At 37.1% G+C, this 72089-nt stretch overlaps 1 long non-coding RNA gene across 1 annotated transcript; it reads right to left on the bottom strand.

Annotated features, from left to right (window-relative positions):
• Positions 1-34868: 34868 nt before the first annotated feature.
• Positions 34869-66399, bottom strand: LOC116556987. Its single transcript, XR_004271298.1, has 4 exons — positions 63885-66399; positions 63170-63278; positions 38222-38312; positions 34869-36493 (listed from the first exon to the last, which is right to left on the bottom strand). It is a non-coding gene; the product is annotated as an uncharacterized LOC116556987 (long non-coding RNA).
• Positions 66400-72089: the final 5690 nt, after the last annotated feature.

Here is a 72089-nt window from a genome sequence, read left to right as displayed (position 1 = left end):
CATCTATTTATATCTTATGCTTTATAAATATACATAGCTATTGACCAATTAACTTCCAGACCAAAATTAGGACATAAAATCTTTTCTTGTATTGACAAACAGAAACCTATAAGCTCTAGCTTTTCAGAAATACTGACTCTCTAGGTTTCTCACCAATTATATACTAAACACTCATAGATTCAATTGTTCTCTTCTAATGAGGGGAAAGGGGATCTTTGCTTTTGACCTGGAAAATTACCAGGTGTACTAGTAACTTAAAATGACTAGAGCCTTGGCAATTTCCAAATGAACTTGACATCTGCTAGTTTTCCTATTTCTTAAAATGGTAATTTCTCTTGGAAATTTATCCAGAAAAAAGTTAATAATGACCCAAGACTTTATTCATAAGCATAAACTATAATAGAAATCTCAATAACATATTTTGTAGTGTAGGGATGGAGAGAAGGCTTCCCTTCTACCTTCTTTGAAGATCCCTTAAAATGAAAGACAATATATAAATTAAAAGGAGAAAAACATGACAAATGTATTAATGTGTATATTAACATGGAAGTCACTCAAATATGAGACTCTAAACAGGCCACATGGTTGGGGCTTAAATACATTCTGCAAGGGAAGTGGGAAATGGGGGTGGGGCTGTAAGTAATCTTTAGAGGGCTAATAAATAATTTTTAGAGGGAATGAATGGATCCAGAAGACCAGACAATGCTTTGTAAATGATTCTCTTTGGAATTGGAATGGGACTTAGGAGTTTTGAGAAGGTGAGGAGTGGGACTGCATTGGGAACAAAGGTGGTCTTATTACACAGACAGAATCTCCCAGGTGATCTCTCAGAGTTGCCCTCAGAAGGGTTGATGGAAGGTCTCTGGGTGTGGTGACAACTTTTAGTTTCTTGTCTTTTCTGTAGTTAACCCTTTTCCTGTGTGCCCTGAGAATACTCACTGGCAGCCCTTGCAGCTGCAGCATTTACCCAATATAACTTTGCCATAAAATATCTCAGATTTATTATTTTTGCATTGCTGTAGTATACTGACTTAAAAGACATAATCTGATTTATAGCATTTTGTTTTTAGTAGTGGTGTTTCCATTTACAAAATATAGTAATTCTTTATTGCTGAAAATGTCAAATCCTAGAAAATGGAGCATGCCTACCTGTGATGTTAACTTCATTCTCCAACAGTTGTCCAAAGATTCATTTGATGAATCTGATTTTTCTGAAAAAAAAAAAAAAAAAAAAAAAAAAAAAAAAAAAAAAAAATTATACTGATGATTCAGATGATGCTGATGTTAGTTCTGTTTAGAAATAACTCCAAGAACAGTTTTTATGTTTTATTTTCACATTGATAACCAGTCAGATTTGCTTCTGCCTCAAAGAGTGTGTTTTTGTAAAATTAAATGAGTACTAGCAGTGAGCTGCACTTTGTTTTTCTAATGGGAAAAAAGTTAATCTTTCCTGGTTATTTGATGAGATTCGCAGGGAAAGACTCTTAAGACAATTGCGTTCTTTTTTGGAAAGAAATTTTTTTTTTGGTTAGGTTATTTATTTATTTATTATTTTTCCCATTTATTTATTTTATTGCATTTTAGGTTTTGGGGTACATGTGAAGAACATGCAAAATTGTTGCATAGGAACGGCAGTGTGATTTGCTGCCTTCCTCCCCATCACCCACATCTGGCATTTCTCCCCTTGCTATCTCTCCCCAGCTCCCCACCCCCCATTGTCCCTCCCCTATTTCCCTCCAACTGACCCCAGTGTGTAGTGCTCCCCTCCCTGTGTCCATGTGTTCTCATTGTTCAACACCCACCTATGAGTGAGAACATGCAGTGTTTGATCTTCTGCTCTGTCAGTTTGCTGAGAATGATGGTTTCCAGGTTCATCCATGTCCCTACAAAGGACCCAAACTCATCGTTTTTGATGGCTGCATAATATTCCATGGTGTATATGTGCCACATTTTCCCTATCCAGTCTATCGTCGATGGGCATTTGGGTTGGTTCCAGGTCTTTGCTATTGTAAACAGTGCTGCAATGAACATTCGTGTGCATGTGTCCTTATAGTAGAACAATTTGTAATCCTTTGGATAAATACCCAGTAATGGGATTGCTGGGTCAAATGGTATTTCTATTTCTAGGTCCTTGAGGAATCGCCACACTGTCTTCCACAATGGTTGAACTAATTTACACTCCCACCAACAGTGTAAAAGTGTTCCTATTTCTCCAAATCCTCTCCAGAATCTGTTGTCTCCAGATTTTTTAATGATCGCCATTCTAACTGGCGTGAGATGGTATCTCAATGTAGTTTTGATTTGCATTTCTCTGATGACCAGTGATGATGAGCATTTTTTCATATGTTTGTTGGCCTCACGTATGTCTTCTTTTGTAAAGTGTCTGTTCATATCCTTTGCCCACTTTTGAATGGGCTTGTTAGTTTTTTTCTTGTAAATCTGTTTTAGTTCTTTGTAAATTTTGGATATCAGCCCTTTGTCAGATGGGTAAACTGCAAAAATTTTTTCCCAATCTGTTGGTTGCCGATTCACTCTAATGATTGTTTCTTTTGCTGTGCAGAAGCTGTGGAGTTTGATTAGGTCCCATTTGTCTATTTTGGCTTTTGTTGTCAATGCTTTTGGTGTTTTGGTCATGAAGTCCTTGCCTACACCTACATCCTGAATGGTTTTGCCTAGATTTTCTTCTAGGGCTTTTATGGTGTTAGGTCTTATGTTTAAGTCTTTAATCCATCTGGAGTTAATTTCAGTGTAAGGTGTCAGGAAGGGGTCCAGTTTCTGCTTTCTGCACATGGCTAGCCAGCTTTCCCAACACCATTTAGTGAACAGGGAATCCTTTCCCCATTGCTTGTTTTTGTCTGGTTTGTCAAAGATCAGATGGTTGGAAAGAAATTTTTATCTTGGTCAGAAAATAAAATTCCAGAGAGAATCCTTGTGAATCTCTCTCTGAGAAAAAAAAAAAAAAAAAAAAAAAAAAGACTTCGGTAAAACAGGGGCTGGCAAAAGGTCAGAGGCAGACCTTGATTTTGGGACTAATTGCTGAGTTCTTACAATTTCTTTTAATTTAAAGTGCTCAGCAAACCACTGCACCATACGTTGGGGGTATCGTTCTCTCTATGGCGTCTCTACTCTACCTACAGCTCCCATCCCATGTCTTACAGAAAGCTTTCTCAGAATGTGAATTTCTGAGGCATAGTTTGTCATCTCTTTCATTTCTGCTTCCACCATTCTCTTAATCTTGCCTCTGCAGCTGTTCTCTTTAGTGCAATACAAACTGGTGGAAGAGACTCCTTTCCTAATTTTCCCTAAAACACACTTTCAAAAGTCTGTTATGTAACCTTAAATATCCAACTCTTGCCTCTCAGACATTCCCAACTCAGAGCATTTCTCACTGACAGGTTTTTTTTTTTTTTTACTAAAGCCTCCGATTCTCCAGCAGTGTGATTCCTCCTTCAACTCCTCAAGTTGGCTTCATGTCCATCACTTTGGTATTGCTCCAAAACTACTCACTTCCCATGGAGAAAAGTTCAACCTTCCTTTTCTCCACCTCTGCCCCCAAACTCATTTCAGCATTGTCCAGAGAGCTTTATGTAAGTAACTGAATTCAGCCTTTCATGTGTTCTTAAACTGACAATTTACTTCCTGAAAGTCTATTGAGAGATCTGAAAGTTAAATTTTTAAACTAATAAAAAATATAGGGATACCATTACCTTTGCAATGGTTGTATAGTGTGGTAGTCTCAGCCATTCTCAGGACTCATTTATTTTCACCAGCTGTTCACAAAGTGGTCGGCTGTCTCTGCTGACCTTCCACATTTCCCATCTCCCTCCTCCCTCTTGCCCGTCTCTCTCACCACCCACTTCCCATCAAGGAAAGGCCTGACATTTTCTTCATTAACTTAGCTGTTTAGTTGCTTGATCAAAAAGAAGTAGAATTTGCATATCTTCCAGACAAAGGTTAAAAGTGTCCTGTACCTGGGCTTCTTCCTGTCTGTGCCCCAGATTTTATGTGACTGCTCTGCTCATAGGGGAGGGCATGAGAGATGGATGCACCACTGCCCAATTCTAAACTCTGATAGAAAGGAAACTAGGTGTTGATTGTCGGATGGTAAAGCGATACATCAAAATAATGGATTATCTAAATTCTAAAAATCCAGATATGAAAATGGACTTTGCCAAGTAGAAAATTATATGTAATTTAGGCATTTAGATTTGGATTACTCAAAAGGACATTTCAAGTAATAATCATCTTCAGCATTATTAGCTTATCTGGAAACAAAGTGATTTGGGGATTGCACATTAATGGAATGTCTATGGAAATCCTGAAGGAACAGCTGGTCCCAAGAGACTTTCTAATCTTTCAATTATTTTCTCTGGGGTTAAGACTGTATCACCACTATGAATTCTCCTCTGAACAGTAAAGTTTTGCATTATATTGGTAACTCATCACCTTTTTGGTTCATCTTGAAAATTCAGAAATTGTTTTCCATCAGCTTTGTCATCAGTTTCAGTTTCAGTCTTGCTGTTTTTTAATTATACATTATCATCTGTTCATCATCTCACCCCATCTTTTGAACTGACTTCCAAGCCCCATACTAAAAGCCATGTGATGTTTTCTTTTCCACTAGAATGCCTTGTTTATGCCCTCCCAGTTCCCTTCAAATAAGGCTGAAAGCTGGGACTACAGTATCATTGCTCGGGAAACTACCATCACTGATAACCAATCACAATGTTAAAAGCCAGATCTTGTAAGCTTCCCTATCTGCTTTACAGCCACACAGAAAGAAAGCCTGATGTGCAGAAACAAAGCAATTACTTAAAATGTAACAAGGGGCATTCCCAAACTAAAATCATGACTCACCCTACCCAAGCAATATTGATATTTCATATTTTATATATTTGAACTGAGGTTGCAGTTTATTTTCCAAAGGCAAACATGTGTTTAATTAGAGCAAAATGTGCATTTCTGTAACACTGAATTTTAATCACCAAGTTCCAAAGTTTATTGATTGATGATTATTGTGGGGAAACACGAGCTCTTATGCATAAATCTTTTGACAGGAGCTGTCTGTCAAAAATAATGATCCTTTTAAAACTCATGAATAAATAATGATGCAGATCCACTTTACATAAAAATACATACTCATTTACACTCTGTCCACTGAAATGAAATATGGTTATTTAAAATAATGACTCTGTGATGGGTGAGTAATGAAACATTATTAATTCAATACACAGGGTATTTTATACTCATTCTCAAATTACATGCATCTATTTTCAATATTAACACATTAGGCTGTTTTTTTTAAAGACCTTTAACAAAACGTCTGGTACAGAAAATCCTTTCATGGACGAGATTGTGAATTTTAATCTACCACACTAGGGTCTTATTTTGGTCACAAGCTGGAAAGTAATAACCTGGCTGTCGCTGTGGTGATGTTTTATTGTCTGTCCTGACTTAGAGCATCCATAAGAAACCACCTCCTTTTTCTCCCAGAAGAAAAAGCAAGAATAGTTGAGAGGGAGAGCCAGAATGCCATTTGCCTTTCTTCTTGCTTTCCTATCTGGAATTTGAGTCTGTTAATCTGCCTTTTCTCTGTTCTTCCTTTATCCCACCCTGATTTTCCATCTGCATGCTGTGTAAAAGAATGATCATATTTGGGACTTCTCTGAGCGCTTTTACCGATAACTCAGGAGCAGATGGATAGAAAATTAGGACAATCATGTTCCACTTTTTCTATTAGGAGATTTAGTTTCATTCTTTCCTTTTGATTTTTTCAGTTATTTCTTCCTGCTTTCTGTTTTTTTCAAGTAATGGTCCAACATCAGAAGTGGAAATTATGGCAAAGGGGATCTAAGCCAGGAATGGGTGTGCTCAGGCTTGGAAACAAGGGTAAAGAGAAATAATGGCCCAGTTTCATTTTCCTCTATACCTCCAAGCCCCAGCATTTACTTTGGAATTCCTAGCTGGTTTTCAAAATCCTAGGTCTGGGAATTTGAGGAATGCTGTGACCATCTCACAGATGGGGAATTGAGACACAGTGAAACGATGTGCAGTATACACACATACACGAGGCATTCCCACAGGCAAGCAGATAAACTTTTTAGTAAAAAACACAATGCATATACAGATGGCCTGCTTTCCATGACCAGTACTGGTGACTTCCTAAGCATTATTCCCTGACACCATTGTTCTTGTCATGCCAACATGGATTCTGCTGCCTCAACCACATGCCATTTGCCAAAATAGGAAATGCCCTTGAGTGAAAAAGAAAAGCCTTCGTTCTACATTTTAAATTAACTTGTTTAAGCAACTCAGTGCTGTGCAGCCTACTTAAAGTTCCCCCATTCAGAAGATAATGTATTGACTTTTTTTTCGAGTTAAAATCAATCTGGATTTAAAAATTTTGTGAAACACTTGTGATAATTTTAGATTTCCTGTCATGTTGCAGGAGAAAGTCTGGGCATTCTGAGGTCACCATGGGGGCTTTAAAGACAAATGACAAATAGCAAGTGAAATTAATTTTAAATCTTTGGTTAAAGTTAACCACCTTTTAAAATGGATTTGAAAATCTTACCTTAAAGGCCTTTCAAATGAATGTTTCATACAGAAGAGTGATTCAAAGTGATTCATAAAAATATACATCTGAAAACTTCATGTTTAAATATGGCTTTTACATAATTATAATGTGTTAACTTAGACATTACACAGTCATAGTATGTGAGAAGGGTTAACTTCAACTAGCAAACAATTTTCTTTTTAATAATCTTTTACATATGACCTCTGAGCTGAGAATGGAAATAATATTGTTCCTATATGTGTCCTTTTTCACTTGCTTATGTATCTTATGAGGGAGGCTGTTTTCTTAGCTATGAACCAATTGCATGCTAAAACTACCTTTTTCTACATTTTTTACATGTGATAAATTTTTGTTCCTTTTCAAGTTCTAAATTTTTATTTGGATAAAGGACCTATAGATTTCTATAGGTCTTTGCTAAATTTGTTCTTCTAAACTTGAATTTTTAGATATACAGCAAACACAATTTTATTGCATTTTATTATTTAATATAATGCTTATGAAATTAATTTAAGTCAATTAGTAATAATAATTTGTAGTTCATGCTAAGTGCAGCATTACGTGAGGCCAGATAAAAATAAGGAGAATTACAAAAAGTAATCACAAACCTAAAACAACATTGCAGGGCATCATATTGACCAATTTCCCCAAACAGAAAATAGAAACACTATTGAAAACGGAACATTATTAATTCAAATCTTTTTCTTTAAGAATTTTAGGAATTTCTAAATATGCTTGCCATTTTGGGATACTTCTTTCTATAAATAAATCTGTTTTACCTACAGACATAACTAACTTCTGTTACTGATTTTAGGTTATCTCCAAAATAATATATTATCAATAGTCACTAAAGAAAAATAAAACAACTTTCAGGCCAAGACCAATGGTTGGAGAGGCATTCAGCTGGTGAGTGACCACAAGGGTTCAGCTGGCTTACCTACACACTTCTAGTGAAGGCATACTTAATCTTTGATACAAAGGACCATGGCATTAGTGCTCTGGAGTCAATCTACTAAATTTTCTTTGTTTTATCAGTCACTTTTACTTCCACATTGTTCATCACACATCTATGCAAAGATGAGAATCATTACAGTTACATTTTCATAGAGATAAGTTAACCTTCTGAAAATTGGCCAATTAGATACAATTAATTTGGGGGAGGCATAGAGGAAATAAAAATCAAGTTATTTTTCAAAACAATAACTTATTTATATCTAGACTACATATGAGATGAAGCAGACAAAATTTGACATTGCAGCTATTCATTTTGCATATAATAAATTATTTACTTAGATTTGTAATTTTATTTTTTGTATCTTTGTTTCTTTGTTGATTCATATTGTTGAAACTTATCTTTTAAGATGAAAATGTGTTAAATAATTTCTTATGAAGGAAAAACTTTCTAAAAGAGCAGGTGAGAATTGCTTTAGTCCAAAGATGAAGACCTGTGGCTTCTTGTATTCCTTGCTTGGTCATTATTTGTGTGACTATCACATCCTGGGAGTCATTATTTAAAAAAAAAAAAAAAGAAGTTAAAACAATTCAGACACAAAATAGTACAAGGGTGTGTACCGTATGAGTCTATTTACATGAAGTACAAAGACAATGCAATTAGAAGTAGGACAGTAACTATTTTTGGGAGAGTGGGGAATATGGTGATTGAAAAAGGGTATGAGAGTTATCAGTTTCTGAAAATAATCTTTCTTACTTTAATCTGGATGCTGATTACAATAAACGTGGTGTTTTTTTTAATGTAGTGAGCTATACACTTTAATATGATACTTTTCTGCATGAATATTATATTTCATTAAAAAGTTAGGGGAAAAAAAAGAAAGGAAATTAAAGTACATTTTTCTAATAGTCCTTTTTACCAAATTCTACTATTCTGTGAAAACTGCCTTTTTATAAGAGGATACCCACATAAGTCAAACACGTTTAAGTAACTCAGGGACATCATTTTGAGCATTTATGAACGGATCGTGCAGTAAAAGCTTGTTCATCCTCATTTCACATTTTCTCCTAATCTGCTGGAGGCTGGAAAAAAGACAAATAATCACATTTACTAATCAAGGGTTTGATAAGCTTATTTGTTACTGTCAAATTTTGCGGTAAAACCCACGAAAGATCTGAATGACTGCATTTGAAAGCTTAAAGTTGCCAGAAACCTGAATTTTAGCTAAATGAGGCTGCTCTGTACCTAGCTTCAAAAATCTTCACCTTAGAAAGGACATCAGGTTTCTTTAGTAGCCCTCCTTTTGTAAAGGGATTTTTTTTGGTGGGGGGGAGAGGGCAGGAACCTCAGAAGATTTTACTGTTGCTGTCCTTGTCTCTTCTGAATATTTCCAAAGATTTGCTAAAACAACTTCGTTGCCAACCTAGATATTCTATTGCAGTATATTTGTTAACAAGATTATTTATTACTTTTAAAGCTTATATCCATTAGTCTGCAATTTGTACACATTGATCTCAAGATTCTCAATTAGAAAAAGAAACTAGGTCTACATCAGTGGTTCTCAATGTCAATTTTGCATTGGAGTCATCTGGGAGTTTCATGCAAACATAACAGCTCCAAGTATCATCCTGAGAGTTTCAGCAGATCTGGAGTGAACTGAGGTTCCAGTATTTTTGCATAGCTCTGATGGGTGACATGGCTACACAGTCAGGTTTGAGAAACATAACTACATCTTCTCCTCCATGGAAAATGACCATCTTGTTCCCTCTCCTTTCCAGGACATGCTGCTCTGGAACTGTATGTCTTCTTCCACGTGGGGTTGGGGTTATTTTACATATCTTTTATTAGTCTGGTCACGATCCCTGAACTCAAATTTCTTAATGTGTTGTTTAAATGTGGCCACTGGGTGTGGAACTCAACGCTGCAGATAAGATATGACTAGAGTGGATGAAAACTGTTTTCCACTCATTTTCTAAATTGTAAGCTTCTATTGTTGCAGCCTAGCAATATGCTTGCTTTTTAAATAATCACATTCTACTGTTGTCTTACGGCAAAAGTATGGCCCATCATAAATCCCAGGACTTTTTATCTGAATTTTCTTTACTGCTTTTCTGCCTTCCATGACTGTCTTCTTCCATCAAGAATCACAGAATGTCACTTGGGGTTTGGCCCTAGAAATACAGTGGGAAACAGGAGAGACACCATCCCTGCCTTACCAGAATTGGGAATCAGACAAGCTAAGCCAGAATTATACTTTTAGACTAGTTCTAACCTAGGCTGTTCTGGCATAATGAATGATGCATGAATACCCCTAACTTGATCCAGAAACTATCTGGGGCTGTGGACAGGATTCTTGAAGGTGTACGGCTGAACTCATCTTGCTTACCTGGAGTTCAGGAATCTTGACTGTGTTAATGAGGTAGACATATTTGGTAGAAATACCAAATATAAATATAACAGTATTTATATTTAACACCACCTGGGAGGGTTCTGTAAGTAGTAATGTTACAGGTATAGCAACAGAATTAGATGCTAATGTCCGGACTTTGGCTATGTAGTGAGATCTATAACCATTTCATTGTATCATCTTATACTCTCCAATCATGATTTCACAGTGTAGGTAACCACTTCTCTTCTGGTTTCTCTGAATCCTTTTTCATTTGCTCCCTTTACCCCATGATTGTAATGAGGTGTCTGGGATGTGATTCAGCATATATGACTATTCTCAGTGAGTTGTTATTCATGCAGCTGCTTAAGGAGCCATTCTGTAGTACTGAGCCTTGCTTTCCTCCCAAACTCGGGTTGCCTGTTTGGTCAGATAGTGGGAAGAACTGTGGGCTGCTGCTGCTGCTTTTTCTTTTCAAGTTTTGAAGACTCTGTTTTGTCTGTTTTCTTTGCTGACCCTCTCTGCTGTATGTGTTCCTGCATTTGGGTGGGTTTTAAAAATTCCTTTTGGATGCCAAGAGCCATTGTTCAATGGCATCCCAAAGCCAGGCCGACTCATGGAGCTCTGTCTGACATTCTCATGGGGACCTTGTGAAACATTTCTTGGCAGCGGGAGCCCTGGGGCCTCTCTGTCTAACCCCCTGACAGCCAGTGTTTGGTATGCTATGCGTATATTATCCCTGATACATTTCCTCTTGTTGATTTGAGGCTAGAATTACAAGTCCGTCAAGACCATTTTAAATCTCAGTTCTGTCATCTGTCTCAGTTATAAACGATCTGAAAATTCCATAGTCGTGGCTCCTTCGATATCATATAAATCCTGAATCAAAACACTGACAGATTCAAATTAACATAGAAAATTGAGAAACTATCAGACACTTTTAAGTGCCTATCAGTCCACTAAGTAGTTCTATTTTGTGGTGACCATTCAGCTAGTCCTTATGTTTTTATTGTTGTTTTCAGCATTTAATGTTGTAAAATATAAAATATATAATAAAAAGTGCCCCAAACAAAAACAAACAGCTTCATAAATTATCACAAAGTAAACTGTATAATCTCCACCCTCATCAGGAAATAGAAACTCTTCTTCTGACAGAACTTAGTCATCACTCTTCTTTCTCTCACACCAGATTTTTATGCATGTCACTGCTTTGCTTTATAGTTTTAACCCCTATGCACAAGAGATTAATTTTGCTTGTTTTTTGAAGTCTATATAAATGAAATCGTTATCATGTCTTTTTAATACTCCTGGTGGTCCTTTTGGTAAACAGAAGTTCTTAATTTTCTTAAGTTCTCAGTTTAATTGGTTCTTATTAAAAAGTTCTTAAATAGTTCAGAAGTTCTTAGTTTAATTTATCATTCTTTCTTATATGGTAAACATTCTTTCCCAGATCAAGAAGATCATCTCCTATTTTTCCTTTTAGAAACTTTACCTTGTTTCATCTTTCACATGTAGTTTTCCAGTGAATCTGAATTTAATTATCTTTTGCATGGTGTAATGTAGGGAACCAAGATTCATTTTATCACTGTGGAGAGCCAACATCCTCAGAACTGTCTATTGGGAAGCTCTGCTTTCTCACTGCTTTGTATTTGCCTTTTGTTGTTAATGAAGCATCCGTGTATGAGGGGATTGCTTTTGATTTCTCTAATCTGTTATTCCATACTTATCTTTGTACAAAGATAACAGTGTCTTAGTTACTACAACTTTACATGAGACAACAAAACTCCTCACCTTTGGCTTCTTCTTCAAGAGCAACTTGCCTACTCTTGATCATCTGCATTGACATACACATTTTAGAATCAGTTTTCTAAAACAACAGTTTTTAAAAAAAAAAAATAGAAACACGCAAATAAAATTATGTTGGAATTTTATTTAGTATTGTATTGAATCAACATGAGGAGCATTAATATCTTTAAAATATTGAGTCTTCCAGACGATAAATGTGGCATATCACTTTATTTAGATCATCTTTGATTTCTCTTATTAATATTTTATAGTTTTCTATGTGGGAAGTTGCACTTAGGTTGGTACACTTATTTTGAGATATTTGTGAACCCTTTTTGGGGTGCAAATAGTATATTTTTCTAAATTGTACTTTTTGATTCTTTCTTGTATACAGAAATGCAGTTGACTTTGCAGCACTTCCCTTTATTCTGGAAGCCTTGCGGAATTCGCTTCTGAATTTTGATATATTTTTGCAGATTTTTTGGGAAAATGTGTTCTAATTTCTTTATTTTAACTCTTATAATCCATTTATTTTTCTTGACTAACTAACTAGAACTTCCAGTACAATGTTGAATAGAGGTAGTAATAGCAAGAAACACTGGATTGTTTTCAATCTTAAAAAAAAAAAATTCTCCAACATTTTCACTATAGGTATAGTAAATATTTTCACTATAGCCTTGTAGTATAGTTTGAAGTCAAGTAATGTGATGCTTCTGGCTTTGTTCTTTTTGCTTTGGATTGCTTTAGTTATTCAGTTTTTTTTTTTTTTTTTTTTTTTTTTTTTTTATGTGTGTGGCTCTATATGAATTTTGGAATAGTTTTTTTTTTTTTAATTCTGTGTAAAATGACATTGTTAATTTAATAGGAATTGTTTTGAATGTGTAGATTACTTAAGGTAGTATGAACATTTTAATGATATTGAGTCTTCTAATTCATTAACATGGAACATTTTTCCATATATTTGTGTCATTTATGACTTATTTCAATAGTGTTTTGTAGTCTTTACTGTAGATATTTATCACTTCCTTATTAGAGGTATTCCTAGGTATTTGGTGTGTGTATGGCTATTGCAAATGGGATCGGATTCTTCATTTGGTTCTCAGCCTAAACATTATGGGTGTGCAGCAATGCAACTAATTTTTGTACATTTATTGTGTGTCCTATAGCTTTCCTTAAGTTATCAGGTCTAGGAGTCTTTTGGTGGGTTTCAAAGTATAGAATCATATCATCAGTGAACACAGATAATTAGACTTCCTCCTCCTATTTTGGATGCGTTTTATTTCTCTCTTTTGCCAGATTTCTCTAGGTGGGACTTCTAGTACTATGTTGAATAGGAGTGATGAGAGTAGATATTCTTCTCTTGTTCCGGTTTTTAGGGGAGATGTTTCCAACTTTTGACCATTCAGTATGATGTTGGCTGAGGGTATGTTCTTTCAATGCCTAGCTTGTTCAGGTTTTCTTTTCTTTTTCTTTCTTTTCTTTTTTTTTTTAAATCACTGGAAATACTGGGTTTTCTTTAATTTTTTGTTCAAGTCTCTTGAGATGATCACATGGTTTTTGTTTTCATTCTGTTCACGCAGTGAAAGTGAATCACATTTATTGATCTGCATACATTGGCCCATCCTAGCTTCCCAGGAATAAAGCCCACTTGATTGTGATGAATTATTATTTTTTGATGTGCTGCTGGATTTGGTTAGCTAGTATTTTGTTGAGGATTTTTGTGTTTATGTTCATCAGGCATATTGGCCACTTGTTTTGTTTTCTTGCATCCTTGCCAGATTTTTCATAACAGGATGATACTGGTTTTGTAGACTGCCTTGGGGAGGAATCCTTCTTCCTTGATGTTTTGGAATAGTTTCATTAGGGCTGATACCAACTCTTTTGTATGTATAGGAGAATTTGGCTATTGATTCATCTGGTCCATAGATTTTTTTTTATTGGTAGATTTTTATTAGTGAGTTGGTTTTATAACTTGTTATTGGTCAGTTTAGAGTTTCAAATTCTTCCTGGTTTAATCTTGGGAGGTTGTATGTTTCTACGAATTCATCCATTTACTCTAGATTTTCTAGTTTGGGCACATAGAGATGTTTACAGTAGTTTCTAAGGAGTTTTTGCTATTTTTTTTTAAGTTTCAGTGGGATCAGTTGTAATCTCACCTCTGTCATTTCTGAGTGTGCTTCTTTGGCTATTTTTTTCCTTGTTAGTCTACATAGGAGCTACCAAGACCTGTTTATTCTTTCAAATAATCAACTTTTTGTATTATTGATACTTTGTATTTTTTTTTGTCTCAATTTCATTCAGTTCTGCACTGATTTTAGGTATTTCTTTTCTTCTGCTAGCTTTGGGTTTAGTTTGTTCTTGTTTTTCTAGTTTCTTTAGGTGCAATGTTAGGCTGTTATTGTTCTATCTTCTTGATAAAGATTTTTAGGGCTCTAAATTTTCCTCTTAACATTGCTTTTGCTGCTTTCAGAGGTTGGTATGCTGTGTTTCTAATTTCATTTGTTTCCAAGAATAATTTTTAATTTTTGCCTTAGTTTTATTATTTTCTCAGTAATTAAGGAGCAATTTGTTTAGTTTCTAGGCATTTGCATGGTTTCGAGAGATTCGCTTAGTATTGATTTCTATTTCTATTCCTCTATGGTTTAAAAAATATGCTTAGAATGATTTTGATTTCTTTGAATTTATTGAGATCTTCTTTATTACCAAGCATATAGCCAATCTTAGAGTATGTTCCACACACAGAGGAGAAGAATGTATATTCTGTGGTTGATGGGTGGAGTATTCTGTAGATTTCTATTAGGTTCAATTTTGTTCTTACTCATAAGTGGGTGTTGAACAATGAGAACATATGGACACAGGGAGAGGAGTATCACACATGGGTCTGTTGGAGGGGGCTAAGGACAGCAGGGAGTGGGGAGGATGGGGAGGGATAACGTGGGGAGAAATGCCAGATATAGGTGATTGGGGGAAGGAGGCAGCAAACCACATTGCCATATATGTACCTATGCAACAATCCTGCATGATCTTGCACATGTACCCTAGAACCTAAAGTGCAATTTTGAAAAATGTAAAAAAAAAAAAAAATTCTGGAATCTGTTTGTTAGTTTTCTGCCTTGATGATCTGTCCAATGCTGTCAGTGGGTGTTGAAGACCCCCACTATTATTTTGTGGCTCAGTTTTTTTCTAGTTCTATAAGTAAATATTTTATGAATTTGGGTGTTCCAATGTTGGGTGTGCATATATTTAGGACAGTTAAAACTTCTTGCTGAATTGAACCCTTTTTCATCATGTTATGCTGGTTTTTGGTCCTTTTTGTTGTTGTTAGCTTAAAATACTGTGTTATCTGATTTAAAGTTAGTGGCCCCTTCTCCTTTTTGTTTTTCATTTGCTTGAAAGATTGTCCTCCAAAAATGGGTTCACTGTAGGTTTTATTACATATGAGATAAGGTCTACCGAAGCTGGCATGAGAGTTTGGGTCTTTTTTTTTTTTTTAATCCAATTTGCTACTCTGTCTTTTAAATGAAACATTTAGGCTATTTACTTTCAAGGTTAATACTGATATGTGAGGTTTTGTGCCTGCCATAATGTGGTTAGCTGGTTGCCTTGTAGTCTTGATTGGGTCTTTGCTTTATCGCGTCTATGGGCTTTGTATATACGTGTGCTTTTGTGATAGCAAGTACCATTCTTTCCTTTCCATGTTTAGGGTGCCTTTGACTATTTCTTGAGGGTCCGGTCTGGGGTAATGAATTATGTTAGTGGTTTTTGTTTATTTTTTGCCTGGGAAATACTTTATTTCTTCTTCATTTATGAAGCTCAGTTTGGTGGGATATAAAATTCTTGGCTGGCATTTCTTTCAGAAGGCTCAAAAAGGCCCTGAGTCTCTTCTGACTTATAGGGTTTCTGCTGAGAAGTCCACTGTTAATCTGATAAGATTCCCTTTATAGTTAATTTGGCTCTTTTCTCTAGCTGCCTTTAAGATTTTTCCTTTCACTTTCACCTTGGATGGTCTGATGGCCATGTGCCTTTGACAGAATTGTCTTACGTAGTATCTTTTAGGTGTACTCTGAATTTCTTATATCTGCATGTTATCCTCTGTTTCAAAATTGGGAAATTTTTCCTGAATTATGCTCTGAAATATGTTTTCCAGTTTGCTTACTTTCTATTGTTCTCGCTCAGAAATGCCAATAAGTTGTAGATTTGGTTGTTTTACATAATCCCACATTTTGGGAAGCTTTGTTTTGATCTGACTGGGTTAATTCAGAAGACTGGTCTTCAAGCTCTAAAATTCTTTCTTCTGCTTAGTTTTGTCTGTTGTTACAGCTTCCAACTGTATTTGAAATTCCTGTCACGAATTTTTCAATTCCAGAATTTCTGTTTGTTTTTTTTTTAATTTATTTTATTGTATTTTAGGTTTTGGGGTACATGTGAAGGACATGCAAGGTTGTTGCATAGGTACACAAGTGGCAGCGTGATTTGCTGCCTTCCTCCCCATCACCCATATTTGGCATTTCTCTCCATGCTATCTCTCCCCAACTCCCCATCCCCCACTGTCCCTCCGCTATTTCCCCCCAACAGAACCCAGTGTGTAGTGCTCCCCTCCCTGTGTCCATATGTTCTCATTATTCAACACCTGCCTATGAGTGAGAACATGTGGTGTTTAATCTTCTGCTCTTGTGTCCGTTTGCTCAGAATGATGGTTTCCAGGCTCATCCATGTCCTACAAAGGACACAAACTCATCGTTTTTGATGGCTGCATAATATTCCATGGTGTATATGTGCCACATTTTCCCTGTCCAGTCTATCATCGATGGGCATTTGGGTTGGTTCATGGTCTTTGCTATTGTAAACAGTGCTGCAATGAACATTCGTGTGCACATGACCACATAGCTATGTCATCTTTAATATCTTGGATTTTTTCTCCGGTTTCTTTGTATTGGAATTTAACTTTCCCTTGGATCTCATTGAGTTTCCTTGCCAACTATATTCTGAATTCTATATCTGTTTATTTCATAAATTTCAATCTGGTTAGGGTTCATTGCTAGGGAACTAGTGTGATCCTTGTGAGGTGATGAAACACTCTGGCTTTTTGTATTGCTGGAGTTCTTGAACTGATTCTTCCTCATCTGAGGCAGCTAATGCTTCTTTTTGTGTACATTCTATCACTTGAATAGTGCTTTTTGGTTTTTAAATTCTTTTTCCCTTGAGTTTATGACTGTGGTATATGTTGCGTATAATTGATTGGCTTTGTTCCCAGGTGTTTTCAGAGGGTCAGGGCTTTGTACAGGTTCCTTGGCTGCAGATAAGTTTGTGCAGTGGCTTTTCCAAATATTGCCTGTTTATTAAAGAAAGGCATTTTTTTTGGTAGTGTAATTCAGGATGCAGTTCAATAGATGGCCCTTAATGTAACTACCATCAGGTAGGCTCTAAGCGTGTGCTTGTCCTCAGTGGGGGCAAAGCTGCTAAAATGAACAGAAAACACCTTCCTCCAGTGTGCCCTTGCTTTCAGTGGGCATAGAGCCACTGGAAACGTACAAAAAGTTCCTCCTTCCAGTGCATGCTTAACAGTCCCCAATGGGAAGAACCACTGCCACATCTACAACAGTGCACTGTGGAGGGACACAGGAGGTAAGAGATGACCTCCTCTTCATGTCTGTTCCTGGGCTTTCATGGCAGCAGTTGGCACCGCATCCATGTTTCCTGTGGCCCAGGTGGCCTTTGGTGGGCTGCAGTTCCCCTCCCTTAGGGGCAGTCCATACTAAGGGTTAGATCTCCAAGGGACCCACAACTCGTAGGGGATCCGCTGGTTCCCTGGGCTTGCCAAAGTCAGAGCAGCTTGTGGCATACATCTGTGGGTGGCCTGCTGGTGCTATGGCTCAAGGATATAAGGTTCCCAGGAAGGACAGTGGCATCATGGGTACACAGCCAGTATGCTGCCCATTGTTTCAGCCTGGGTGTGACAGGAGTATAGCATGGCTGTATGAGCTGGCCACCCAGTTCTCTGTTTCCAGAAAGATCTCTAATTGCCACCGATAGTGTTGCCCTAGGTCGTGGGGAAAGAGGGACTCCTCAAGGAGGCTCCCCATTTAGCGCCTAGCAGAGTGTCAGGAGGGTGAGGGTACCAGAGAAGTGTTTCCACCTACCCTTTCCACTGGGCACTGAGCTCCTTGGGGGTCTATCTCTGCAGACTTTTACTACTTTTTTTCACTATTTAATTCAGCTTCTTTACATGGGCTTTTTGGTGGGTCCTGGCTCCCCTCCCTCCATTTTCCACTCAGAACTTAACAGTTCACTAATGAATTTAATCTCCCTTCTGAGGAGAACTGGTATACAATGTTCCTAGTCAGCCATCTTGAAGGGGATAAAAAGCATAATTGTTTTAAAGCCTGTTTTTGATGACTCTAATAGCTGAAGCCCCTGTGGTTGCTTGGTTCTGTTTCTATTTGTTGTTTACTCATCTTGGCTTGCTTTTTTAAAAATGTGTTGTTGCTTTGGTTTGTTGCTAGTCATTGTATTAGCAAAATATTTTATAGAAATAATTTGAGGCCTAAGTGGCATTATATTCTATCCTGCTAGGTCCCTCTGCTTCCATCAATCAAATTTCAGGAATCAAGATGATTAACTATTATGCGATGGTCTTCAGTACAACCTGTCTACTTGCAATTCACTATAATTCTGAGGATTCGAATGTTTCTGACTCCAACTGTATGCCAAAGACTTTCATCAGAGCTCCCAGTGTAGCCTTAAAATCCAATCCCTATCTCACTAGTGGGATGGTCCTTTCAGTGAGGCATTAAAAGCACCCTAAAGTCTTTTACTCTCTCAGCTACTACCATTGAAATGAGAACGCGTACCTAAGAGAAAAACATCTCCAAAATACTCCGTAGTTCTTTACCCTATTGTTAACTTCCCAGTGTCATCAAAGATACTTAAAAAAGCATTTTACCCAGCTTTCATAGCAGTCCTGAGCAGGAGTGTTGGTTGAATTACCTACCTTGCTATTACTAGACAAAGAAATCTCCCAATTTATACATTTTTCCTTTATCCACGGGTATAGCTGGAGACATTGTCAACTGCTTCATGAAATCAAGAGATTTATTAATAATTTTTAAAGACAAGTAAATAATTAGCTTTCACAAAAAGTGAAAATAATCAAATTCACTTGGCTTTATTTTAGTGATTTTATTCAGTTTCCATTGATCACAATGTTATGCAGTGTGTGTGTATGTGTGTGTGTGTACGTGTGTAGATAGTGAAGTGGTGCACTTTCACAGGTTTTTAAGTCGTTATTCATCATGTTATTCACACTTAACCATTTGAAGCTCATTTTTGCTTCAAGTTGTGGTTTTGATAACAGAAATAAGCTATGTACTGAATGGCCATCAACCAGGATTCTGTGTAATTCATAAGATTCACTTTTTCCGTCACATTTGTAAACCTTAGTGTTCATATAAGCGGTATTATTAGCTTCTCCTATGAAATTAAACTACAGGAATGTTTTTTAAATGCATGTCTTGGGGAAGCATTATTGAGGAGGCAGTATATGGGCACATGTTCTTCCACAAGTTCCTGCTTTTCACTGTCATTGCAAATTAATGGAGAATAATACTTGTCACTTTACACACCACATATTATTTTGGGCTGGCTCTGATAAAGAAGTTTAAGTGTCACATGTGATTCATGTGCTGTAACAGTGGAGAATGGTGAGACAGTGGGATAGTACACTTTGGCAGTGGGCATTATTTTAAAACTGACATTGTTTAGAATTGCTGTAGTATATGACTCTTACAAGAAAAGCTAACTTATAGTTTGATTTCTTTTTTTTTTTTTTTTTTTTTTTTTTGGAGACAGAGTTTCGCTCTTGTTACCCAGGCTGGAGTGCAATGGCGTGATCTCGGCTCACCGCAACCTCCGCCTCCTGGGCCCAGGCAATTCTCCTGCCTCAGCCTCCTGAGTAGCTGGGATTACAGGCACGCACCACCATGCCCAGCTAATTTTTTGTATTTTTAGTAGAGACGGGGTTTCACCATGTTGACCAGGATGGTCTCGATCTCTTGACCTCGTGATCCACCCTCCTCGGCCTCCCAAAGTGCTGGGATTACAGGCTTGAGCCACCGCGCCCGGCCAGTTTGATTTCTTATTGTAATCTTGTTTTAAGCCTTCCACAGATAATATACTCTCTTAGTGTCTATATTCAGAAATTCCTCCTGCCTTGAGATAAGGGGATAAATCTAGGCTAAAAGCTTATGAGAGGGTAAACTAATAATATCTGAAGATTATCGTTACTATTTTATGATATAAATTTAGTGTTTTAAAAACAGAGGATGCACTAAAGCATAATTAATAAATATTTACATATTTTGCTTTAATACTTATGTGAGTATGTACTCTGATCTAATAAAATCAGAATAAGTGACTAGATAAGTCAACAGGAATATGAGTCTTTTCAGATTAATATCACAATGGCAAATGCAAAGAACTCTGTGTTAAGATTTAAGTGGCCATTTAAAAATCCTTAATCTTTGAGCCTCAGTTTCTTCATCTGAAAAAATCATGCTTATGTCTTTTTAACTACTTCCCAAGATGGTTATGAGATTAAGAGATACAGCAAGTGAAAGCATTTCGAACCTTGTAAACCTGTGTACAACATAAGCCCACATTTTATAATTACAGTGAGCAAAGATATAATAGAACACTTTTAACCGGACATTTTTACACATATTAAAATGTTACCAGCAATTTCTGTAAAAGGATTTAGTTTTACATTATGTCCTCAATTTCAGACTATATCTGTTTCTGAGACCATTCTATTTTTATTCTTAAACTAAATTTAAACAAACAAAAATCCTGCTGTCTACATTCATTACTTTAGAAAATAATCTATTGTCACATATTTGTTTAGCATCCTAGCATATAGTGAACGAAGAAAACTCAGTATAGAAAAAACAAGAACACTATCAGTTCCTCCTCTTATTTCTAATTTTAAAACTTTGAGTTAAATTATACAGATGCAAATATAATTAAGCCTCCAAAATTAGTCCTGTTTCTTTGGTATTTTTATGTGATTGAACTTTAAATTTTTGACATCTTTTACTTAATATTTTCATTTAGAAAATAACTTCATTTTTCATACTGTATGTAAAGGTTTTGTTTAAGTTTAGCCATATAATTGTATTTTTAATTCACTTTTTCATGATAATATTTTCTAGAAATGTTGGCTAATAAATAGTATATTAAGTTTAAATTATATAATCAAAGTAAAAATGAAGAGAAGGTAGATAAAATGCATCAAAGTTTTCTCAGTTTTTAAATTTTGAAGCATCTATGATGCTGCCACTAAGATATAAAAAGACATTGTTGATTTCTAATAATGCACTAGTTCATGGGGTGAAAAGTGGTGCGTGAAAAATTTGGAACCAGTCGTTTTGAAGGAAACATACTGAAAACATTTCTCTTTCTTTACTAAGATTTAAAAAAATAATAATCCTCATGGTAGTTTCAGGTTATCGCTTTCTTACAACTAGTGTGTGTGTGTGTGTGTGTGTGTGTGTGTGTGTGTGTGTGTGTGTTTCCCCAAATATAGCCATTGCAATAGCCAAGCCTTTTATTTAGGTTCTGTTATAATTTTCTTCAATCATTTCTTCACTAGTTTTCTTACAACAATATTCCCAACCCCCATTTTTAAACCACAGCAACAGACGGATTTTGAGCAATCAAATTTTCTGCTTATTATGGAAGAGGATTTTTTTTTCAATATCTACAGTGTTTGGCAAAGTTTTTATACGACACATTTAGGAAAACTTGTTCAATAGTTGGAATCACAGAATTCTTTTAGATCTCTACATTCTCGGTTAACTTGTCAAATAGAGTGTTAATAGGTTTTAGTTTCATGGGGAACCAAACTCTTGTTGAAATTAACTCTAAGGGGCAATCTTGCTGAAGTAGTTTATATCTGATCCTATATAGAGGTCCTTCATATGAGCAGATGCCATAGAGGAGTCTGGCATTTCAAGTAACCACTAATCATTATTAATATAAAAGAGATAATTCGTCTCATATTTTTAAATTTTACACTTTAGATTAAATGGGAAAAGATGGAATATGCAGCCAAATTATTGAGATCAGTGTCACAAATTTCATTTTGCCACTTACGTATTCTATATTTTGAATAGACAATAACTCTATAGGCATCTATTTCCTTATCTCTAAACCAAGGTTAAATTAGTTGGACTTTCAAATCACACAATTCTTTCTTTGGGAAAGGAGACAAAACATTGAAGAATGTGTAAAAGCAAAACTAGACTTTCCCCCTCATTCACATAGAATATTCTCTCTTAGTTGGCTGTGTAAACCAGCAATCTAAACGGCTTTTGATGACAAAAATGGCTGCAAGCCATATGGTTGTGGAGCCAAATATGCCCTTAGGAGAGATATTTGACTTCTTTCAGTTAAGAGAAATGGAGTACATTGAAATGAAATATGCTAAACCAGAATTTTGAACATTAAGCACTGGCACAAATTCAAAATATTTAAGAATTGAAGATGAAGGCATTTCCTTTGAAATGTTCTCTGGAACTGCTTCTATTTTAACAATAATACTGTGCAATATTAAATGATATTTAAGTTTAACTGCTATAAGGCATTTTATTTTTGTAAAAAAAAAAAGTTGTTTTCCTTCTCTCTTCTATTTCAAAACCAAACATCTTGAAAGTTCTGCATATACTTACTGTCACCATCCCTGCACCTCCCACAGCTCAACTTCCTGCCATGGGAATTTTGTTAATACCACTTCACTAAGACTGCTATTGCCAAGGTCACCAGTGACCTATTTGTTGCCAAATGCAATCGACATATCTCATTCACAGTTTTATTTAACTTCTCTGCAGCACTATGGTCTCTCTTTAAATGCTCTAATCTCTTAGCATTTGTAACACCTTCTACATATTTTCAGAGTTTTCTCCCACTTTTTTGACCCTTTCAGCCTCTTTTCTGGGTTCCTCTTCCTCACTCCATCCCTCAATAGTCTGTTCAGAGCTGCTTCTTTCTCTTATCAAACACTGTTTGTACAACTTCATCTACTTCTAAGGCTTCTAAGGCTCTATGTGAATTGTTCCCCATTGTACAGCTTTTCACAGATTTGCCATCTGAATTTGAAATTCTTATATCCAGCAGCTGTCTAGACAGTTCCGCTTGGATCTCCCACCAACACCTGAATTGTAATACTGTCACAATAGAACTCATCAGCTTTTTGCCCAATCTGGATCATCTTTCTGTGAGCCAACCAGGCATTTGGGTTTCATATTCATCACAGCTGCTTATTCACCAAGGAAATTGATAATTTTATATATTTGCTATACATGTCTAAGTAAGCATTTAGTCCTTTTTGTCATCTTTGCCTCTAATCTCTCAGTTGAATTGCTGTAATTGTTTCCTGTTTTGCCTACCATTGTTCTAGTCTCTCTACACCAGTCACTGTGATATTTCTAAAATGCAAACATTATTATATTAATTTTATTTTCAAAGCCCTTTCGGTGCTTTCCAGTTGTTCTTAGGATAATCTCCAATTTCACAAATAAGTTGAATAAGTCTCTGTGTGATCTCCTTTGGACTCTGCCTTGCTTTCTAGTCTCATCTCTCATTATTTTCTCCTTTTCTTGCCCTGCCTTTCATCATAACTGAATATCTTTTTTTTTTTTCTGGCATACCTCTGCTCCCTTTGGGCCCTGCACCTTTAACAAAAGGACTTTTCTCCCTAAAACTACCATTTAATTCCCCAGCCTCTCATGTTTAGCTATCTCTTATAAAGACTCCATGTCTCCAATCAGCAGCGCTTGGTGAAGTCTTCCCTAGTATCCCACCTGCCGAGCCTGAGTAAAGTGCCCTGCTATGTACTTGCATAGAACTTTAGACTTTCCCTAAACAGCCCTCATTATTCTTTCCATCTCTGCCAAGGGTGCCTAATCTCCACAAAAACAGAGACAATGTAGCTTGTGTATTCCCTGGTATCACCCTTAGCAGGATGTCTGACACATAGTAGGTGTTCAGTAACTATGTTTTGGATCCCTATTGTTTAATTTATTCTGTTCTTATTTGTTTCATCCCACATAAATTATGCTTTTGCATAAAACATGATAGAAGCTTCAGTGATCACTAGGGATCATTGAGCCTCAATTGTAAGATCAGTTTGTTAGAGTCATGAAAACAATCTTTGAATGCTGAAACATACGAACACGGATACGATGGTTATCTGTTAATGGACAGAGGCCATTCAGCCTGGGCAAGGCCTAAATTGAGGTCATATTCAACATGTGCAAACTGTGATTTTATATAATGATGGTGATGATGATGATGATAATAATGGCCATATTAAAATAAATGTCATCACAGCACCAAAGCCCAGACATAGGTTATGATTTTCAACCTGGCAATCAGCAACACTCATAACATATTATTTTCAGAATATAGTATCAATAGCATGAGGGTCATTATCCTAATCAAATCATAAATATTCAGATGCATTTTAAACATCTAGTTTGTGGCTTCGTTAAGCACATTCATCTCACAGTTCCCCTCTCTGTTGCTTGTTTAGTAACTAGGAGCTAACAAGAGCAGGAGAAATGAAAGGAAATGAAATTCGTGCCTTCCAATTTTGCTTAAGGCAATTCTATTTTCAAAAATATGAGGGTGAGATGGGCAGGAATAAGATAATCAATAAATGAGTTTGAGAGACTCTTGTTTGAATTCAGTTATGTTCTTCCTGTGTCCCAGAAGGACAATTAATCATGAATTTGTTATAAGTTAGATTTGCCTTTGTGTACAGGCAGCCCTGACTCACAAACCAAATACACATATATCACTTGAGGGTTTTTCAGAAGAAATCCAGTGCCCTCTCTGAGAATTAAAATGTAAGCTATTGCTCCCTGTTTCATTCTTTTATACAATGGAGATTTGTAAGCATCTTATAGCATGCACTACCCGAGGATCGTGCTTTTATGAACAGCAAATGTGAAAGAAAATACACAGTGAAAAGTAGGGAAGTTCACGCCAGAACTGAGCATAACTCAGTTTTCCCAGGATGCCTGCCAAAGGATAATCTAAATATTCTATGATATTAGCATATTTGCTCATTGAAAGCAAATTCATTTGACTTAATGTGTGCATGGAAATCTTGATGAGATCACCTGAGCCTCACTTGCTTGAAATCAGAACCAAGTCCTCACCTTCTATCTGTTGTCTAATGAGAATGCATAGATGCTTCAACAAAACTCATGCTATAGGCAAACGATTGTGATATTAGCTAAGAACACTTCCATGTATATTTTTTCCTTGGAAATTAGTGATAAAATATTCACACACAGCTTCTTAGAGAAGCCATTTGGTGTTTATGCCCTCCTCCCACCAAACTATCTTTATCTTGACCTTGGAAGAACATGAACCAAAAATTAAAAACAAATGAAGCCCTAAAAGTGTTTTAGGGCCAGGCGCAGTGGCTCACGCCTGTAACCCTAACACTTTGGGAGTCCGAGGTGGGCGGATCACAGGGTCAAGAGTTCTAGACCAGCCTGGGCAATATGGTGAAACCCCATCTCTGCTAAAAAATACAAAAGTTAGCTGGGCATGCCGGTAGTCCCAGCTACTTGGGAGGCTGAGGCAGGAGAATCCCTTGAACACAGGAGGTGGAGGCTGTAGTGAGCCAAGATCACTCCACTTGTACTCCAGCCTGGGTGACAGAGTGACACTCCTTAAAAAAAAAATGTTTTAGAACTTGGCTCCCAGTTTTTCATTTCTGTCACTTAGAACTGAGTATAGATGAAGTTTTGAATTCTGATCTTCTGAAAAAAAATCAATGAATTAGTTTTTATTTAGCACCAATGAAATGTATATATAAGGATGTATATCATTATTCAAAATCAACTTTTAATCTTGATTCTTACTGGGGACAACTTTAAGGCTTTTCTCAACACTACTCACATGCTAATCTGTGTAAGTCACAGAGGTTGCAGTGGTTGTAAGTTTTTGCTTCTTTGTGTAATTTTTTTTTTTTTTTGACAGAGGCTTGAACTGGTGCAAGGCTGGAGTGTATTGGCATGATCTTGGCTCATTGCAACCTCCACCTCCCAGGTTCAAGTGATTCTCCTGCCTCAGCCTCCCGTGCAGCTGGGACCACAGGTGTGTGCCACCATGTTCAGCTAATTTTTGTATTTTTAGTAGAGATGGGATTTCACCATGTTGGCCAGGATGGTCCCAATCTCTTGATCTTGTGACCCACCTGCCTTGGCCTCCCAAAGTATTGGGATTACAGGAGTGAGCCACCGCATCTGGCCGTGTCCGTGTGATTGTTTTTTTTAAGTTCTGGGATACATGTGCAGATCGTGCAGGTTTGTTACATAGGTATACTCGTGCCATGGTGGTAGTTTGCTGCATCCATTGACCCGTCATCTATATTAGTTATTTCTCTTAATGCTATCCCTCCCCAATCCCCCCACCCCCTGCTATTCCTCGCCTAGCCCCCCACCCCCCAGGCCCCTGTGTGTGATGTTCCCCTCCCTGTGTCCATGTGTTCTCTTTGTGTAACACCCACTTATGAGTGAGAACATGTGGTGTTTGGTTTTCTGTTCTTTTGTCAGTTTGCTGAGAACGATGGTTTCCAGTTTCATCCATGTCCCTAAAAAGGACACAAACTCGTCCTTTTTTATGGCTGCATAGTGTTCCATGGTGTATGTGTGCCACATTTTCTTTATCCAGTCTATCATTGATGGGCATTTGGGTTGGTTCCAAGTCTTTGCTATTGTAAACAGTGCCGCAATAAACGTACGTGTGCGTGTGTCTTTATAATTGAATGTTTTATAATCCTTTGGGTATATACCCAGTAACAGGATTGCTGGGTCAAATGGTTTTTCTAGTTCTAGATCCTTGAGGAATCACCACACTGTCTTCCACAATGACTGAATTAATTTACACTCTCACCAACAGTGTAAAAGCATTCCTTTTTCTCCATATCCTCTCTAGCATCTGTTGTCTCCAGATTTTTTAATGATCGCCATTCTAACTGGTGTGAGATGGTATCTCAATGTGGTTTTGATTTGCATTTCTCTAATGACCAGTGATGAGGATGTTTGTTTGCTGCATAGATGTCTTCTTTTGAAAAGTATCTGTTCATATCCTTTGCCAAATTTTTGATGGGGTTGTTGGTTTTTTTCTTGTAAATTTATTTAAGTTCTCCATACATTCTGGATATTAGCCCTTTGTAGATGGGTAGATTGCAGACATTTTTTCCCATTCTGTTGGTTGTTGGTTCACTCTATTGATAGTTTCTTTTGCTGTGCAGAAGCTCTTAAGTTTAATAAGTGTAGTAAATGATAGGCTGGTGCATTACACATCTCTGGGGTGGTGTAGCTTGGGAAGGGAAGGTACTATCTTTGGGTATAGTCATTACTGTCCCATCTGGAACAACTTTTGTCACTTTCTTATTCCAAAGAATCTCTGTGCTGAGTTCTACTAGTTTTTGTGAACTTTCAAAAGATTCCTAATTCCATTTATGATTGGGTCAAAATACTAGAATGAAAATTGATTTCTTAGAAGTAACATTCTCTTCCCTTACAATACTATCAACATCTAACTTCAATTTATTATAATAACAAAAAAATACATCTTATTATGTGTTCTGGGTAGAAAATCATCTTTTATAGTCCAAATGCTATTTTCATGTCTGTATTTGTATGCTGGAATTCACACTTTTTTAGCTACTCTCAGAATTAATAGGATATTAAGAGGATTTCAGAAAAGCTGATATTTTGAAGGAATAGTTTAGTTCAAATGTGTCACCAAATATTTATCTTCTTAAAGCTATTCATCTTATTGATTAACGAACACATTTCAAGCCATTTAAATATTTATTTAGAGACGGAATCTCACTCTGTCACCAGGCTGGAGTGCAGTGGCACAGTCTTGGCTCATTGCAACTTCTGACTCCTGGGTTCAAGCGATTCTCCTACCTCAGCCTCCCGAGTAGCTGAGACTGTAGGCATGCACCACTATGCCCAGCTAATTTTTGTATTTTTGGTAAAGACAGGGTTTCACCGTGATGGCCTTGATGGTCTTGATCTCTTGACCTCATGATTTGCGCACCTCGGCCTCCCAAAGTGCTGGGATTACATTGAGCCACCGCGCCCAGCCTAAATATTTATTTTTAAAATGTGTTTTGCACTAGGGAATAGTGTGTGCCTCCCAGAGATGGGATAGATAACTGGAGCACAGAGTTAAGAGGAAGACTTTCTATAGAAATGTTGTACTTCTGATATTTGAACCATGTGTATATGACCTTCTTAAAAGAAACATTACATTTTTTAAAAAATGCAACACATTTTTCTTGATATAAATTAAACGTATGTTCTGATAGTCAAAACTACTTTCCAAGTGGAGGAGGTCATTGACAATATAAAGTTGTTAAGAATTCGGATTCATTCCCTCTTTCTTATAAGCCTACAAATAAAGTAGACCATCGAAGTAATTTTTGTGGCATCAAAAGTAAAGATGTTTGCATCAGATTAAAATGTGTGGTTTGATTGGAAGAGGAAAATTACTCTATGACCTTGAGCCCAGAATCTTGGGAAGTCATGGGGATGATCACGCATAATCTACAAGGTGGAGATAAAAGGATGGAGGTACTTTTCCAGGACACATTGCAGAGAATTTCCAGGGTGCTCCTTGGCCTGAGGATCTCCTACACATGGTCTGCATTAGCACTCCAGGGCCTGGAAGCCATAAAGAATAGTAACATATACAGGAAACAGTTATAAAGAGATAAGCAAAAATGGCTTAATGAAAGGAAAATCAAAAGCCCCTGTTTATTATAATCATTGGGAAAGGAAAAGGAAGAAGAAAAATGGAAACTGGCTTCTATAAATGAGAATCTTACCATATGGGGACTGAATATTCATTTTCATGCTTTAGTGGACATGATTAGGGATGTTTGTGTACTCCTGGACCCCTTGTTAGATAATTATCATTTGCAATTTTGTATGAAGAGTACATGTGGCCTTTTCTATCTAGATAGTAGGCTTTTGAAAAGGAGGTACAATGACTTTTGTTTGGTAGGCTCAAGGTTAAGAGTATGCAGTTAAGATCAAATTCTTGCTTCACCACGTAGAAGGTGTATGTTTAGGGCAACATAAGTAACCTCTCAGACCATCAGTTTCTTCCTCTGTAAAATGAGATAATAATAGTATGTACCCCAGAGAGTAATTTTGAGGATTAAATAAGTTAATATTTGTAAAGCACTTAGAATAGTGATTGGCACGTAGTAAGTCCTGGATCAATGCTTGATAAAGAAAAATACATGTGAGTAATATAGTAGAAGTTGGCTGAAGTAAAGTCCATTCAATTAATTATTGTCTTATTGCCTCTGAAAAGCATTAGTCAGTGCCTTAAGATCCTGAATACTCACGGTTATTAGGTCACTCTTTTGTTTACCACTGCTCTCACCAGTAGAATTGTTTGCTTGTTGAGACTACCTTATGTTTATTCCCTGTTCTATTTATGACAGTTACTTTTGTTTTGTTATTATGTAACTAAATCTTACAAGTAAGCCTATTAAATATGCATTCAAAAGACAGTTGTTTGTGTGAGAACTAGGTCAAAGGCTTTGGAGAAACCTGATAAGTTTTTTTTTTTTTTTTTTTTTTTTTTAATGCCTTGGATTAAGTGTTACTGAAGCAATGAACAGATTGAGGAAAAACCAGAAATTGTTTTTCAGATGTCTATAAATTTTGGCTCCACTAAATAGACACTGGAACTGGAAATTGTGGACAATGTGCAGTAGAGGTGGCTTGTATAAGAAAGACAACATAGAATTCTAAGGAGATGAGGTTTGGCTTTACAGCAAATGTTTCACAGAATAATAGACATTTGTATTTTTAAGCTAAAGGAAAACACAGTTATTACAAATTATTGTAAATGGTTATTTGAATAAATACAAATTTTAATTCCAGGTAAGAGGGTTTCTGTCATACTAAAGACTACTTGAAATAGCTTTGGAGTGAATGTCTGCCTTAGGTTTGAATTCAGTCTCTGCCACTTTACCTGTTATATTTGAAAAGCACTTAGAATCAGTAAATTCATAAAGCACTGGGACCTTGGGAAAATAGCTGATTTAACTTCTGTAGGAGTCAGATTTTCTATTGCCAAAAATAAGGTATTGATAGTACCTATGAGATCATTAGGAGGATGTAATGCATCAAAAGAAAGCACTCAGCACAATGCCTGGAATGGTAAATATTGCCACTGTTATTACTATGCTTTTCTGAATTCCATTCATTACCTAATTTAGTGTCTTATGCATACTTTTTAAGGAACACATGTTCATAATGTTTAGGTAATGATGATGATTAAATTATTCAGCAAATAATTGTCGGGCATACTATTTGTCAAATACTAAGGTATGGTTAGAACAGAGTCATTAATTAAGACATAATTTTCTGTCCCCTTTGAGAAGCTTTTGCATTACTCAGATGTTAGATTAAAAATTGCAATGAACCACTATTGATTCTGTCTTGTGGCTAAACACTAAATATATATTTTTTAAATGCAATAATAATAATGATGGATAAGGATCTAACTGTTAAAGTTGCAGTGTTTTGGGAAATATTCATTCATCCTCTTGCTCAATAAACATTTATTTATCAGGAAAATAGAGTCAAGGTAAGCAATAACAGCACGCAAAGTAATAACTATGCTGAAATAAAATATGAGTGAGCCTCAAAATGGGAGAGAAATGACAGCAAATTTTTGTGGACATGCAACACATTTCTAAACACTTCTAAAATATTTCACCCATATATAAATCTAAAGAGCCTGCCTATAAAACCACACATGATGTCAGGATAAGCTTCTACAAGTTGATGAAAGTCTGGGCTGTGGGTATGAGCATGGATTTCAAGTAAGAATGAGACTGAAGTCCTAATTACCACTTATTAGCTGTTTGACACTGAAAAAATTATAAACCTATTAAAATAGCTGCCTAGAACAGTGCCTGGCAGGGTAATGCCTCAGAAAGTGGCTGTTGTTATGACAGGTAACAATTAACACTGCACTCAAGTTGCATGGAAAGTGCCAAAATGTGTCTTCCAGACCACAGGCAGCACAAACACTTCCTGAGAACCCTTGCCCTGACTTTCATGGATTATGTAGCGCGGCTCTGTGCTATGCTCTTAGGTTGAGTCACTGAGACACCTGTTTTGTTTTTTTTTTTTCTTTTGGTTGTTGTTTAATCTGGTCTACATTTTAATCAAAGAATATCTGTATTATCTGTATGGTGTATGGCTCAAGAAGTTAAACTCACTTAAAGACATCAATCCTGTATTTTCAAAGAAACTCTTTTGCTATTTTTGTAGTTTACATTTTTGTTTATTTGGTTTTGTTCTAGTCTGAGGATGTGGGGTGACTTCTAATACTAGACTGCAGGTTATTTTAAACTTGTGTATGTCACTCCACAAAACCTTCACAAAAAATATTACACAGACCTTTCCATAATCTAGGCAAGTCCTTTGAATACCTCCTAGATAATAATCTAGAACATTTGATGATTATTGAGAATTTTAGAGCTAAAATTTTTTCTCTGTGGATCATTTGTGTATTCCAACACCAACTCTAGAAACCTTATTCTACCAATAAAGTTGATGTCTAATAAATATTTGTTAATGGATTTATTTTGCTGGGTGATTGCACTCTGAGGCCTCATATGGTATCTTCATGCACAGCTGTGTAAACTCCATTGATAAAACTAAAGCTTGCCACATTGCAGGAGTAATAAGGAATGAGTAAGCCAAGGACCTCGTCTCTAACGTGTCATCCACCAAACAGTTGTAACATCTTACTGACATAAAAGGAGCTTCAGGAGAATAAGGGTAATATGACAAAAAAGCAAAATCACATACTTAAAGGATTGAAAGAAAAGGAATAGTAAAAGTATCTAAAAGTATGTGCCTGTTAATAAGGGGAGGAGAGAAAGAACTAGAGAGATCATTTTCAAAATGCAAGTAAGAATTAAATGCAATTTCATAAAGTGCCCATGGTTTCAGCTCTAGTAATATAAAATTTCAAATCAACATGCTAGGAAGCTGATGCACTTAAATTAGACCCCTAGATACGCTTCTAAGTATAACAAGCGACCTTACTGCTTTAGACAGACACACTGGGAGAAGGAGGAATTGCTCTGCCGCCGCTAGCCTATGACAACTGTAACTATCTCCTATGTCCTCTAGGGAGAAGGAGGAATTGCTCTGCAGCAGCTAACATATGACAATTTGAACTGTATTTTCTCTGATCTGTACAACACAATCACAACAGGAGGAAACTGAAAATCGCATCTTATCATATTAATCTCTGGTCATACTTGCTCCACAAAATAATTTTGGAAAAATTAGCTTGTATGTTAGAGTTCTCAGCAAATCTGCTGCTTTTCATTTCTGATATGGAGATGATTAGTTTTATAGAAAAATGGATTGACTGGTCTTCCTACCTTCTTTCAATCCTAAGCACTTTCCAATTTAGATCTAAACTCATTCTTTGTACTCAGGTAACAGACGGAAGCAGAAATGGCATTGTATATCCTCTTTCTTGCCTAAACCTAAATAAGCAAATGAAGTGACAGAAAAAAGAATACACCTAAACTCTTTCCGGGGTTGTTAAAAATGTGATTTCCTGCGGAGGATTTTGCATGGGGGTTCCCAAAAGTCTCTTTATTTCTCTGTCTAATTTTCTAGCTTTTTGATTGCTTCCTTCAATTAGTGTCCAGCCAAAGCCTTCCAATTTTGACTCTTACCTAGAGGGAGAAAGAAATTAACTTGCAAAGGAAAGGTAAAGAAGAAGAGATGGAAAAGAGAGAAGCTGTTCCAAATGCCATATTTTCACAGAAGCTGTCCAGAGAAAGAGAGTAGGTCTTGCTATCATCAATGATAAAAGAAACTCCATTCCCCATGACTGTCAAGAGGCCTTGGCCTTGCTTTAGAGAAATCAAATCCTGGATGATTTTACAAAGCTTGAAAGGTGGCATTGAGCAGGAATACACCTTTGAGATCAGAAGGAACTCCTCCTCCTCTCTTGAGCTTAACTCAGCACAAAGGAAAAAGCTGATATTCTGGATTTCAGCTCTCACTCTGTTCCACTCTCACCTTACATGTACTTAATTCGCAGTGGACTGGACTCCCATTTCCTGAGGGAAGCAAAGAGGATGTTTTGTTTTGGGTTTTGCTTCTGTTTCTACCTTCTATCTTACTACTTCCCTCAGCCCATATAGAAGCAGATCTGAGAACTGGGTACTTTAGTTGAGTAATTCAAAGACTTGAGTGGAAAAATATTTTAGCGGCAAAGCTTAGATCGAAAAGTTTATGCTTTTTCTTTGGTAGATGGTGACTGTAGTGAATACACAGCTGTAGAGAAAAAAGATTTGTCCTTCAAACGCACAAAAGCAGACACACACACATGCACATATAAGCGGAGTGGAATATCTGTCCAGTTTTCTTATGCCTTATTTCCTTTCTGAATTTCTGATGCTGTGTATGGCATGCTCCACTCCTGTTTTTAATCTTGTATCACTTTTGCAGACTCCTGAGAGTGCTTGATGAAGTAGGCTTTTTACCCACCATCCAGCTGACAGCTCTCACACGCTGTAGCTAAAGGGACTGTTATCTTCAGATAAAGTAGAAAAATGCTAAGGAGTCCTTGTGGTTTGAATGTAAATTCCCACATGTGCCTTTAATATCCTGAGGATAATTAATTATAATGGGATATTTTAAGCAATAAAAAATTAAAGTTTTTAACATATTATATTATTTTAAAACATGGAGAAAGATGGACCTGTCAACATATCATGTATTTCTATCCCTTCCAATGAGAAATTTGTAGAGAGGCCATTAGAAAAAGAAACAAGATACTCTTACAGTAATTCATTAATTTATTCACCACGCAATAATTCCTTTAACAACTTCCTTTACTTACGTGTCAGGCAGCATGCTAGTTAAGACCAGGACTAAGGTGAGTAGTGTAAGACATTCACCACGGTGCAAAGTTGAAAGGGACACCAAAAAAACTCAGTAATCAAGATAAATAATATTTCAATGCAATATTTAAAAAATAACATGGCCGGGCACAGTGGCCCACGCCTGTAATTCCAGTACTTTGGGAGGTCAAGGCAGGCGGATCACCTGAGGTCCTGAGTTCGAGACCAGCCTGGCCAACATGGGGAAACTTCGTTTCTACTAAAATACAAAAATTAGCCAGGCATGGTGGTGTGTGCCTGTAATCCCAGCTACTCAGAAGGCTAAGGCAGGAGAATTGCTTGTACCCAGGAAGGTGGAGGTTGCAGTGAGCCAAGATTGCACCACTGTACTATAGCCTTGGAGACAGAGTGAGACTCTGTCTCAAAGAAAAAAAAAATGAGAAAGAATTCATGATTGATTAACAAAATATCAAAGTTACATAAAAATAGTAAAAACTAGCTATGGCAAGGCCAGAATTTTAGTGACATGAATGAGATGAATTCATGCAGGTGCAGAGTCAGATCTCGTCTTCATCCAAAACACTGATTCTTTTTCAACATTAATTTTTTCATTAACTTTTATTTCTGAAAATATTGGATCAAAATATTCTATAGCTTAATTTCTGAAATTTTGGTGCCCTTTTAATTTTGCTCTCAAAGTAAATACCTCAATTTTTTTATTCTAGTGTTGAGTCCCCTCTTTAATCACCTCTTCCTAAATTCTACACCCTAGGATCAATGGTAACAAGCGAGTTTCCTCAGTGTAAAGAGCCGCTGGTTCCTGGGAATGTAACAGTTAAGAGGATTCACATCCTCTGATTTTCATTCTTAACAGCATTTTTTTTTCTGAATTCTTTAGGCAAGATTCAATTGCAACAAAAAACTATTTTTTACTTTTTTTCTTTTCTTTCTTTTTTTTTTCCTTGAGACAGAGCCTCACTTTTGTCATTTGGGCCGGAGTGCAATGGTGCGATCTCGGCTCACTGCAACCTCTGCCTCCGGGGGTTCCAGCAGTTCTTCTGCCTCAGCCTCCCAAGTAGCTGAGATTACAGGCACCTGCCTCCATGCCCAGCTAATTTTTGTATTTTTAGTAGAAACGGGGTTTCACCATGTTGTCCAGGCTGGTCTCGAACTCCTGACCTCAGGTGATTCACTAACCTTAGCCTCCCAAAGTGCTGAGATTACAGGCATGAACCACTGCACCTGGACAGACTATTTCCATAGTAAAGCAATTTCTCTGTCCTCATTGTAGAGGAAAGTTTTGAATCTCATGTATGGTCACATTATAGCCTTAAATATATTCACATCCTTCACAATGTGTGTCTTCATTTTGAGTTAGAAGAATGTTAGCCATACTCAGAGCTTCTCTCTAGTTTCTATATGAAGGACATTATGACACATCGTTTACAATCTTACATCTTCATACACTAAACATGTGCTTTCAGTTCAGCAACCTACAGTGTCCAGGAGCAGAACGATGCTGAATGGTGTTCAGTACACATTCCTGCATTTGGCATTTGTCCCTCTAGAGTTCCCATGCTTCTCCAACAGAGTTTCCTCTGGGCAAGTCAAGAACCACATAAACACTAACATGGAATAATGTACTAATTTCAAAATATGGCTTTAAGGAGCTCTGCTACTACAAGTTGGGCAGTGTTGAATTGCCAACTAATCCTGCTGGGCCTTGGTTATTACAGTTGCAAAGTGAAGATATTATAATAAGTGAATGCACACGAACTGTCCAGCTCTACCATTCCGCTTATAATATGGGATCTTGCAGGTATTCTACTATTTATGAAACAAATTTTACATAGGTCTGGCTAATCATACCTGGGAAAAAGTCTTGTAAAGTGTGGGCTATTAACTAAGCACATTATGTTTAAACAAGAGTTTTGCCTAGCCAATTAAGGCTGATATTTAAAAAACTACTACCTTGATGTCAAAGAAAATCAAAGTCAGATAAGTGCGTTGATCAAGACGTATATTGAACATCAGTGTCTACTTCAAATTAAAAGGATAGAAAAACAACCCTGGCAAGTTCCCCATTACTAAATAGAGTCTTTGCCTTTCCTCCTTTTTTTCAAATTATTTTTGCCAATACTGTCAACTTCACAAAACTTACTGTAGAATTTCTCCCATTTCTAGCACTGGTGATCCTATGATTCTGCAAAGAGTAATGAAACTTCATAACTAAAAGCCTTTTAAGTCATTTAATTTGAGACTTAATTTCTTGCTAATTTATTTTTGTCCAAATTAAAACCATCTGGGTATGCACTAGGATGAATTTGGTACTTGTAACTATTTGAACACAAGCTTTTGTAAATAAGAAACTCTTCTCAAGTGGTGAGTGACTATTGCTTGAATACATATAATGCAAACATATTATCAGGGCTTTATTATTTGACTCAGAAGAGAGTGTTTTCCCTTTTCTTGTAAGTAAAATAATGATACATATCCCACCATATTAAAGCTTAAATAAAGTGGTAGCCAGTGGAGTACAATCTCTAGAAGTACTTGTTTGGAAGCAGGAGATCCAGATTCTTCATAGTCAGCACCAGGAGCAATGAATCCAGGGACCTGGTGTACTTCTCAGGGTACAGCAGTGCTTGTGTGTTTAATCTTTCTTTACCTTAACTTGGGCTCTCCCAGTCCTGTGAAGGAAGGTTGTCAAAGAGCAGAGAAATGGCCAGGAGGCATGCACAAGAAAATCCTTGCATTCCTGAGCAGATCATGATTTCTTTTCCACCTGGGTCATGTGGCTGTCTGCAGAGGGAAACAAATACATGTACAGGTATATTGAACATACATAGATATAGAAATATCTAAAATGGGTTATTCCTTTAAATGTGTGTAAGGTCTCTTTACTTAAAAACACTGTTGGCTGTGCATGACAGTTAAAAGGCAAGGTCGTAATTGATAAAATCTGTCACATTAAATGCTGGAAACTAGAAGATATGCTTGGTAATTTCCTGGAATTTACTTTTCTACAAACTGTTCCAAGGAGTAAACCTTTCCTAAGCTGATCTTCCTCAGTTGTTGGTGAAAGAATATTAAGTTAGGAAAGATCTTTCTAACTTGGCATAAGCAAGGTCACTGGCTTGTCTTTACTACCTGAAACCTACAAGCAGGTGGAACTCTGCTAATTTCAGTTGCACACAGTGGTGCTACTGTGTCAGGTACAAGAGGATTCTCCTCTTCTCCTTTCCCTTAGTGCTTTAATGGAAACAGCAACATCTTCTAAGAAAAGGTTTGATTTTTTTCAATCTGCTATTCAGATAATAAAAATAGAAACCATGTTATTAAGAAACATTAATGACTAAAATGTACTGGAACAACCAGTATATCTACCACCTGAATTGTCTGTCTTTGAGAGCTCTGCTGAAGTTCATGTTCTGGGCTATGTTAATCAAAGGCCAACCACATTTTGAAAGTCTAAGAATACAAGGTGATTAGAAGGCTTCTCTTTTGACAACGAAAATGTAAGTATGAAGGAATTATCAAGTTATTCACATGCCATCTCCTCTTCTTAGGATTTGTATAAGACATTGTAATGTAGTTTGGATGTTTGTCCCCTCCAAATCTCAGGTTGAAATTTGATGGCCAATTGTTGGAGGTGAGGCTTATTGGAAGGTGTTTAGGTCATGGAAGAGGGATCCCTCATGGATGGCTTGGTGCTCTCCCCATGATAATGAGCTCACAAAAGATACAGTTGTTAAAAAGAGTCTGGAAACTACCCCCTCTCTCTTGCTTCCTCTCTCGCCATGTGATACATTTGCTCCTTTTCCCTCCCATGACAACTAAAAGCTTCCTGAGGCTTTGCCAGAATCAGATGCTGGCACCATACTCCTTGTACAGTCTGCAGAACCATGAGCCAAAATAAGACTCTGCTTTATAAATTACCCAGTCTCAGATATTTCTCTATAGTGATGAAAAATGGAATAAAACATATCAATGTAATTTCCTCAGATAAAAAAAGTAAAATCTGATTTGGAAGTCAGTTTGTACTGTGAGATTTTTGTCAAATAAATATATTCAAATAAATAAATTCAAATCATCCATAAAATGGGTATAATAATAATTTACCTCAGGATTATTTTTAGTAGAAATCATCAAATAAAAGTTGGTAATCATCTCTTACCTTTAATTTTTCCTTTGCACTTATACTGTAGTTTAAAGTTATATCACATCATCACAAAGAAAAAGCAAGAAATATAATGTTAGTGAGTCTATCAGTCATGGTCTAGTCAGGAAAACAGAAATATTCTGAATATTTCACATAGAAGTGATTTTTTAAAACATGGAATTGGTTGCAAAGATTTTCATTGAGTGAACTAAAGGGAAAAAAAAAAAGCACTATCCAGAGTTCAGAAATATGCATTTGCTATTGAGGTTGCTGTCAATGCCACTGTAGCGTGTGGTCATCTGCCACTCCTTCCCCTGCTATTCCCAGATCTGCTGACTCTGCTGGAAGTCATAGTCACCCATAGTCACCTGCAATGGTTGACTCTTGCTCCCACTGTTGGCCAGAAGCAGAAACACATTCTCTTTCTTTGTCCTTGCAATCATACTGAAATGCTTCCTACTGGAAAAATTTAATAGGAACTAATTAGAAAGAGAGTTTTTGGGAATGCAATTGCAAGATTCCAGCCTCCTCAATACAGAATAGGTCACAAAAAGAGAGGAAGGAATGGCTGAACACCAGCAGGCGTTACCTACAAGAATAAATAGTCATGTTAGTTATCACTCTAGCACCAGGAAGCTGGCAATAATTCTGTTTCAAAGAGATGGACTGTGGTTATTTTCCCTTGCTTGCAAAATCACATGTAAATACCACAAAAGGTATAATGGAAGTGAAAATGAGAACAAAATCTGTGATGGTTAATTTTATGTGTCAAGTTGACTGAGCCACAGGGTGCCCAGAGATTTGGCTAGACATTATTCTGGGTATGTCTATTAGGATGTTTTTGGTTGAGATTAACATTCGAATTAGTACACAGGGTACAACAAATTGCCCTCCCTCATGTGAGTGGACCTCATTCAATCTGTCAAGGTCTAAATACAACAAAAGCCGGAGTAAAAGAGAACTGGCTCCTTCTGCCTGATCATCTTTGGGCTGTGACATAGGTCTTTTTATGCCTTAAGCCTCAGACTTGGACTGGGACTGAAACCTACACCATCAGCTCTCCTGGTTTTCCAACTTGTTGACTACAGATCTGAAAATGTCTCATATTCTATAATCACATAAGTCAATTCCATAATATATATATACATCTATAAATACATAAATATATACATATATAAATGTATATATAAATACATAAATATATATATGCACTTTATTACTTAACTCTAAATTTATTATATGTAAGACATTTATCAAAGGAAAGTTTATAAGAATGAGTTCTTCTTGGTCCATCTATTGGTCTTGGCAGAGAAAAAAATTCTGGCTCAATTACTAGGATAAGATTTAGAAGAATTAGTCTGGGCATTGTGGTTCACACCTGCAATCCCAGCACCCTGGGAGGCCAAGGCAGACGGACAGCCTGAACTCAGGAGTTCAAGACCAGCATGGGAAACATGGTGAAACCCCATCTCCACAGAAAACACAAAAAAAATTAGCCAGGCGTGGTGGCACAGGCCTGCAGTCCCAGCGACCCAGGGGACTGAGTTGGGAGGATCACGTGAGCCCGGGAGGCTGAGGCGGCAGTGAGCTGAGATCAACACACCTCTGCGTTGCTTCCAGCCCGGGTGACAAAGTGAGACCCCGTCTCTAAACTTCAGTGTGATGTAATGATGGTCCATTTTACTTCACTTTATGGCATGGGAAGGGTTTCGTTGTTTGGAATATGGTTTTCTTGCTTGAAAGTCTGGCCACCAATTAGCTGAGTCCTCTACTCAGGATATCACTAGGCTGACCTCAAGGTACTGGTAGGGGCTACTGTCACAACTTCAACTCCAGGGTCCTCTTCTAAGCTCACTAGTTTCTTGCAGTTATATGATCAATAACTATTCTCTTGCTTGCTGTTTGCTAGGGACTACACTCAGCTGCTAGAACTTACCTTCAGGTCCTTGTCCTACAGCCTCTTGCATAGAACCTCCCACCACACAGTATCAGTTGGGGTTCTTCAGCTAAACAGAACAGAGAAGATATCTTGGTACTGTTTAGCTGGAGAACCCCAACTGATACTAATACAGAATTCATTCATAGATTAGAAATGTTGGTAAGCTCCTAGAAGAACGAATGTACATAGAATGATATTAGTGAATAAACTCTACAGAAAAGATTGTACTTCAAAGTCGCACACAAGTCAATCACACTGGGAAAGACAGTTATCTTCACTTAGAAGGGCTCAGCAGATTCAGCTGATGTCAAAGCCAGAAAGCAGGAAGGAGCTTTAACCAGGTTAATCACTAATGGCAGGTGTGTGAAATTGCTTGAATAAATTATTCTTCCCTGTTTTCTGTATAAAAGAAAGTAAACTGTTGTTCAAGAAAGGCATGGCCTAAATATGAAGCTAAGTAAAATTCGGCATGACTTCACACCAATCATGGAGTATGCAGCAGGAAACACTATTTGACTTTAAACGTGGAACATTGTTTCTCAAGTAAAAAGCTGAATAACAGCAATCATATTTATTTTCCTGTGAGTATAATTACACTATTTGGTTCTTGCAATACAAACATGTTGTAAATACTTCTTACTGGTTTTCAACCAACTTAAAGTAGAAAACTTTATTACAGTTACAAAGAAGAATACATGAAATAAACTTTGGCCATGAAAAAGCAAAGGTACAACCAACCAAGGTTGAGAGGGAGATACAGAAAAAGAGAAGCAGGAGAAAATGCTTGTGTATTTATTTTCTCATCTAAGACAGTGTAAAGGCAATAGAGTCTGCCTAAAATTGATGGGTTAAGAAACATATATTTACGTATGTTTAACAATTGTAATGTTAACCATCAGAATAACTAAAAGTAAAAAGAATGAACGAATGAAAGAGGAGAGTGAAATAGAGCTAGATTCCTCATTCCTCATCTTTCGTATTTGGAAGTAAAAAGTCTGAAGTTTGTATCTAACCACAAAAAAACAATATCAGAAATAGTTATACTTTGTAAGGCTGTAGTTGGTAGAAAGAGATTTTTAATTTTTAAAAAATTTAAATCTTAATACTTTTATTATTTATCTTGTGCACCTACTATAATTTTGGAATATAAATAAATAAATAAAGGGAAACTTCCTTGCCAGTGGAGGAGGTGCAGGGAGGGCTCTGCACAGCAGCAGCCTCCTTTGACCTAGCTCAGTGTTTAATTACAGTGATTCTAGGAATGCAGAGCAACCACAAATGTAAATTAACATCAGAGATAAACGCTACTGTCTGATGAGATGGAACCAACAGCATAGGTGTTACCAGGTACACTGTCCTAACCACTCATTTAGGAGTGAAATCTTTCCTAGGGAATTAGCTGTTACAACAGCAAAGAGACTTCAGGCTGGTTTGACCCTTTTCCCTTTCCTTCTCAGTGTTCAATTGTGATATTCATATTCAAAAGAATTACTGGAAAGACAAACATGAAACTTTCACAATAGAAAATACTCCTCAGTTTCTTACAGCAAAACATCACCATCAATCAGTCAAGTAAAAAATCAAACAAGCATATTATGTCTGACAAAGTTATAAGGTCAAGAAGTCACTTTGGTTTTACATTAAGAAATCAATCAGATTGGCAGCACTTTTCTCACTTATAGTTGAGCATGCACAATAAGGAGAATGTTCCCTTGTATAATACTCTACAAAAAAAGATATTTGAAATGAAGTCTCAGCTTTTGCACTGTGAGAATTAGCCCTTTCTGCACTGGCATGCGGGTCCCGTTTCTGCCAATCCCCAGGATCTTGCAACAGCTCAAGTTTCTAAGGCATTCACTTCTTTAACTAATGCAAAGAAAATTGTGAGCAGAATTGTCATGAGGTCTAAACGTTAGGGTCAAAATGTTGGTGTTCCAATGGCAAGTCAATGTATCATTCTTGATCATCATCCTGTTCCCATTGCCTTCACTTCCTTAAATTAAACCTTAGCTCAGCAAGTTCTTTGACAGTTTATAATCTAGACCGTCCATAATCATTTGCAAAAATATATTTTCAGTCCTTTCTTTAAGATAAAAGTCCATTACCTCCAGTCTCACCAAATTACTTTTCACTAGATGCATAGTGATCTTAGTGTTGAGCTTTCCAACAAGATTCAGAGGCCAGAACTCCCATTTCAAGTGGGTCTTGTCTGAAATTCTCACAAAAGTATCCAAACCCATTAACAAAACTAACATGGTTAGAACACCCTTGGAAATTCATATAGTCTTTAGAAAAACAAAACAACTCATTTTTAACCTTTAAAAATAAAAAAGACCAAAACCATAGCCTGTGCTGACCTATAAGCAACATAATTTAATTGCCTGTGTATGGAGAATTTCTAACATCTGAGATTCTTGGTGTTCTCACATAGCCAAGATTAATATCAGTCCATTCGGATTGGCTCCCCCATCCCCATGGATGGAAGTGGGCTTGTAAATACGCTGGATGAAGAAATTTCCCAGTGTATCAAAGTTACCAAGCCAGCTGTGCAAAGTCACTTTTACCCGGATACAGTAGAAATATTACAGATTTCCGTCAGGCTTAACCATTATATGTATCCTGTGAGCTCTGGGATCTGGGCCAGATTACAGAAGATATGATGAGTTTGCTGGACAGTGGGTAAGGATGCTCCCAAGTATGGTAGAAGATGTTTTATTTTGAAACTTACCAGTTCCAATTCTTTGTCAGCACAAACAAGAATGCTTGGCCTTTGTTGTTTATCAGAACATACACGGCAGTAATAACCACAAAGCTTAGAGAATTGGGGGTTTGGTTTTCCATTTAATTTAATTTGATTTTCTGGTTGACTTGGTATTAAACAAAGAAACAAAAGCACTTTCTTTATTCAAACCTTTTGAAAATGGAAAAAAGAAACTAAATTTATTGACTATTGTCTCAAATATTGTGGTAGATTTAAAAATATTATTTATCTTTACTGTGTCTGTATTATTTTTATTTTTATAGAGGAAAAAACAGCCACAGAAGGATAAAGCCAGTTGCTCAAAACCACGTTAGTGTTGAGAAAATATAAAATTAAAACTCAAGTCAGTCTGCCTACAACAGACCGTGTCCACCTAATATTTTTACCTGAAATTCTATTTCCTTATATGTGTGGATTTTAAATAATTAACATATTTGAACTTTTCTCAAATCAGTATTTTTGAGCATCTGTTGAATGCTAATCTCTGAGCTCACTGTGAAAGACAGAAAGGTGAATTCTATGTATTAATGGCTTCCAGAAACATTCAGTGGAATAGCTGTTACTTAGTCATAAATGTTTAGAATACAGAGTGCTTATCTCTATGCAACAGTTGTTTTCGTGGCACTATAGGGACAAAGCAGCAAGAGTATTACCACTAACTGCAAGTGGGAAGATGGCATCAAAACAAGCTTCAACGAAGCCACTTCAGTTGAGTTTATCAGTGAGAAAGTTATCACCCCATTGAAAGGAACATTAGTTTAGGACCATTAAAACAAATAGACTATTTGGAACACCAATGGAAAGTGAGTCTCGGAAGGAAAAGACGGAATCATGGCACATATGCAATACTGGGTGATTTGACTTGTACTGTAGGGGTGATAGATACTGTGAAAGAAAGTGGAAAGACATCAGATTTGCACTTAAAAATGATCTCTTTAACACAGAGGGGGATAATTTAAAGTTATGTAGGAAAATACTAAAAACAAATCGGTGAAGGATTCCATGTCTGAGAGAAGGGGAGGCCTCTGGTTTAAATGAGGACTTTGCACATTTCACAGTCACCTGCAGAAGCTTCAGTTATCTTTGGAAAATGCTATACAGGTGTAGAAGACAGGTGATACTGAATTGTCTCCCAGGGGAACTCTTTTGAAAGTTAAAAAACAAACAAACAAACAAAAAAACTGTCCCTCATTTAAGTACCTGATATTTGCTTTTCTAATAAATGAGGAATGTAGACAAACTAATAGTATTTTTATTAATAAAGGTTTTGCTCCATATTTCAAAAGAATCAGTTGCTATTATTTCTCCTGATCCTGTCAGCCGATCTTACTCTTTTGGATCTTACTCTTTATCTGCAAAGTGTCCCTAATAGGAAGAGAGTGAGTGGCTACAACAGACTTTCTGGCAAGAAGCCCATAGATGCTTACCACAAGTTGATAGTGATATTTCTTAGAAGACATCTGTATTTATTTAAGTCACATGAATCTTATATTCTGATTCATAATACATTCATTTAAAAAATTACAAAATATTACTGTGAATTCCTTAACTTTTCTCCCAAATCCTCACATACATTTGAAATATCAGGATAACGCATCATGTTTTCCATGTGAACTCTTGTTCATTTTCTCGTCTAACCCCAAGCACACTTTGCTTGGAGCCTCTAATACCATTCTATTTTGTTAGCCAAAGGGAGTGACTGGGAAATTAACAAATGGGTCATCGTTTGTTATGTTAACAATATGACATAGGTACTTCTTCTCAAACTTTCATATTCACAAGAATCGCGAGTTGTTAAAATTAAAAATCAGAGTCCCAGGATTCATCCAAGGAGACTATTTTAATTTAACATGCTCATGGAATTGACATTAAAAAAATAAACATGAGTGACTCTGCTGGTGTTCTGCGGTTCCCACACCGAGAAAGGCCCAGGAAAACTCTAGACTATGATCAATTCCACATGGTTAAAAATTCCTATTTTCTTTTACTACATTGTCTAATACACTAACTCTGAAGCTGCCTAGACCCTACATCTCTGTAACATTTGATAGAACACAAATGGACCCACCCCCAGGTAAAGCAGCCAGAATTTTTATATTTTCTGGACTGTGAATATGAATGCACTCAGACTACAGCCACTAGCCCGTGGAACTGTAGCATATTATAAAAACAAATTATACTAAATGCAAGAATATTTTAAAAGCATATAAAAGTATATAATAAAATAGTGCTGGCATGAAAAACGGCAATGACAATAAAAGGAGCAATCTAAAAATATTTTTTTTTAGAGAACTCTGAAAATACGGAAAGCTGAGCCCTCCAAAATTACTTCAATCATTTTAGGAGTGTTAAGGAAACTAATAGTTGTTAAACACCCACTGTCTATCAGGTAGACTTAGTAATGAGGTATGAATACTTTCTCTTTTTTTTTTTTTTTCCAAAGAGAAGACAAAAGCTTCTTGAGGTAAGTTAAACATAAAGTTGAATAAAAGCCAACTGGAACTCTTCCAAACTTATTATTAGGCTTTCTACAGAAACACAAAACTGTTTGTAATGCTGAAGTTGGCAACATTTACTTCCTTTGGGGCTGTCTATTCACATCTCCTAGCCACGGTGTGGAACTCTAGAACAAAATCACCTCTCCCTTATATGCCAAAGGTGAGAAGGCAGATACCTGAAGGCAGCCATTTTTCACCGGATATGCTAGCAGGGCCTTAAAAGAGACAGACATCATGCTGCTCTCTCAACTCACTTTCCATGGACTAAACTAGGATGGGCACGCCACCCTGCATCTCCCTGTGCCGTCTCACCTGCAGGCCCAATGTTTTCAGTCTGCTTAAAGGGCCAGAGGTGCAAACACATCACTTCAGCCCAAGCATGTCAGGGAAATATTACTAGCTCTAGGGACGAACACCAAGTTATTGGGATCTCAACTAGCTTTCAAAATGAAACTAAAGAATTGATTAAGCATGTATATTCATCCAAGAGTCTCATTTCCGATTTAGTATTAGAATAGGCTAAAATGAAAGTAAAAGTGAAGACCTTTAACGTATTCTCTTTGCGTAAACAAACAGACTTGGGCATGAAGGTCTTCAAGAGAACACTTAGTTTAGTGCTTTCCTGGCTTTCTGAGGATTGTACTAAGTCCTGTGGAGAGAAAAATCTCAAGACCGAGTAGGCAGAGGCCGCATCCTCTAAAGAAATTTCAGTTTAAGCTGTTTTATTATGAGCTACGTTCTCAGCCCCAAAGACATTTGTGCAAATTAACTAAAATGGCAAGCTAATGCCAAAGAAATGCCAAAGTAATGCTTGATTGATCATGCCCAAATGTGGTTGCTTCCTGCCTTGGAAGAAAAATCTTGCTATTACATGATTAAGAAGCCTTTTAGTTCAGGGACACACTTGGGTTTCAAGTCATGCAAGTCATGCACCCTTTTAATAAAACTGACAAATAGAGCTGCGTTGCTCAGTAGGTTTCTTTCTTAGGCCCTCTTGCTGCTAGTTGAGAAATGTTTCATGTTAAAGTCACATCCATTTCTCTTATCCCAGAGAAGAGATGTGGTAGCTATTCTTTAAATGGTTGGTCTCAGTGCTCTCAATTTATAACACCAACTGTCTGTCATTTGGGCGTGAGAAGTCTTCAGGGAAATGAGGAAACTGGATCCTTCATACTACCATTTTACAGTTCTTCAGAATCAATTACAATTTGAACCTGAAAGTACAGTTTTCTCAGTTTCTGATATGCTTTGCTGGGTTGTGCTGAGCTAAGTAGAAGCATTTCATTCCTGAAATGTCAGTGAAACCTACCGGTTGCTTACCACAACATGAGGAGGAAATTTCAGTAAATACAACGAGGATTTCATGCAACTCTAAGGCGTGCAACCCTAAACCCACAGACCTTTAAAGACCCAGTAAGAGTAGGCTGCATATGGGGACAGGAGACCCAGGTTTTAGGTCTAGCAAGGACAAGCCAGTGTCCACTCTTATAAAATAAAGGTGAGGACTAAACCACTTAAAATGTATTTTTCTACTAACATTTCCAAGATTCTGGTGAAGACATGTATGTTGGAAAGGCTCAAAACAAAGAAAAAATGATAATAACTTGCATGCAAACTTACTGCTTCATTGATTCCTCGCAATAGTTTTATGAAGCAGGTTTCAATGTTCTCTTTTTACAGATGAGAAAATAGAGATTTGGAGATACTGAAGAGGCAGTCCAGGGTCATATTTAGTAGGTAGCAGAGCAGAGATTCAAACCCATGTCTGTTTTATTCTGAAATCCACTGCACTCTATGGCTTCCTGCCTGGCTCTGTGCACATTCCTATCTTGGGCCTTAAATCTCTATTATGCTCTAACCTGAAGGAACCTACAAAGCCTTACTTCAAGCATGTCAAGTGTGAAGAGGGTCTGTAAGGAAGCAAAAGAGAAAGTATGTAGCCTTTACTTTCCCTCACTTCCCTCCTCTACTTTCAGAACAGCTCAACTATTAGATATTTAATATTTCCCTTCTTACTGAGTTGTTTTTTTTTTTTTTTTTTTTTTTTGTAAAATAGTATCAATGCTTTAAATAGAAAATAAAGAAGATAGGGGAGAATAAAGAGAGGAACAATTAAGGAAAGTAGAAGGAATAAAATAAATTGAAACCTCTGTGTGACTTCATTATATCCTCTTCTAGGATTTAGAGAACTTTAGAACTCTTTAATGGGGCAAATCTAGAAGAGATAGCACATTAGTAAAGCATTTTATAAATTACTTCATCCACAAGGCTGCATCAATCAACTTTTATGATGTGATTTCTAAATCTCAGTAGTTTACAGTAACTATTGTTGTTTATTCCTTACTTATATTCCTTGTTCAGCACTGATTTGGCAATGGTTACGCATGCCACTGTCTTCATCCTGAAACCCAAATTGAAGAAGGAACTCCTATCTGGGACATACAGTATTACGCCAGGAAAATAAATAAAATCAATGACAGATCCATGAGATGCTATTTAAATCTTCTGTGTAGCAGTGACTTGTGTTAGTCCCACTTCATTTCACTGACCATAACAAGTTACATGGCCAGGCCCAATAGGCAAGGATGAGGAGAAATTATCTTTGTACATAAAGTGGCAGGAAATAGGAAGGATCATGTTCTCTGCACGACTTACCCAGCCTACTTTTTGGTCACAAATTTGTATTTGTTTCTTCCTTAAATGAAATTTGCTCTCTTTCTTTCCAAGGAAGTAATTCCAAAATCCTATCCAATTCAATCATAGCATCAGTTCGGTGATAAAAATGTTACAATGTTATCTATAACAGGGATAGATGGGAGTCCTTTTGATCCAGACACTTACCAGTTTCAAACAGAAGTTGAATAATAGTTACCTGTCTTCCCCATTACACATGCACAGCAGTTAAATAAGGACAAAATAACCACAATAAATTGTCCCATTAAAAAAGAGGAAAGTGTGATGCTCACAGCAGTCACTGTCTACAGCAATTCTGAAAGTTTTCAGTAATTTTGGTTAAGCTTTGCAAGGGCCTCCTTCCTGGGTACAAGGTGTGTTCCTTGATTAAGCCCTGGTTTTGCTCTCTGGGAGTCACTTGCTAGATCATTTACCCCATAGTTTCTTAGCCCCACACTGAGAGGGCATTCCTTTCCCATGATTGTTCTTGGTCGCATATGTAGACAGCATTGGAAATGTGCCTTTTTGAAAGCTGTGTAGCTTCCTTGGCCTGCTTCCTGCTATTGAAGATTGGGAGAGAAAAGTTGTTTAAATCTCAAATAATTATAGTCTCTCTTCTTCTTTTTTTTTTTTTTTTTTTTGATATAGGGTCTTACTCTGTCACCCAGGCTGGAGTGCAGTGGCATGATCTTGGCTCACCGCAACCTCTGTTTTCCATGTTCAAGCGATTATCCTACATCAGCCTCCCAAACAGCTGGGTTTACAGGCACACGCCACCATGCCTGGCTAAATTTTGTATTTTTGGTAGAGACAGGGTTTCACCATGTTGGTCTGCCTGGGCTCGAACTCTTGTCTTCAAGTGATCCACTCGCCCTGGCCTGGGATTACAGATATGAGTCACCACGCCTGGCCCAATTACAGTCTCTTCTAATCTGGGCCAGTGGCTCTTTTGATAGTACAACTTTCTCTAAAACTTAAATTGGCTGTTTATCTGTTTAATTCCAACCAGTATCATGTACAGACGGCCACTCCTATATCTGTTTTTGAGACATAGCTCTCTCATGAGATTTAGATAGAGCAAATAACTGTGGACAATGATACAGTGTGCTATGCAGAATAAGACAGAAGGCTCCAGAAGTCATATGGGGATTCAGATACTATAGTCTTTTCATGGGTCTACATGAAGTTTAGAATAATTCCGAAACCCTGTATATATACAGGGTCAAACTTAGATTCTGCCAGTGTTCTGGAGTGGTTCTTCTTAGGTTGTGTGCCAATCTGTGTCCCTTTCTCTGATAACATACTAAGCCGCTTTTTTTCTGTTCCCTTTTCAGAGACTTTGATTTGAGTTTTCTTAATGAGAGGGCAGCTGGCTGGACGAGAGTATCTCCCTTGTTCAAAGTTTATTGAGCCAGCAGTAGACATCTAAACTGAGGGGTTAATCAAATTTCCTTCTGAGAATTTGGTGTGAACTCATAGTCTAGTTTATCTCTGCTGGAGGTTTAAACAAGAAGGGCATCCATCAGGTTATGTTATCCTGGGTTTAGAGATGCCAACAATCTGGACAGAGACAGAAAAAAGTAATGAAACACATACACTGCTGGAAACAGAGAAATCTGTCTGCCATTAAAGCCTATGATATATTCCTATCCAGAAATTTCTTCCTTTTCTTGAGCTGTTTCTTGTGGATTTCTAAAACTTGCAAAGAAAGGATCATTTAGACAACCTTTTAAACTTACATTCAATTTCCTTCAACAAATTTTTTGTGAATTTTTATGTACAAGATACTAAAGTTTCTAAAAGTGTAAAAAGATGAATAAGACACAACAGGACTCTTGGTATTTAAAAAGTTCACTAGAGAGATTAGTGAAAAAATTACCGTATGAAGATATATATAATGTACATTAAATACTGTGGTAATTCAAAGGATAGTGTGATCATATCTTAAAGGATCAAAAATTTTTATGAAAAAGATGTTATGGCAATTGTGATAAAGTTCTGGGACAGGCCAAATTTGAGGGGAAGAGATAGCAGAAAGCTTCAATTGAATAATAAATAATTACTTCAACTGAGTATTAAATAAATGGATGGACTAAGGAAACTTGGAATATATTATGGAATAGTATGACGTATTACTTGGAATATAGAAAAGATTGGAAAGAGGAGGCAAATTCTTAGGTAGTTTGGGATATTGTTACAAAGGGTAGTGGTTGCAAATATGTATCCACTTAACTGAGTAGAGCAATTATAGGCAGAAAGATTAATTGTTATTGAAGGTAGTCATAATGTCTTGAACCAGGCAGTCTCAGGGTTAATGGAAAGTGTGTAACTGGAAAGAAAGTACAGGCAAAAGAAGATGGAGAACCATGCAACGGATTGGATATGAAAACATAGGAGAAGGGGAATTCAAAGAGGGAAAAGGCTTTGGATTCCAAAAAAAAAAAAAAAAAAAAAAAAAAAAAAAAAAAGGACAAAAATGAGCTGTTGAAGGGAAAGGGAGTTCAGTTTGGATTTTGCTGAATTAAACATGCCAATGAGACACTCAGTGGAGACAGATATTTGGTAGATCATTAGATTTTAGAGGATCCCAGAACTTCAATATAGGAGAGTGCTCAGAAATCATTTTGTATGCCTCCCTCATTTTATAAACAAGAAAACTGAAGTCTAAGTGCTTTGCCCCAAATGGCAAAGCTTATAAAGATAATCCAGAAAACCTGCCAGTAGATATTTAAGCAAAGATACTTCAGTGTTGACTGATACAAATATCCAGACTGAGTGAGATTTTGTCCATCAGTGTGGGAAGTGTGTAAATGCTGGCCACTGGCAACATGGCGTGCCTGCTGTGTGCTAAGTACCACACTAAACACTGTGCAATGCTTCAGAGGACATGAACAATGCAGACACCATGTGCCCGGGGAAGTGTGGCACTCTAATTGGGAGGGCAGACCAGTGCCATGTGAGCAGACCTCACTGAGGGATTCCTTCCTGGTGTGCAAACAGAGACAGCTGGGATTTTGCTTTCTTTATCAGCCAGTGTATCCTTATTCCCAGGGTTTGCACAACTAAATGGAGTTTGCCTCTTCTCAAGTCAAGCTCTTGGGATTAATCAAGGAAGAATCATTTTAAGTTTTCTATAATCCAACATCGAACAAAAGGAGAAAATGTATTATATCCTAATATTAAAACCAAGATTTATAATTTTGCTAATTAAATTCTACCAATGATTTTATTGTTAGAAGTGGAGAGTGACTTGCTTTCTTCATTCACCATGGTTAGGTTCTATTTTCTGAACTTATATTCAGGAAAGTTGTTGGTATTAAATGTTCTGGGAATAACTACACATTTTCAAATTAACAAGTTGAAATTGGTGCAATAAGTATTGTGTATTATCTATCTTTAGGCTTTAGAGACTGCTACACTATTTCAACAAGAAATTGGTTTCTTGAAGCAGAAGTAGAAAAAAGAGCATTTACTAGAATTAAATTCTATTAATGTCTATGCATGTGTTATTTTAAAATAACAAAGCTTAAATACATTTCTTTGAGAGATTTGCCTGTGATATGTGACTGTTTTAAATATATATATATATATATATATATATATATATATGAATCTATTTGAAACTAATTTTTTTTTTTTTTCTTTTTTCCCATTTATTTATATTATTGCTTTTTAGGTTTTGGGGTACATGTGAAGAACATGCAAGATTGTTGCATAGGTACACACGTGGCAGTGTGATTTGCTGCCTTCCTCCCCATCACCTACATCTGGCATCTCTCCCCTTGCTATCTCTCCCCAGCTCCCCACCCCCCACCGTCCCCCCCCATTTCCCCCCAACTGACCCCAGTGTGTAGTGCTCCCCTCCCCGTGTCCATGTGTTCTCATTGTTCAATACCCACCTATGAGTGAGAACATGCGGTGTTTGATATATTTATTTTTAAAAATCTTAAATTACACATGAAAATTATTTTGAATGGTGCTGTAGTAGAAACATCCATGGAAGATTTGGGGCAGTTTCTAGAATAACATGCAGTCTTTTCATCTCGTCTCCTTTGACCCTCATCACATCTGAAAGGAATCAAGAAGACAATCTAGATAAAACCAAAAAATAAAATTCTCATCAGTGACCATGCAGGCACTCTTCCTGTCTTTTGATGTTTATTTCAACCTATTTACATGCAAATGAAGAAGAGCTCTGTCTACTTTGGAACTTCTGCATTGACAGCTGGGATTTTGCCTTCTTCATCAGGCAGTGTATCCTTATTCCCAGGGTTTGCACAACTAAATGGAGCTTGCCTCTTCTCAAGTCAGCCTCTCAAAAGATCCCCAACCAAGGTTACAAGAAAAAACACCTCACATATCATTGTACTTAGGGGTCTGTGAAGCCATGTTTTTCTCAGGGAACAAAGCTTTTCAGGGTGCCCATATTTTAAGAGACACACAGATGGTGCCACTTAAGACCTGAATAGGGCATTCTTCATCATTTTACAATGTATTTCTTTCAGAAGCAGCATTTCCAATTCTGTAAATTATCAGAATGTCAAACATAATTAGGCCAGAAACACCTACACAAGCTCTTTCACAGAAAGAAGAGCACACACAAGCACAGCTCCTTGATCAAACATATTCTAAAGCACTTTTTTTTTTACTGATATTGATGAGTTATTTTTCTGCATTAAAAAATATCTATTCTTACAAACATCAGGGTCAAAATATCGAGGTATCTCTGCTAAATAGAAAATCTCCACTATGAAACATCTTTATCTTCTTTGCAGAAAGATTTGCAGCTACAGAATAATACGCAACATGCTCCAAGGTCACCTGGAGGGAAAGCAGAGAGAATCTTTTTTTTTTTTTCTTTTAACTGTTACAAAGAAATTACAATGACATGTGTCCAGAAAGCAGTCAGTTCTGTTTGCTGAGAGGTAACAAAGAACGTGGGAGTTGGAGTTTGCCTGGAGAACACTGACACGGCTCTCCTGTCTCTCAGTTTGTTGGTAACTTCATTATCGATGAGTGGCTTCCAAATCCCACAGTACTAGTAATACAAAAACATGTTTTGAAAATGACTTAGTAGTATAAAATAAAAACTAGTTTCAAAGCCAACAAACTGGAGGTAAAATTCTTCTTAGACATGCACCTGTTGTGCACATTTGGGTAGTTTATTATACCTGCGAACATCTGATTCCTTGTTAAAATATTAATATCGACTAGACCTGTCAAACAGGACACAGCAAGTGTGGCAACATGGGTCAGAAATTGCTTTACTGAAGGGAAGGAAGCTCACAGAATCAGCTGAGAGTCTGGAGACTCATGTTTCGAAACAGAAAGAAGGCAAGGAAGATGGGGTCTGAGAACACACCTCAAACCAAGATATTGCATGGATGGAGGACTGGAGGGGTAACCACCGCTCCTGCAGGGTATGAAATGCTTCCACCAAAATAACTTTCCACGAGTCCTGCTTTTTTGCAGGCGCTTGGTCCTGAAGCCAAATTCCTGGCAGAAGCATCAGATTGGTCAAATTTAGACCACATGCTTCAGGCATGTAAGTTCTAGAAGAAAAACTTTTACCAGCTCTTCACAGTTATCTCAAAGGGAGGCCTCGACCAGCCTTCCAACAAGAGCCACACAAGGAGGATTTCTGAAAGATATGTTCAGATGGTCAAGCCCTTACCCCCACTCCAAGTAAACCACTACACCCTTTTCCTAAGCCTGCTTTCACAATAAAAATTACATAATGCATCCAAATTTTATACATTGTTGAGCCCAACCTGCTTTGACATGAAGGAAAGAAAACAAGTATTTGCTCAATGCTGTCTAGCTGTTAAGAATAATTACACTTAGGAAACCAGTTGAAGGAAATATATATACACATATATCATATATATTATCATATATCATATATATATTATACATATATAAAATTCAGTAAGGCCAAAGACCAGCAAAGGCCAAAGACCATCTGAAAAGTATTACATATATACAATATTATCAATCTGAAGTTACCACTATTTTTGTTGGTTGGATGGTATTAATAAAGTTTTACCTTTTCTATTTCAGTGGCAAAAAGGTAGCTCATGTGACACCACCTGTCACCCATAGAAGTTAGGAATTGCCTGATATAGACCAGGCAAGAGGAGAAACTGAGAAGGCAGGCTAACTGTGGAACAAAATAGGGAACTAAAGAAGTTGGAAGCACTAGGTGTGGGAAAGGAAGAGAAGTGAGGTAGCACCCTGCAGGAAAGGAACCTGTAACTGCTTCCTTGAGGGACATGAATTTCCAACACAGAAGGGGAGTGGCAAGGAGGAAGGGGAGGAAAGGTGGTCTGGCCCCAAGATGACCCTGGGCACTGGACAGGTTGGTGGGAAACTGCCAAAGAGCTCACAGCGGGGATGCCTGTGGGTGGGAAAGATGGAGGCCAGGGCAGAAGAACCTAATTATAATTCTGTAGGGCTGAAGACCAGCAAAGACCAAAGACCACCTCATTGAATTTTGAAAACACATCATGTCATGAGGTTCAGTATGAGAGAAGGCAATCAGAAAGTACCCAGTTTAGAATCTTATCGTGGGACATTCATTGATTAAAACCGCTGTCTAGGTGACAGAGCAGTGCGCTGCCTGAAATTCAGATATCAGAAACAGGAATCTTTGGGAATCAGATAATTTCTAACACATTAGAAAGAGCATTGCTTGTTCTTAAACTTATGCCTGACCAATCTTATTAAAAAATTTCAGAAGGCTATGTGCCAGTTTTATTTTTAACTTTTTATTTCGAAATATCAACCTTAAGAAGTGTTGAAAGAGTGTTCCCGACTGCTGTATGCCTTCACTTGAATTCACCAGTTTTTACTATCTTAGTGTTTGCCTATTCATCTATCTATCATCAACTATCCATCTATCTATCAATCTATCTATCTTCCTGAACTATTTTAGAGTAAGTTCTGTATATTGTGAGAATTTTTAAGAGTATTTCAACAAATATTTCCTAAGACCAAGTACATATTATAATGTAATCACAGCATAATGATCAAGTACAGGAAATTTGACATTGATAAAAATGCCATTATTTCATATCCATCCATATTAAAATTTTGCAAATTATCTCAATAGTGCCCTTTTATAGCTATTTTTCTTTCCCTGAATTTCAGATTCAATAAAAGATAACACATCAATCTTGATTATTCAGTCTCTTTTTGTCTCCTTTTATCTGGAAAAGTTCCTGCCTTTCTTTCTCTCTGATGATACTTTTTTCAGTTGTGGGGGGGACCAGGTCTCTCTCTGTCACCCAGGCTGGAGTGCAGTGGTGTGACTGATCATGATTCACTGTAGCCTTGACCTTCTGGGCCCAAGCAATCCTCTCACCTCAGCCTTCCAAGTAGCTGAGACAACAGAAATGAACCATCATCCCCAGCTATTATTTTTTTTCCTGTTTTGTAGAAATGTGGCTTCTCTATGTTGCCTAGGTTCATTTCTAATTCCTGGGCCCAAGTGATCCTCCCAACTCAGACTCCCAGAGTGCTGGGATTATGGGCATAAGCCACCATGCCCAGCCAATACTAATTTTTTGAGAACATATTCTTTCAGTTTTTATCTGTTCCTTCTCATGATGAGACTCAGTTTGTGCATTTTTGGTAGGAATATAAGTGGTGTTTTGTCCCCAACACATCACATTGCAAGGTAAATGAAATGAGTTTGTCCCATGATTAATGATGGATTTGGTAAAGTGGAATCTGCAAGTGTTTTCTATAATAATGTTACTTTTTTCTCTCATGAATAGATATTCTACGAGGAGATACTTTAAGTATATGCAAACCTTCTCCCCCTCAAACTTTCGCCCACTAGTTTTGGCACCATTGATGAGTCTTGTCTGAATCAGTTGTTACTATAATGTGTATGAAATATTGATTTCTCTTTTTTGTTCTTGATTTTATTTTTTATTTTCAGTTCATGGTACATGTGCAGGTTTTACATAGGTAAACAACTGTCATGGGTGTTTGTTGTACAGATTATTTTGTCACGTAGGTATTCAGGCTAGTATTCATTTTTTTCTGATCCTTTTTCTCCACCCTCAGGTAGGCCCCAGTGTCTGTTGTTCCCCTCTATGTGTCCATGGATTGTTATCATTTAGCTCCCACTTATAAGTAAGAATATGCATTATTTGGTTTTTCTGTTCCTGTGTTAGTTTCCTGATGATAATGGCCTCTAGCTCCATCCATGTTCCTGTAAGGACATGATATCATTCTTTTTTATGGCTTCATGGTGTCCCATGGTTTATATTTACCACATTTTCTTTATCCAATCTAGCACTGAAGGGCATTTAGGTTGATTCCATGTCTTTGTGATTATAAATAGTGCTACAGTGAACATTCTCATGCATGCATCTTTATGGTAGAATAATCTATATTCCCCTGGGTGTATACCCAGTAATGGGATTTCTATGTCAAATGATAGTTTTGTTTTTAGATTTTTGGGAAATCACCACCTTGCTTTTCACAATGGTTGAACTAAGTTATGCTATGCTCCCACCAACAGTGTATAAGCATTCCATTTTCTCCATAACTTCATTGGCATCTGTTATCTTTTGACTTTTTATTAATAGCCATTCTGACTGGTATGAGATGGCATCTCACTGTGATTTTAATTTGCATTTATCTAATGACAGTAACGTTGAGCTTTTTTAAATGTGCTTGTTGGCTGCATGTATGTCTTCTTTTGAAAAGTGTTCATGTCCTTTGCCCATTTTTTACAAGATTGTTTATTTTTTTCTTATAAATTTGTTTAAGTTCCTTATAGATGCTGGATATCAGACCTTCATCAGATGCATAGATTGCAAACTTTTTTCTTCTATTCTAAAGGTTGTCTATTTACTCTGTTGATAGTTTCTTTTGTTGTGCAGAAGCTCTTTAGTTTAACTAGATCCCATTTGTCAATTTTTGCCTTTGTTACAATTGCTTTTGGTGTCTCCAACATGAAATCTTTGCCAGTTTCTATGTCCAGAATGGTATTGCATAGGTTGTCTTCTAGGATTTTTATAGTTCTGAGTTTTACATTTAAGAATTTAATATATCTTGTGTTGATTTTTGTACATGATGTAAGAAAGGGGGGTCTGGTTTCAGTCTTCTGCATATGACTAGGCAGTTTTCCTAACCAGGATAATTTATTGAATAGGGAGTCTTTTCCCTGTTACTTGTATTTGTCAGCTTTGTTGAAGATTAGATAGTTGTAGGTGTTCAGTCTTATTTCTGGGCTTTCTATTCCATTCCAGTGGTTTGTGTGTCTGTTTTTGTACCAGTACCATACTGTTCTGATTAGTGTAGCCTTGTAGTATAGTTTGAAGTCAGTTAGTGTGAAGTCTCTAGCTTTGTTCTTTTTGCTTAGTTTTGTCTTGGCCATAAAGGCTGTTTTTGGTTTTATATGAATTTTAAAATAGTTTTCCCAGTTCTGTGAAGAATGTCATTGATAGTTTGACAGGAATAGTATTAAATCTATAAATTGCTTTGGGCAGTATGGCCATTTTAATGATATTGATTCTTCTTCTCCATGAGCATGAAATATTTTTCTATTTATTCGGAAACACTGATTTTTTTCTACCTCCATTATTCCTTCCATATTTATTATTTGGTGTTCTCCTGAAGGGAAAAGCTTTCTCTCCCTCCTTTTATGTACTTATGTATAGGTATATGTATTAACTCTGTGGATCCATACATTCTTATTTTATTCAGGTTATAATCCCTTACTGTCATTATGAGGAAAGATTTTTACATACGATATTTTGTGTAAATATACTTGTTTCTTGAAATATAACAACAAAGTTAGTTGTGGAGACATTACCATGTTTTAAATTAATTGTATAAGACAGATTAGGGTGTGTTTAAGGGATAATGATGAACAAGACTACGCAGGATTATAGAAGTATCTGCCTGCCTGGATGCCTTTCCCAGGGGAAGGAGGCTCTGTACATTGTGCTGGCATATGCTGGCTACAAGTACAGTTCTAAGCAGCATTTAATGTGTGTTACACCATACTTAATAGCTCCAGATGTGACTAAGAGGAGTCCAAACACAGAAATGCAGAGATAGCACTTAATGTACCCGTTAGATGTGGAGATGACACACTCCTTAAGCCAAGAGTTTTCAGCTGCTGGTTGGACCACCTCTGATACCTCATGGTGCCATTTGCACAGCAGATATATAGAACTCTCTTGGTTACCAGAGATATGACTGCAAATAGGTAACAATCAAAAGAAAAGAAAAATGCAAGTAAAGCAAAAGACAAGAGGCAACTCCCAACAGTCAAGGATATAAAAGAAAGAGGAGCAACTGAAGAAGATAAATTAATGTAAAATATAAGGAAACAGAGTAAAGAATGAAGCATAAACAAAACAACCCTGGAATTGATGCTAATAGAAGTCAAGAAGTGAATTCGAAATAATCCACTGGGATAATCAGAGAGAGACAACTAGCCACTTCCTCCTGTTTGGAGTTTTAAGGAAAGGTAGGCATGGCAAGAGTCAGGTCAGTAGCTGAGATGCCAGCATGATAGGAGAGCTGCAGAGGAAATGCCATGGCCCACCAGGGAATGCTGAGTGATTTCAGAACAGTGTCCAGACAGAATGGAAGATTAAAAAAAAAAAAAGCTGTATTCAAATATAATATACATACAGGAAAGTGCTCAGTGGATTTGCACAGTTGAAACCAGCACCCAAATCAAGAAACAGAAAATTACCAGCAATCCAGAAGCCCTTCTTGGTCCTCTTTTCTATCACCACACCCTTGCTCACTAAGAGGAACTTCCTAGGGCAAGGGAAATGTTGCCTTTATTTCTATTTTATGTAAGTGGAACCCTATAGAATACCCTCTTCTGTGTCTGCCTTCTTCTGTCCAACATTATATTTCTGAACTTCATCCATGCTGCTGGTGGATATGTAGTTTCTTTATTCTCAGTGCTGTGTAGGTTTCTATTGTGTGAATATGCCACAATTTATTTATCCATTCTACTGTTGATAGGCAATATGAGTAATTTTCAGTTTAAAGTATTATAAATAAAGCTGCCACAAACATGTTTCTTGGTGAAAATATGTGTGCATTTCTGCTTAGTATATAACTAAAAATGGAATTATTAAGCCATAGCTATGCTTTACTAGATACTGACAAATAATTTTTCAAAACAGCTGTGCAAAATTGTACTCCTATCAGGCCTAGGCATTTTTGGAACAGAGGGGCTAACAACAGTAGCTATCAATGAATTAAGTTGGTTTTCCCGGAAGTGAAAAAATGGCATTTGGGGCAGCATTACTGTGCATGGATTATAATGAAAACACAAGCAAATACAAGAATATGCTGTAAGAAGGTAAAGCTAAAAAATTCTTACCTCACAAGAAGAATTTCCTTGAATTCACTAATTTTTGAAATTCTCATGTTTGTAACTCCATAAAGCCTAGTGTAGAAAATTGATTCAAAAGATGTTTCTTTGCTCTTTGTAAAATGCTGTTTTAAAAATGCTATAATTTAAATTTCTAATAAATACTCAAATGTAAAAAGAGAGAGGGGGGAGAGAGAGAGAAAAGCTGTGGCTTAGAACAGTTAAGCAACTTGCTTATGATTAAGAGAAGTGAAAGCTGGGATGTGGAATCTATTAGGACCCATCATCAAAACTCTGCAATTCAGTAATGTCGTATTTGGCACATTGTTTGCTGGAGGAATTTATTACTAGATTAGGATTAAAGGAATTTGATCCATTTGAACCATGTGATATTAAAGTAGTAATTAATTCTGAGGAATCAACAAATTTTACAAAAGGAACATCTAGATTTTGTTTTTTCTTTCTAGCCTAGTAGTGGGAAATACAGAGACTTTCTTTTTTTTTAAATTATACTTTAAGTTCTGGGGTACACTTGCAGAACATGCAGGTTTGTTACATAGGTATACATGTGTCATGGTGGTTTGCTGCACCCATCAGCCCATCATCTACATTAGATATTTCTCCTAATGTTATCCCTCCCCTAGCCCCCTAGCCCCTGAATAGGCCCCAGTGTGTGATGTTCCCCTCCCAGTGTCCATGTGTTCTCATTGTTCAATTCCCATATGAATGAGAACATGTCCTGTTTGGTTTTCTGTTCTTGTTAGTTTGCTGAGAATGATGGTTTCTAGCTTCATCCATGTTCCTTTGAAGGACATGAACTCATTCTTTTTTATGGCTGCATAGTATTCCATGGTGTATATATGCCACATTTTCTTTGCTGACCACCTACTCTGTGCCCAAATTTGTACTGAGTGTTCTGATTAACAGAATGAGATAAGGTACCTTGCAAACCCTGAAGAGTAACACATAAACCAACTGTTTTACAACTTAGCTGTGAACATAAACCATAATCACAAAAAAGGCCACATAAAAGAGCAAGAGTGGAAAATAAACAAGTAATCAAGCAAAATGGGAATGTAGGGAACTCCACATTGAGACAGTCAGGGTAAGGAGGTTCTAGGAAGGTAGGACCCCAGTGGGTGGCATGTTTAGGAAAGAACTCACAGAGGAAGTAGGCCTGGAATTACGGTTTGCAGGGACCATGGAATGTGGGTACACAGAAATTGAGGAGAACATTTTGGTTCAAGTGATAATGGGACCAAAAGCCAAAAGGGAGGTAGAGATGCATGCGGCTACTTAAAGGATGGTGCGTAGTAGTCCTTTGATGGTCAGGATGGCCAGCCATAGGCTGCAGCTGCATAATCAAAGGTAGAGAATTATGACCAGTTTGTAATGCGGCATTTTCGTTACTGTCAGGGTTTATGGCTCAGACAAGTCCAGGTTTCTATGAACATGAGAAATGTGGTAGTGCTGTGGGCACACCCATGGTTTCCACCTTTAAAAACTGATCTTCAAAATGTGAAAGTTAATCCCAGCTGCTGGAAGGCTGCCATTGGGGTTGAAACACTTAGATGAGTCACATGACAGATATGATGTCAGCCACCTCCAGCTCACACACAGCTCCAGAAGTTGACGTAATATTGAGGGCAGGATGTGCACTCTAGTAAGCATGAGTTGTAGGTGGCAATATGGAAAGAGAGATTCAGCTGGGAACGTTCTTCATTTGGGAGGCAAGGCCAAGGATAGCCATAATAACCTCTCAGTGCCCCAGGGGTGTCATGAATATTTGGAGGAAGACCCACTCCAAATAGGTGGGTGACTGAGTGAGTGGGCAAAAACAATGCGGTATTCAAAAGTCTGGTGAGTGTAGAGATTCACCACCTGGCAAAGCATGATTATTCACTTTGAAAAGAAATTTCTTGAGTATTTAACAGAACATCCATTTCAAAATGTAACCTTACCAAAAGACTCTACCACTTGCAATTAAAATAAAACTCAGCCAGGTACGGTGGCTCACACCTGTAATCCCAGCACTTTGGGAGGCCGACGCAGACAAATCATGAGGTCAACAGATCAAGACCATCCTGAGCAACATGGTGAACAACAAAAGCTAGCTGGGTATGGTGGTGCATACCTGTAGTCCCAGCTACTTGGGTTCACTTGAACCTGGGAGGCGGAGGTTGCAGTGAGCCAAGATAGCACCACTGCACTCCAGCCTAGCCACAGAGCAAGACTCTGTCTCAAAAACAAAACAAAACAAAAACAAACTCATAATATCTTTAATTTGCATATACTACTTAAAGTGATATTGTTCTGAATTGTTGGACATGAGGAATTTAATTTTCTTACATTGGTTGGATGAAGCAATGTTTCTCTATATTTTAATTAATGTCCTGTGCTATAAACACCATAGACAGACCATATTGCTTTTAGTACAAAGTTTGTTGGTAGGGAGAGTGTCTTAGCATGTAAATGAGACAAGGAACATTAACTGCAGGATATTTGTTCTACTAAACAAACACATGAAAGCAGACAACATACACCTTCTGTAGACTGTTTTCATTAAGATATTTAGTTTTAGTTTAAATTTAGTGGCTTTTTTATCTTTTATCTTTTTTTTTCTAGTGGTTTCTGAACAACCACTACATGAATCATGACTTGCAGAAAGTTAAAATTTCTCTTTTATTTGGGTAAAGTATTTTAAAATTCATTTGTGGAGTTTAAATCTTAATATTGCCAAGTATAACCAAAACTTTCCCAGAATTGTGCAGTTTATGGCTAAAAATAGGAACCCATTGATATGAATGTTCCAGTGCTGCTGGTGCTGCATCCCCAAGTGTATAATGCAGGCTGGCCTTAGAGCTCTCTCCTTCCCAAATGCCCTGGTGCTCTGCCCAAGGACAGATCTCTCACAAGATCACAGGGACTCTAGATGCTGGCTTTCTGATGGGCTCAGGACACATTATTCCAAAATATAGCAACTCAGCTTTTGAGAAAATATCAGAAACAGGAAGGCCACTTTCGCCTTTCTGTTACCCTTCTTCCCTAAAGCAGGTCATAAGACCCTCACTGGAGGGTGCCCTCCCTGTACCCACAGGAAAGGTGCATCCTTCTGTTGAAGACAGAGGAGAATCTAAACAAACAGGCCTTACTATGATGCCCTTAGTTTATTGCCATACCCTTCTGTCTATTCATATTTCTCCATGACTGTCCACTCTTCATCAAACTTTATGTTTCTCTGTTTCTTTGTGTCTTCATCTCTGAAGTCTTCCATGTCACATAAAGCTTCTATTAAGTAAATCTATATGCTTCTCACTTGTCAATCTGTCTTTTCTTACGGAAGTTTCAGCTATGACCTTAAGATGGAAAGCAAAGACAATTTTATTTTCTCCCCTGCATTCTTCAAGCCTAGTAGAGTAGACACTTCACAGCTGCCAACAACTCCATCAAAAACAGCTTTTCTGCCTGCCTGCCATCACCTTGGGCTACCAAGGCTTGTAAAACCCTCAAGGTTCCAAATGCACTGAGTTCTCTTGAACTTTCGCAATGCTGAAGGTAAAATGAACGAAAGCCATTTTCCCTAATTCTGGACCTCAACTTAGCACATTTAGCCCAAGTTTTATAAAGGCTTTTATGAAAAAATCCTCTTGGGTGCTACCTGTAGAAAGCTCAGGCATTAGTTTGGGTGATTTAAGAAGGAGACAAACGCAAACCTCTGTACTTCCTGTTTCTCCTCCAGGTAACTCCCCTCAAAAGTTACTCTTCCCAAGTTCTCAATAGCACCATCTCTTCACAATTATATCAACTCATGCAGAAGATGTATAGATCATTAGTTTTGCAGGCACTGCCAGATTTATTTTCCCAGTTTAGTATTAGCCAAAATGACCCTGAGAATGCATCTATCTCAGTAATTAAACTTTAACCATTTTCAAAGTGTCCACACAATTTATAGCAATGTAGAAACAAAAGTGCTTGCATTCTATAACATTTCCTACCTTGGGATGTTGTACATGTGATTCCTTCTGAGAAAGGAAGCCCAGTCAAGAACCTGACAATGAACCTTCACAAGGTCTAGAATGTTACCCCTGAGAATCTGTCCTCTGAACAGCCTTCAGCGAGACCCAGGAAATCTGGCTCTTATGGCTATTCACTGATGATCATCTGGTATCTTGGACAAAATTCCTAGTTGATCCTTTCAATGTAGTTAGATTAGGTATTTTTAGATTCCTTCCAGTGCTAAAATCCTATCATTCTATTAATCTAGAAGCTTTCTATAAAGCTTTTCCCCCTTTAAAATTTTTTGTTGTTGATACTGCAGTGGAGCCAAAATGCTTGCATTGGAAAGGGTTAACAAAAAGAGTCACACAAAGATAAAGCATCAATAAACAGAAACCTTGGCAACGTAAAGCTGGAGAAATGGCCTTGGTATCTACGGGACAATCACTTCTTTAAACACAAGCTCCAAGGTCTTGCCAGAAATTCAGTATCCGCATTTTTGTGGTCTCCTTTCTCATAGATTATTATCTTTGGTTGCTCTTCTGGTGGGTGGTCCCTTGTGCATACTGGAGACTGTTGATTCTGCAATAGAGCTTGACTTAAAATAACTATGAGTTTGGAATTTTCTAGTACTTATGGCAGATTTCCTTTTCTAAGAAGCTCCCTGTTTTACTTAACCTCCAAAAGGAAGTTTGGAGTTCTGCTGGTAAATCAACTCTCATTTTACTGGGAAATTCCTAGTTTGGCATTTAAAATTGGCCATTTGCTTTAAAGCAAATTATCAAAGCAGTGGGACACTTACCTGTATCTCGTTCTCTGAGTGTCAAACGACAGACAAGTTCTGGACCTTCTCTGAGGATGCCGGATCACCTTGGTTATGATTAGCATGAGATGGATTTTACATACTTACCTAAGTGAACTACACTCCAGTCTTTTAAAAGTTAAGGTTGACCAGGTTTGGCCACCGAACAAAGTCACAATAACCTTCTTTTTAATCTTCCACGTACTCTTTAGGTATTAGATAACTGAAATATGAATGAGAGGTGGTTGCCTCACTCTAAAGCAGGTTGCAAACTATAACCTATGGCTCAAATTGAGTCTGTGGCCTATTTTTGGTAATAAAGTTTCGTTGGAACACAGTTGCACTCATTTGTTTACATTTTATCTGCAGCTAATTTCATATGACAATGGCACAGTGGAGTTAGTTGGAAAGGACAGACAGAGACTACGTGTCTTATAAAGCCTAACATATTTACTATGTGCCCCTTTATAGAAAAAGTTTGAAGACCCCTACTCAAAACAATCCTATACAGGGACTGCCAAAAAACCAAAGGCTGAAGTTTTGAGAACTATGACTTCTGAACAACGTTCGACTGTTTGTTGTATTTAAAACAGTGTTGTCCAAGCAGAGTTTCCTAGAATGCTTGCTAGTTCTACAGAATGTCACCAGATTTAACAAAAGAAAAAGGGAATTACAGTCAAATAAATTTGGCAAGTTCTGGATAAGTCAAGTGAAACAGACTTAGTCTTTGTAGCCCTTTTCAGGTCATTAATATATATGACAACTCTACAAAAGAGGATTAGATACAGATTTCTTAAGTCACATAGCCTTAGAAAACTTTCCTTTTCATGAAGCACCTCATAGAGTTAATGTTCAAGGCACATACTGTAGGAAAAATGATTTGTTTAGAGTGTGAAAATCTGATCATACATTAGATTACCAAATGCGCATGTCTTCAAGAATGCTTAACTTCAACAATAAGCTGGTTAACAGGAGAAAGGCGATTGTATCACAGATTTATTTTTACCTAAAATCTGAAACTTTCAGTAGCAGCTAGCTCCTCGCTGAGAGTACATTAGGGATAATATGATACTGACATCGTTGTGAAGACAGAGCAGAATCAAACTCCATTCACGGGACTTCCACTCAATGAAAAGAAATTCTCAGGGCCTTTCTTCACCGCCCAAATTTTAGAAAAGCAGACAATTAGTGTTCAAATCACAGCTCCCAGTGAATGTCGCTTAATTCTGACCTGAACACTTAGTATATAAAGGTTATGTGGGCGTCAAAATGTCTAGGAAAGCCTTATGTGTCCTCTGAGGAAAGTTGCAAGGAACAATAGAAAAGTTCCTGAATATCGGGAAATGTTTTCCCAAGATCAAGAGATTTATTGGTATGTGGGAAAGATTCCAAAGCAGCTCTGTTGCCTGAAACATTTCAAATTTGACTGCTAGCTGCCAGTGCCAGTTTTGTCGAAGGGCAACATCAGTGCAGTGGCACACAATGTCCTAGGCTGCCTGAGTAACTTAAAAGCAGCGATGAGGTTTCCAAAGGCAGAGTTTATTTTGCCAGCATACATATTTTTGAAATTACTGTTGACATTGTCACCTGTTTGCCTAACTAAGAAGGTTATTGACAATAAGCCAGGCATATGTTTGCTCAAGCCAAGCAGGACTTAGAAACCAAACAATCATTCCCCAGTTCAAAAAATCAAAGATTTGTCCGCTCTAGTGAATGACTTCCACCTTAAAAAATGCTAGGAACCTGCCTGCTTGCCTATAGAAAGACTCCTCTTTCACTGGCTGATGTTTTTGCAGCCACATAGAATAGTAACCTTTGCTTAGTATGGGCTAGGAGCTGAAAGGGATCAGAATATGCCACTGTAAAATATGTCACTGTGACATATGGATTATTTTTGTGATACTTGTTGATTAGTAAGTTTATTTAGTAAATATTTACTGAGGGAAGATGTCAGACCAACCATATGACAGACAATGTGCTTGGTGCTAAGGATATAGAATTGAAAATAACAAACAATCCTGTCCTTAAAGAGGCTTCAATCATGTTGGGAGTAATAGATGTTTTAAAATAAACACATTGTATATAATGAGCCAGGAATGAGCAACTGGGAATGCCAGAGGGATACAATGTCAAATAAGACCCTGGGAGAAGCTACCTTTTGAGCAAAGATCTGCAGGAGGCAAGAAAAGGAGCACTGAGACTGTCTGGGGGAAGAGTGATCCAGGAAGTGGGATCAGCAAGGACAAAGGCCCTGATCCCACTGAGAGGAGGGCATGATCCAGAATGAGGAGGCTGGCGTTAGTGGAGATGAGCAGGTAGACAAGTGTGGGTAAAGAGATGAGTGAGGCCATCAGTTTCCGTTCAATGCTGCTGTCCACCTGTCCTCAAGGCTCCATTTTCTTTGGCCACTTCTTTTGTCAGTACAGGTGAGCAAGCTTCCACTCTTCTAAGTTACCTTGCCGATCTGCTGGCAGTGGAGTTTATGTTTCACCTTCTCAGGTGTATCTACACTTTGTTTTTTTGTTTTTTCTAACCATGTTGAATTTTTAAAGTAAATTGAATGATCACAGTAAAAAGACAAAACTATATATAGTAAACACCGAAGAGAGGACACATTGCAGCAAATAGACTTGGGTGAAGTTTCTGGATTCACAACTTCCTAGATGGGTCATTCTGGTCTAATTATCCAAGTTTTCTGAGCTCATTTCCTCATCCAATATCTAAATCAGGCAATATACATAATGCTTATCATAGGCCTTGGCACATAGTAAGTGTTCAATAAATTTAGATTTCCTGAAAGAGTCAGGCAGACTAAAGTTCCAGAATCATTTTCCAACCCACAGTACAACCACAACTTCAGTGCCACTCCAGTTGCTGATAATGCATATTGGTTCTACTTTGTGGTACTCTGCATAGGATGTGTATTTATAAAGAGACAATTTGCATTGCTCACCGTAGCATAGGAGTGCGTTGGCTAAGGGAAACCCTTCATTTCTCCAAAAGTAACTTATAGCCCTATTTCCCTGATTTCATCATTTTTCCCTACTCTGAATTCAGTCAAAATATGTGAAATTTATTATTGTAATTATTTACAAGTATTTATTATTTAAAAAAATTTGAGATTGTTTTTTCTGACAAATGTTCAAATGTTTTGAGTACTGTGCACATATAGATCTTGCTGTACTGGAAGCACTATGCAGGTTCTATGCAGAATCAATTGTAAGCATTTGCACCAGGGCTGGTGGACACAGCCTCCATGTAAAATGGACTTAGAGATACATTGGACAAGTCATGTTTGATGCAGACATTCTCCTGCAATTGACCGAATCCTGCTATGCGGTCTTACTTCATGGGTTAACCCACGCATGACTTCTATTTTAGTCTCCTACCCCAGAGTCATTTCTAAGTAATTTGTTCACCCCTATGTTAGTTTTATAGATGATTAAGGTTCTCGTATTGGTGGGGGGGGGAAGCTATTCAGAAGGGATTGATAAATTTAAAATCTGCCAGGATTATGATGATTGAGGTCATTTCATACAATGAAAATTTTGATCTGGTTTTAGCTTTGAACTTGAGGATATCAGATACGAAAACTATAAGCGGCTTAGGAACAGGCTAGATGAGAACACATACTACTTATTTCTCAGATGCTTTCTATGAATATTAAATCTCAGACCTTGACATCGTGTGCAGCCTTCATGTTGGAAATTATAATTAGAAAATACCACAATAAGGGGCCTTTGCTGAGTTATTTATACATTTGTGTCCTTTGGAATTATTGGCTCTGGCATTCTCTGTGGAGGTAGCTGGGCTTAGCCTTTTCTCTGTGCAGCTGCTCTGGGCATGGGGGACATACCCCGGACACTGGGTCTGTATGCTGAGGTGTCCCTGCCCTCATGCCCTCATGTTCTACTCCTCACAATGCATTGCTTCCCACTTCCTTCAAGAGAGCGCTGGGTATCAAGTCAGGCTTGTTTTCTTATCACTTGTACTGCCTTAAAAATCCTCTTCTAAAATGCATTTTATTCTTAGGCATTTACACAGAAGTACATCCCACCCTCTGACTCGTAATTAGAATTCTTCCTAAAGACCCTGAGATTCCTGTGACTATATTAGTTTGCTCCACTCCTGCAGCAAAATGCCATGGATGGGGTGGCTTAAACGACAGAAGTTTATTTTCTCACACTTTTGGAGTCCAGAAGTCCAAGCCCATTCTCGGGCCTCATTCCTTGGCTTGCAGATGGTCACCTTCTTGCTGCATCCTCACACTGTGTTTTTTGGTGTGTGTGTTTCTGGTGTCTATTTTTATTTTCCTAGCCTGCTTTTCTTATAAAGACACAAGTCAGATTGCATTGGGGCCCACCTTAAGCACCTCTTTTTAACTTAATTATCTCTTTAAATGTGCTGTTTCCAAATACAGTCACATTCTAAGGTACTTCACAGTAAGGACTTTGAGGGGATACAATTCACTCTGTGACAGTGACATTTTCATGTCATCAGCTTTATTAGTTGCTTCCTGCAACATGCAAAGGTACACTTTTTGAAAATCAGTGGCACAAAAAGGAGAAAAGGAAGAAAAATTGACAGCTGTGGCACATTTATGGTTGTAATTATTTACGAGTATTTATTACTTTAAAAATTCTGAGATTGATTTTCCTGACAAATGTTCCTTTTTTTTTTTTTTTTTTTTTTTGTTTTTTTGTTTGTTTTAGAGGGAGTCTCACTCTGTTGCCCAGGCTGGAGTGCAGTAGCTTGATCTCAGCTCACTGCAGCCTCTGCCTCCTGGGTTCAAGCGATTCTCCTGCCTCAGCCTCTGTGCTTACTGTTTCGTCCAGGCCAATTACAAAGAGAAACCAGCCAAAGATGAAAGGTAAACTCTGGAAGTTAATGTGTTTTAAGAACAAACAAACCAAACATAAGACATAATTTCAGTTAATAGTAAACACCAAATCAGAACAGATATCTCAAAATCCTACCGGTTGCAACCAGAATTTCTTCCTGAGTTCTGGAAGTGGTTGAGATTGGGAGCGGAATTCAAATGATTCTGTGTAGAACAAGCTCTGTATGAAATGTGAACATTTTATGTAGCTGGGACTACAGTCACGTGCCACCACGCTCAGCTAATGTTTTGTATTTTTAGTGGAGACAGGGTTTCACCGTGTTTGCCAGGATGGTCTCGATCTCCTGACCTTGTGATATGCCCGCTTCAGCCTCTCAAAGTGCCGGGATTACAGGTATGAGCCACCGCGCCCAGTCAAATGTTCACATTTTATGAGTACTGCTGCACATTTGGAGCTTGCTGTACTGGAAGCTGCATGTTCCATGCAGAATCATTTGAATTCCTCCGCCAATCTCAACCACTTCTAGAACTCAGGAAGTAATTCTGGTTGCAACTGGCAGGATTTGGAGATAATCTGCTCTGATTTGGTCTTTACTCTTAACCGACATGATGTTTTTTGTTGGTGTGTTTGTTCTTTTTAAAAGCACATTAACTTCCAGATCTAACCTTTCATCTTTGCTTGGTTTCTCTTTATAATTGGCCTGGACAAGACAGTAAGCACAGAAATCAAGAATTAAATTTGTTAGACTCAGAAAATCAGTGAATCTTTGTACACTTAAGCATCATCAAAAATATATGAAGAAACCAGTTTGCTAAATAGATGGCTGATTGATATTGTCTTGTTTGCTTAATTGATTACTTGTTTGTTTCTGGGAAGAGGTTTCCCGAGTCTATTTTTCTCTATAGTACTTTACACTAAATTTTTTTGCACAGGTATTTCATCAGGCTTGCCTAACCTCATCTACATATGAAGTCATTCATCTACAAATCTTCAAACTATTATTTCTGAACTCTAGAAAGAATGGATTCGATTTAGAGTATTGCCACAGATATTGGAGGGAGCTTCTGAAAAAGATGGAGGAGTCCCAGAAGTTAGGAATATACTACAAGTTGTAAGAATATGGTCCACATATCATTTTAATGTTTATTCTTAGTTTTAACATACATTTGATTAGAATCTGAATTTGAATTTCAAGTGAAATTCAACTAACTTTTTAAATGTAAGAAGTGAATAACTTTGAAATAATCTCAGTCCATATTTTTCAGATTCTATGGAGATACTGCTTTTTAGAAGTTATAATCAATGTAAGGCATTTGAATTTTTATTAAAAAAATAATATATTTTTGTTAAATTGAAGCACTACAGGAAGGTAAAAAGTTATAAGTAATTATTCTCCTGTTCTTGCCTCTTTTCTAACCACAACTCCAACTTAAATGTTCTCAATTTCTCCAGAGGAAAACACTGGTAACGGTTTGCTGTCTAGCCCTGCAGGTATGTCCTATACATTTACATAGATACCTTTTGATGCAAATGTAAACCTACTCTGCATATAATTCTATGAATTAATCTTTTATCGCCTCATCATGTATTTTCAATATATATTCATGTCATTATTTGTAGATATACCTTATTATCTTAAGCACTATGTAATATTTATTAAATACATATGTTATTATTAATGTAACTAGCCTCTTAGTGATGGGCATTAATAGTTTATATTTTTTTACTTACAAATAATACCCTAGTTAGGACACTTATATATGTGTATAGGCCTGTATACAGTCATATATGTATTTATACATAGAGAGTCATGCATTGCTTAACATCAAAGATGTGTTCTGAGAAATGTGTCATTAGAAAGTTTTGTCATTGTGTGAACATCAGAGTATACTTACACAAACCTATATTTTACAGTCTACTAAACACCTAGGCTATATGCCCTAGCCTATTGCTACTAGACTACAAACCTGTATAGCATGTTACTCTACTGAAAACCACAGGCAATTATAACACAATGGTAACTATTTGTGTGTCTAAACATATACTATAAAAGTATGACTATACTATTAAAAGATAAAAAATGGTATGTCTGTAGAGGATACTTACTATGATACTTACTTGCAGGACTGGAAGTAGTTCTGGGTGAGCCAGTGGATGAATGGTGAGTGAATGCGAAGGCCTAGGACGTTACTGTGTACTACTATTGACTTTATAAACACTGTACTATTAGGCTACAGCAATCTTATAAAAAAATTCTTCTTCAATAATAAATTAACCTTAGCTTACTGTGACATTTTTACTTTATAAAATTTTAAAGGTTTTTTCAAGGTATTTGACATTTTTATAAGAACACTTCAGTTAAAATGCAATTACATTGTAAATCTGTAAAAAAGTATTTTCTTTCTTTATATTCTTATTCTATAAGCTTTTTTTCTATTTTTAAATTTTTAATTTTTAAAAACTTTTAAAACTGGTTTGCTAAAAACTAAGATGCAAACACACACATTAGCCTAGACCTACACATGATCAGGATCATCAATCTCCCTATCTTCCACCTCAACATTTTGTCCCATTGGAAAATCTGTAGGTAACATAACATGCATGAAATGCATGAAGCTATCATCTCTTTTCTTTTTTTAAATTTTGTTGCTGTATTTTTTTGTCAGTGTTATTTGCTTCTTTTTTTATTATTATTATACTTTAAGTTCTGGGATACATGTGCAGAACGTGCAGGTTTGTTACGTAGCTATACACATGTGGTAGTGATTTGCTGCACTCATCAAACCATCATCTACATTAGGTGTTTCTCCTAATGCTATCCCTTCTCTTGCCCCCCACTCCCCGACAGGCCCTGGTGTGTGATGTTCCCCTCCCTGTGTCCATGTGTTTTCATTGCTCAACTCCAACTTGTGAATGAGAACATGCAGTGTCTGGTATTCTGTTCCTGTGTTAGTTTGCTGAGAATGATGGTTTCCAGCTTCATCCATGTCCCTGCAAAGGACATGAATTCATACTTTTTATGGCTGCATAATATTCTATGGTGTACATGTGCCCCATTTTCTTTATCCAGTCTATCATTGATGGGTTGGGTTTGTTCTAAGTCTTTGCTGTTGTGAACAGTGCTGTAATAAACATATGTGTGCATGTGTCTTTATAGTAGAATGATTTATAATCATTTGGGTGAATACCCAGTAATTGAATTGCTGGGTCAAATGGTATTTCTGGTTCTAGATCCTTAAGGAATCACCACACTGTCTTCCACCATGGTTGAACTAATTTACACTCCCATTAGCAGTGTAAAAGTGTTCTGATTTCCCCACTTCCTCTCCAGTATCTTATTTCCTGACTTTTTAATGATGGCCAT

The sequence above is a fragment of the Sapajus apella genome, unplaced genomic scaffold (genome assembly GCF_009761245.1).
Source record: "Sapajus apella isolate SASKATOON/1434 unplaced genomic scaffold, GSC_monkey_1.0 scaffold18, whole genome shotgun sequence".
NCBI classification, from domain to species: domain Eukaryota; kingdom Metazoa; phylum Chordata; class Mammalia; order Primates; family Cebidae; genus Sapajus; species Sapajus apella.
This window is presented reverse-complemented; position numbering and strand designations above follow the sequence as displayed.